Genomic DNA, 72,089 nt, shown 5'->3' on the forward strand with positions numbered 1-72,089 from the left:
CTCATGAAAACGTCGAACTGCTGAGATCAGCGAAATCTGTAAGTTTTTGCGGCCAGGGGACCCGTGCCCCTCCCTGCCAGTCTCAGTCCCGTGGGAGGAAGGGCTGTCAGCTCCGGGAAGGAGAAGGGAGAACTGCAGTGGCAGCCCTTATCGGAAACTCATTCTACTGATCCAAACTCCAACCATAGATAGACTGAGACCAGACACCAGAGAATCTGAGAGCAGCCAGCCCAGCAGAGAGGAGACAGGCATAGAAAAAAAACAACACAAAAAACTCCAAAATAAAAGCGGAGGATTTTTGGCGTTCTGGTGAACATAGAAAGGGGAAGGGCAGAGCTAAGGCCCCGAGGTGCATATGCAAATCCCAAAGAAAAGCTGATCTCTCTGCCCTGTGGACCTTTCCTTAATGGCCCTGGTTGCTTTGTCTCTTAGCATTTCAATAACCCATTAGATCTCTGAGGAAGGCCCTTTTTTTTTTTTTAATCCTTTTTTCTTTTTCTAAAACAATTACTCTAAGAAGCCCAATAAAGAAAGATTCAAAGACTTGTAATTTGGGCAGGTCAACTCAAGTGCAGAACTAAGAGAGATCTGAGACAAAAGGCAATAATCCAGTGGCTGAGAAAATTCACTAAACACCACAACTTCCCAAGAAAAGGGGGGTGTCCGCTCACAGCCATCATCCTGGTGGACAGGAAACACTCCTGCCCATCGCCAGCCCCATAGCCCAGAGCTGCCCCAGACAACCCTGTGTGACGGAAGTGTTTCAAATAACAGGCACATACCACAAAACTGGGTGTGGACATTAGCCTTCCCTGCAACCTCAGCTGATTGTCCCAGAGTTGGGAAGGTGGAGCAGTGTGAATTAACAAAGCCCCATTCAGCCATCATTTCAGCAGACTGGGAGCCACCCTACACAGACCAGCAGCCCAGAACTGCCCTGGGGGGACGGCACTCACCTGTGACATAGCACAGTCATCCCTCAACAGAGGACCCGGGGTGCACAGCCTGGAAGAGGGGCCCACTTGTAAGTCTCAGGAGTCATACGCCAATACCAAGGACTTGTGGGTCAGTGGCAGAGACAAACTGTGGCAGGACTGAACTGAAGGATTAGACTATTGCAGCAGCTTTAAAACTCTAGGATCACCAGGGAGATTTGATTGTTGGGGCCACCCCCCTCCCTGACTGCCCAGAAACATGCCCCATATACAGGGCAGGCAACACCAACTACACACGCAAGCTTGGTACACCAATTGGACCCCACAAGACTCACTCCCCCACTCACCAAAAAGGCTAAGCAGGGGAGAACTGGCTGTGGAGAACAGGTGGCTCGTGGACGCCACCTGCTGGTTAGTTAGAGAAAGTGTACTCCACGAAGCTGTAGATCTGATAAATTAGAGATAAGGACTTCAATTGGTCTACAAATCCTAAAAGAACCCTATCAAGTTCAGCAAATGCCACGAGGCCAAAAACAACAGAAAATTATAAAGCATATGAAAAAACCAGACGATATGGATAACCCAAGCCCAAGCACCCAAATCAAAAGATCTGAAGAGACACAGCACCTAGAGCAGCTACTCAAAGAACTAAAGATGAACAATGAGACCATAGTACAGGAGACAGAGGAAATCAAGAAGACCCTAGAAGAGCATAAAGAAGACATTGCAAGACTAAATAAAAAAATGGATGATCTTATGGAAATTAAAGAAACTGTTGACCAAATTAAAAAGATTCTGGACACTCATAGTACAAGACTAGAGGAAGTTGAACAATGAATCAGTGACCTGGAAGATGACAGAATGGAAAATGAAAGCATAAAAGAAAGAATGGGGAAAAAAATTGAAAAAATCGAAATGGACCTCAGGGATATGATAGATAATATGAAACATCTGAATATAAGACTCATTGGAGTCCCAGAAGGGGAAGAAAGGGGTAAAGGTCTAGGAAGAGTATTCAAAGAAATTGTTGGGGAAAACTTCCCAAATCTTCTAAACAACATAAATACACAAATCATAAATGCTCAGCGAACTCCAAATAGAATAAATCCAAATAAACCCACTCCGAGACATATACTGATCACACTGTCAAACACAGAAGAGAAGGAGCAAGTTCTGAAAGCAGCAAGAGAAAAGCAATTCACCACATACAAAGGAAACAGCATAAGACTAAGTAGTGACTACTCAGCAGCCACCATGGAGGCGAGAAGGCAGTGGCATGATATATTTAAAATTCTCAGTGAGAAAAATTTCCAGCCAAGAATACTTTATCCAGCAAAGCTCTCCTTCAAATTTGAGGGAGAGCTTAAATTTTTCACAGACAAACAAATGCTAAGAGAATTTGCTAACAAGAGACCTGCCCTACTGTTGATACTAAAGGGAGCCCTACAGACAGAGAAACAAAGAAACGACAGAGAGACTTGGAGAAAGGTTCAGTACTAAAGAGATTCGGTATCGGTACAATAAAGGATATTAATAGAGAGAGGGAAAAATATGACAAACATAAACCAAAGGATAAGATGCCTGATTCACGAAATGCCTTCACGGTTATAACGTTGAATGTAAATGGATTAAACTCCCCAATTAAAACATATAGATTCGCAGAATGGACCAAAAAAAATGAACCATCAATATGTTGCATACAAGAGACTCATCTTAGACACAGGGACACAAAGAAACTGAAAGTGAAAGGATGGAAAAAAATATTTCATGCAAGCTACAGCCAAAAGAAAGCAGGTGTAGCAATATTAATCTCAGATAAAATAGACTTCAAATGCAGGGATGTTTTGAGAGACAAAGAAGGCCACTACATACTAATAAAAGGGGCAATTCAGCAAGAAGAAATAACAATCGTAAATGTCTATGCACCCAATCAAGGTGCCACAAAATACATGACAGAAACACTGGCAAAACTAAAGGAAGCAATTGATGTTTCCACAATAATTGTGGGAGACTTCAACACATCACTCTCTCCTATAGATAGATCAACCAGACAGAAGACCAATAAGGAAATTGAAAACCTAAACAATCTGATAAATGAATTAGATTTAACAGACATATACAGGACATTACATCCCAAATCACCAGGATACACATACTTTTCTAGTGCTCACGGAACTTTCTCTAGAATAGATCATATGCTGGGACATAAAACAAGCCTCAATAAATTTAACAAGATTGACATTATTCAAAGCACAATCTCTGACCACAATGGAATACAATTAGAAGTCAATAACCATCAGAGACTTACAAAATTCACAAACACCTGGAGGTTAAACAACACACTCCTAAACAATCAGTGGGTTAAAGAAGAAATAGCAAGAGAAATTGCTAAATATATAGAGACGAATGAAAATGAGAACACAACATACCAAAACCTATGGGATGCAGCAAAAGCAGTGCTAAGGGGGAAATTTATAGCACTAAACGCATATATTAAAAAGGAAGAAAGAGCCAAAATCAAAGAACTAATGGATCAACTGAAGAAGCTAGAAAATGAACAGCCAACCAATCCTAAACCAAGTAGAAGAAAAGAAATAACAAGGATTAAAGCAGAAATAAATGACATAGAGAACAAAAAAACAATAGAGAGGATAAATATCACCAAAAGTTGGTTCTTTGAGAAGATCAACAAGATTGACAAGCCCCTAGCTAGACTGACAAAATCAAAAAGAGAGAAGACCCATATAAACAAAATAATGAATGAAAAAGGTGACATAACTGCAGATCCTGAAGAAATTAAAAAAATTATAAGAGGATATTATGAACAACTGTATGGCAACAAACTGGATAATGTACAAGAAATGGACAATTTCCTGGAAACATATGAACAACCTAGACTGACCAGAGAAGAAATAGAAGACCTCAACCAACCCATCACAAGCAAAGAGATCCAATCAGTCATCAAAAATCTTCCCACAAATAAATGCCCAGGGCCAGATGGCTTCACAGGGGAATTCTACCAAACTTTCCAGAAAGAACTGACACCAATCTTACTCATACTTTTTCAAAACATTGAAGAAAATGGAACAGCTACCTAACTCATTTTATGAAGCTAACATCAATCTAATATCAAAACCAGGCAAAGATGCTACAATAAAGGAAAACTACCGGCCAATCTCCCTAATGAATATAGATGCAAAAATCCTCAACAAAATACTTGCAAATCGAATCCAAAGACACATTAAAAAAATCATGCACCATGACCAAGTGGGGTTCATTCCAGGCATGCAAGGATGGTACAAGATAAGAAAATCAATCAATGTATTACAACACATTAACAAGTCAAAAGGGAAAAATCAATTGATCATCTCAATAGATGCTGAAAAAGCATTTGACAAAATCCAACATCCCTTTTTGATAAAAACACTTCAAAAGGTAGGAATTGAAGGAAACTTCCTCAACATGATAAAGAGCATATATGAAAAACCCACAGCCAGCATAGTACTCGATGGTGAGAGACTGAAAGCCTACCCTCTAAGATCAGGAACAAGACAAGGATGCCCGCTGTCACCACTATTATTCAACATTGTGCTGGAAGTGCTAGCCAGGGCAATCTGGCAAGACAAAGAAATAAAAGGCATCCAAATTGGAAAAGAAGAAGTAAAACTGTCATTGTTTGCAGATGATATGATCTTATATCTAGAAAACCCTGAGAAATTGACGATACAGCTACTAGAGCTAATAAACAAATTTAGCAAAGTAGCGGGATACAAGATTAATGCACATAACTCAGTAATGTTTCTATATGCTAGAAATGAACAAACTGAAGAGACACTCAAGAAAAAGATACCATTTTCAATAGCAACTAAAAAAATCAAGTTCCTAGGAATAAACTTAACCAAAGATGTAAAAGACCTATACAAAGAAAACTATATAATTCTACTAAAAGAAGTAGAAGGGGACCTTAAAAATGGAAAAATATTCCATGTTCATGGATAGGAAGGCTAAATGTCATTAAGATGTCAATTCTACCCAAACTCATCTACAGATTCAATGCAATCCCAATCAAAATTCCAACAACCTACTTTGCAGACTTGGAAAAGCTAGTTATCAAATTTATTTGGAAAGGGAAGATGCCTCGAATTGCTAAAGACACTCTAAAAAAGAAAAATGAAGTGGGAGGACTTACACTCCCTGACTTTGAAGCTTATTATAAAGCCACAGTTGCCAAAACAGCATGGTACTGGCACAAAGATAGACATATAGATCAATGGAATCAAATTCAGAATTCAGAGATAGACCCTCAGATCTATGGCCGACTCATCTTCGATAAGGCCCCCAAAGTCATTGAACTGAGTCATAATGGTCTTTTCAACAACTGGGGCTGGGAGAGTTGGATATCCATATCCAAAAGAATGAAAGAGGACCCCTACTTCACCCCCTACACAAAAATTAACTCAAAATGGACCAAAGATCTCAATATAAAAGAAAGTACCATAAAACTCCTAGACGATAATGTAGGAAAACATCTTCAAGACCTTGTATTAGGCGGCCACTTCCTAGACTTTACACCCAAAGCACAAGCAATGAAAGAGAAAATAGATAAATGGGAACTCCTCAATCTTAGAAGTTTCTGCACCTCAAAGGAATTTCTCAAAAAGGTAAAGAGGCAGCCAACTCAATGGGAAAGAATTTTTGGAAACCATGTATCTGACAAAAGACTGATATCTTGCATATATAAAGAAATCCTACAACTCAATGACAATAGTACAGATGGCCCAATTATAAAATGGGCAAAAGATATGAAAAGACAGTTCTCTGAAGAGGAAACACAAATGGCCAAGAAACACATGAAAAAATGTTCAGCTTCACTAGCTATTAGAGAGATGCAAATTAAGACCACAATGAGATACCATCTAACACCGGTTAGAATGGCTGCCATTAAAGAGACAGGAAACTACAAATGCTGGAGGGGATGTGGAGAATTTGGAACTCTTATTCATTGTTGGTGGGACTGTATAATGGTTCAGCCACTCTGGAAGCCAGTCTGGCAGTTCCTTAGAAAACTAGATATAGAGTTACCATTCGATCCAGCGATTGCACTTCTCGATATATACCCGGAAGATCGGAAAGCAGTGACACGAACAGATATCTGCACGCCAATGTTCATAGCAGCATTATTCACAATTGCCAAGAGATGGAAACAACCCAAATGTCCTTCAACAGATGAGTGGATAAATAAAATGTGGTATATACACACGATGGAATACTACGCGGCAGTAAGAAGGAACGATCTCGTGAAACATATGACAACATGGATGAACCTTGAAGACATAATGCTGAGCGAAATAATCCAGGCACGAAAAGAGAAATATTATATGCTACCACTAATGTGAACTTTGAAAAATGTAAAACAAATGGTTTATAATGTAGAATGTAGGGGAACTAGCAGTAGAGAGCAATTAAGGAAGGGGGAACAATAATCCAAGAAGAACAGATAAACTATTTAACGTTCTGGGGATGCCCAGAAATGACTATGGTCTGTTAATTTCTGATGGAAATAGTAGGAACAAGTTCACAGAAATGTTGCTGTATTATGTAACTTTCTTGGGGTAAAGTAGGAACATGCTGGAAGTAAAGCAGTTATCTTAGGTTAGTTGTCTTTTTCTTACTCCCTTGTTATGGTCTCTTTGAAATGTTCTTTTATTGTATGTTTGTTTTCTTTTTAACTTTTTTTTCATACAGTTGATTTAAAAAAGAAGGGAAAGTTAAAAAAAAAAAAAAAGGAAAACAAGGAAAAAAAAAGATGTAGTGCCCCCTTGAGGAGCCTGTGGAGAATGCAAGGGTATTCGCCTACCCCACCTCCATGGTTGCTAACATGACCAGAGACATAGGGGACTGGTGGTTTGATGGGTTGAGCCCTCTACCATAAGTTTTACCCTTGGGAAGACGGTTGCTGCAAAGGAGAGGCTAGGCCTCCCTATGGTTGTGCCTAAGAGCCTCCTCCCAAATGCCTCTTTGTTGCTCAGATGTGGCCCTCTCTCTCTGACTAAGCCAACTTGAAAGGTGAAATCACTGCCCTCCCCCCTACGTGGGATCAGACACCCAGGGGAGTGAATCTCCATGGCAACGGGGAATATGTGTCCCGGGCAGGAATGTGGACCCGGCATCGTGGGATGGAGAACATCTTCTTGACCAAAAGGGGGATGTGAAAGGAAATGAAATAAGCTTCAGTGGCAGAGAGATTCCAAAAGGAGCCGAGAGGTCACTCTGGTGGGCACTCTTATGCACACTTTAGACAACCCTTTTCAGTTTCTAAAGAATTTGGGTAGCTGGTGGTGGATACCTGAAACTATCAAACTACAACCCAGAACCCATGAATCTCGAAGACAGTTGTATAAAAATGTGGCTTATTAAGGGTGACAATGGGATTGGGAAAGCCATAAGGACCACACTCCACTTTGTTTAGTTTATGGATAGATGAGTAGAAAAACAGGGGAAAGAAACAAGCAGACAAAGGTACCCAGTGTTCTTTTTACTTCAATTGCTCTTTTTCACTCTAATTATTATTCTTGTTATTTTTGTGTGTGTGCTAATGAAGGTGTCAGGGATTGATTTAGGTGATGAATGTACAGCTATGTAATGGTACTGTAAACAATCAAAAGTACAATTTGTTTTGTATGACTGCATGGTATGTGAATATATCTCAATAAAATGAAGATAAAAAAAAAAGGCATCCAAATTGGAATGAAAGAAGTAAAACTGTCATTATTTGCAGAAGATATGATCTTATATCTGGAGAACCCTGAGAAATCAATGAAACAACTACTAGAGCTGATAAACAAATTTAACAAAATAGCAGGATACAATATTAATGTGCATAAACCAGTAATGTTTCTATACACTAGAATTGAATGAAGTGAAGGGACACTCAAGAAAAAGAATTTTCAATAGCAACTAAAAAAATTAAGTGTCTAGGAATAAACTTAATCAAAGATGTAAAAGACCTATACAAAGAAAACTATATAACTCTAATAAAAGGAATAGAAAGGGACCTTAATCGATGGAAATGTATTCCATGTTCATGGATAGGAAGGTTAAATGTCATTAAGATGTCAATTCTTCCCAAACTGAACTACAGATTCAATGCAATCTTAATCAAAATTACAACAACCTACTTTGCAGACTTTGAAAAGCTGGTTATCAAATTTATTTGGAAATAGAAGATGCTTTGAATTGCTAAAAACACTCTAAAAAAGAAAAATGAAGTGGGAATACTTACACTCCCTTACTTTGAAGCTTAATATAAAGCCAAAGTAGTCAAAACAGCATGCTACTGGCATAAAGATAGACATATTGATCAATGGAATTGAATTGAGTATTCAGAGATAGATCCCCAGATTGACAGCTGACTGATTTTTGATAAGGACCTCAAAGCCAATGAACTGGGACATAACAGTCTTTTCAACAAATGGGGCTTGGAGAGTTGGAGATCCCTATCCAAAGGAATGAAAGAGGACCCCTACCTCAAACTCTGCACAAGAATTAACTCAAAGTGGATCAAAGAGCTCAATATAAAAGAGTACCATAAAACTCCTAGAAGATAATATATGGAAACATCTTCAAGACCTTGTATTAGGCAGTCACTTCCTAGTCCTTACACCCAAAGCACAAGCAACAAAAGAAAAAATAGATAAATAGGAACTCCTCAAGCTTAGAAGTTTCTGTACATCAAAGGAATTTGTCAAAAAGGTGAAGAGGAAGCCAATTCAATGGGAAAATTTTTTGCAAACCATATATCTGATAAAAGAGTACACACACCCCAATTATAAAATGGGCAAAAGATATGAAAAGACAGTTCATTGAAGATGAAATAAAAATGACCAAAAAACACATGAAAAAATGTTCAGTTTCACTATTAGAGAGATGCCAGTTAAGACCACAGCAAGATGCCATCTCACACCAATTGGAATAGCTGCCTTTAAACAAACAGGAAATTACAAATGCTGGAAAGGATATGGAGAATTTGGAACTCTTATTCATTGTTGGTGGGACTGTATAATTGTTCAGCCACTCTGGAAGACAGTTTGGCAGTTCCTTAGAAAACTGGATATAGATTTACCCTTTGATCCAGCAATTGTACTTCTCAGTATATACCTGGAAGTTCTGAGAGCAATGAGATGAACAGATATCTGCATGCCAAAGCTCATAGCAGCATTATTCTCAGTTGCCAAGTGAAGGAAACAACCCAAATGTCCTTCAAAAGATAAGTGGGTAAATAAAATGTGGCCCATACACATGATGGAATACTATGCAGCAGTAAGAATGATGATGCTGTGAAACATGTGAAAACAGGGATGAACCTTGAAGACATAATGCTGGGCAAAATAAGTCATGCACAAAAGGAAAAATATTATATTCTACCACTAATGTGAACATTGAAAAATATAAAATAAATGGCTTATAACTTAGAATACAGGGGACCTAGCAATAGAGGACAATTAGTGAAGGGGGAACAATAACTTAATAAGAACAAATAAGCTATTGTGAGTAAATTTAACATTCTGGAAATGCCAAGGAATGACTATGGTTTGTTAATTTCCAGTGGGTATGATAGGAACAAGTTCCCAGAAATGTTGCTATATATGTTGGAATTCAAGTAGTTATTTTATGTTAGTTGTCTTTCTCTTATTCCCTTGTTTTGCTTTGCTTGAAATGTTTTTTATTGTATTTTTTTAAAAAATTATATAGTTAATAGTTAATCTAAAAAAATGAAAAAATATGTAGAGCCCCCCTGAGGAGCTGGGGGCGAATACAGAGGTGTTGGTGTTCGTCACCTCTATGGTTGCTGATGTGCTCACAGACATTGGGGACTGGTGGTATGATGGACCAAACCCTCTATCACAGGACTTGCTCTTGGGAAGACTGTTACTGCAAATGAGAGGCTAGGCTTGCTGACAATTGTGCCTAAATGTCTCCTCCTGAATGCCTCTGTTGCTCAGATGTGGCCCTCTCTCTCTAGCAAAGCCAACTTGGCAAGTGACATCACTGCCCTCCCCCCAACATGGGATCTGATACCCAGAGATGTAAATCTCCCTGATAACTTGGAATATGACTCCTGGGGAGGAGTCTAGACCCAGCATTGTGGGATGGTGAACATCTTCTTGACCAAGGGGGAATATGAAATGAAATGAAGTAAGTTTCAGTGACTTAGAAATTCAAAAAGGAGCCCAGAGGTTAGTCTGGTGGGCACCCTTATGCAAAATATAGATAACCCTTTTTAGGTTCTAATGAATTGGAATAGCTAGCAGTAAATACCTGAACTTATCAAACTACAGCCTAGAACCCTTGAATCTTGAATACAATTGTATAACAGTGTAGCTTATGAGGGGTGACAATGTGATTGGGAAAGCCATGTGGATCACACTCCCCTTTGTCCAGTGTATGAATAGAGAAAAGGGGGAAAAAACTGAAGGAAGAATGGAGGAGGGGACAATTTGTGTGTTCTATTTTTACTATCATTTTTATTTTTTCTTTCACTTTTTCTGGTATTAGGAAAATGTTAAAAAATTTGATCAGGGTGATGAATGAACAACTATATGATGGTAATGTGATCAATGGAATATATACTTTGGATGATTGTATGGTATGTAAATAAATCTTAATAAAAAATGAACAGAAAATGTTCACAAACAGGTGTTTCAAGGGGAAATTTTTTACTCATTGACGTAGGATTATAAGCATGGATAAAATGATTGTAAATTGAATAGAGTCAACACTTTCACTAAAAAAATTAAGTTTGATGGCTGAGAAATTAATGTGAAGCAACTTTTGGCATAAATTCAGCATCAAAAGCACATGAATTGTGGTGAGGAGGCATATATTGCATTGAAGAAAATAAAATGATCTACCTGAAAGATTAGTGAAAGAGTAGAAGGCTGTTCTAACCTTTGTCAATGGTATAGGTAAACATATAAGCAGAAAAATTGATAATATCACAATGTGACTTAGCTGATAAAAAAGTAACTCTTTTTTAAAAAGAAAGAAAGTTTTCCACTAGCAGGGTCAGAGATATGGCAAGTTTGTTTATCAAATTTAGTTTCAGAACAATATGAATTTAAGTCCAAATAGAAGAAAAAATAGCTTTATTTTTTCAGAAAACTTGGGGTATATAAATTGTTCTGAATATACAATTTAAACAGTGACCATATGTCTGGAACTGTGTGACTTGCTGTATTAGCTAGGGTTCTCTAGTGAAAGAGAATCAAGAGATAGATTTAAATATAAGATTTATAAAAGTGCCTCATGCAACTGTGGGTATGCAAGATTCCAGATTCTGTAGGGCAGGCAGCAAATTGGCAACTCCAATGAAGATGTTTGATGAATGCCTCAGGCAATGAACTGACAACTTTGATGAAAATGTTTAATGAACTTCTCAGGAAACAAACTGGCAATTTCAACAAACTCCTCAGGAAATGCTTCATTGGTCAGCCAAAGTATAAGTGAAGGTCCTCTATCTGTCTCACTTAAAAGTCTTCAACTGATTGGATTAAATCCAGCTGACTGCATTCTCTCATTGTGGAAGACATGTCCTTCATTGATGTCATAGTCACAGTTGCAGCCAACTGACAGATGATTTAATAAACCAGCCTTCTGGTTTATTAACCAGCCACAAACATCCTCACAGCAATGGTTAGGCCTGTGCTTGCTTGACCAGACACCTGGGTACCATCACCTGGCCAAGTTGGCACATGAACCTAACCATCACAGTCCACCCCTTGTCAACTTGGCAGTTATACACATCACCTAAAACCATAATTTATCTCTAAGTAGAGAAAAATAACTAAATATATTTCACCAAACAATACTCTGCTGTCCAGTGTACAACCAGAAATGCACTAAATCTCTCCAGAATAGGGTGCAAGCCCTTGGGTGAAATTAACTATTAAAAGTGATTTCCTTTTAGCTTAAATACCACAATATGAACAATACAGCTTATGTCATATGATAAGGGGATAAAAGAGAGAAGAAAGCAAAGATATTTGCTTTAGAGACAAATACAAACATACTCATAACAAAACAAGGAGGAAATATTCATGCCTTCATAGTCATTTCTGTACCTGGTCACATGACCATAGTTCATATTTATCACTACCTTCTTCCACTACCCATTCAAGGTTCCCTTCACCCTCAGCAGCACTTCAGCTGGCCATGGTTCTTTACTGGTGGGGTGACCCAAAACTTCATTCCTGAAATTTCTTGGCCATTGGTAGTCCTGCCTGAACTGTGTTGTTGCAGTTTTCCATTGACTTTAATCACAAGGCATGGTAGTGCTAAGAGATTCCCTAGGGGATCTCCTGTATACCAGAAAAACTCTTCTTTACTTCCATTGTAAAGAAGAGTTGCAGTGCTATTTCCTCTTGATAGGATCAATCACCCCAGCCAGTACAGTAATCATCTTCTTTGCCTGTTGATTCAGAGGCATAAGAAAACCAAACTGGCCAGGTGGCAGTCTTATCTCCCAGTTCAATGGAATTACTGTTTCCTGGTGAAAGCACAGTCCTTTTGGAAGAAAGAGCTGTAGACCATCAGAGGTTAAGCTTGCAGGAACAGGAAGCAAAAATTTACCTAGTGGATCACTAGGGGTGATAGTGAGTGGTGCCACTCCTGTTTCCACCCCTTGATTCCTGGACTCATGAATCCTGGCTATGGGAGAAATGGCACCATAGAGTGGACACTGACTCAGAGCATACACAGCCTCCAGGAGAACACTGCCCTAGTGCTGCAAGGTATTGCCACCTAGTTGGCACCATAATTGAGTCTTCAACTGTCCATTCCACCATTATCTCAACCCAGCTACTTCTGTGTGATACAGAACATGGTAAGACCAGAGAATTCCATAAGCATGTGCCCATTCCCTCATTTCATTTGCTGTGAAGTGAGTTCCTTGGTCAGAAGCAATGCTATATGGAATTCCATGATGGTGGATAACACATTCTATAAGTCCACAGATGGTAGATTTGGCAGAAGCATTTCATGCAGAGAAGGCAAACCCATATCTGGAGTATTTGTCTATTCCATTAAGAACAAATAACTGCCCCTTCCATGATGGAAGTGGTCCAATGCAATCAACCTGCTACCAGGTAAGCAGGCTGATCACCTCATGCAATGGTGCCATGTAAGGGACTGAGTGTGGGTCTCTGCTGCTGGCAGATTGGGCACTCAGAAGTGGCTGTGGCCAGGTCAGCCTTGGTGAGTAGAAGTCTATGTTGCTGAGCCCATCCATAACTTCCATCCCTACCACCATGACCACTTTGTTCATGAGCCCAATGGAAAATGACAAGAGTTGCTGGGGAAAGAGGCTGATTGGTATCCACCAAACAGGTTATTTTATCCACTTGGATATTCAAATCTGCTGCTGAAATCACTCTCTGGTGAGCATTCACATGGGACACAAACATCTTCATGTTTTTGCCCACTCAGAGAGGTCTATCCACTTACCCCTTCCCCAGACTTCTTTGACACCAATTTTCCAATCATGTTCCTTCAAATTCTCTGACCATCCAGCCAAACCATTAGCAACAGCCCATGAATCAGTATACAGATGCAACTCTGACCAGTTCTCCTTCCAAGCAAAGTGAATAACCAGATGCACTGCTTGAAGTTCTGTCCACTGGGAGGATTTCCCCTCACCACTGTCCTTCAGAACATCCCATAAAGGGGTGGCAGTGCTGCAAATGCCCACCTTTGGGTGGTGCCTGCATATCGTGCAGAACCATCTGTAAACCAGGCCCAGGTATTCTCTTCCTTAGTCAACTGATTGTAAGGAACTCCCTGAGATGCCATACCTGTGGGCTGGGAAAGAGGAGGTAATGTGGAAGGAGTGGGGGCCATGGACATTTAGGTCACTTCCTCATGTAACTTACTTTTGCCTTCAGGACCCACTCAAGCTCTCTCTTGCACATAACATTTCCATTTTATGATGGAGTGCTACTGTGCATGCCCAACTTTGTGGCTTGGTGGGTCAGTCAAAACCCAGCTCATGAGAAGTAACTCAGGTCTTATGGTAACTTCGTGGCACATGGTTAAGCCTTCTGTATCTACTAAGACCCAGTAGCAGTCCAACAGCTGTTTCTCAAATGGAGAGTACTTATGTGCAGAGGACAGTAAAGCTTTACTCCAAAATCCTATGGGACTGCATTATCATTCCCCTATAGGAGCCTGCCAAGTGCTCCAAACAGCATCTCTATTTGTCACTGACACTTTCAGCACCATTGGGTCGGCTGGATCATATGGTCCAAGCAGCAGAACAGCTTGTACAGCAGCCTGGACATGTCACAAAGCCTTGTCTTGTTCTGGTCCCCTCTCAAAACTATAAGCTTTTCTGGTCACTCAGTAAACAGACAGGAGTAGCACACTCAAATTAGGAACATGTCTCCAAAATCCAAAGAGGCCAGCTAAGCATTGTGCCTTTTTTGGTCATAGATGGGGCCAGATGCAACAGCTTATCCTTCACCTTAGAAGGGATATTTCAACATGCCCCATGCCACTGGACACCTAGAAATTTTTTTGAGGTGGAAGGTCACTGCATTTTTCTTGGATTTATTTCCCATCTTCTGCCACACAAACACCTTACCAACAATTCTAGAGTAGTTTCTACTTCTTGTTCACTAGGCCCAATCAAAATGATACCATCAATATAATCATCCAGTGTGATGTCTTGTGGGAGGGAGAAAGGATCAAGTTCCCTGCAGACAATATTTTGACATAGGGCTGGAGAGTTGATATAACCCTGAGATATCACACTGAATGTAAACTGCTGGCCTGGCCAGCTTAATGCAAACTGTTTCTGGTGGTCCTTCCTAACAGCTATTGAGACAAAAAAAAAAAAAAATTTGCCAGATCAGTAGCTGCATACCAGGTACCAGGGAATGTGTTGACTTGCTCAAGCAACAATACCATGTCTGGAACAGCAGCTGCAATTGGAGTCACTAACTGGTTAAGTTTATGATAATCCAGTCATCCTGCAAGACCCAGCTGTTTTCTGCACAGGCCATTAGGAGAGTTGAATGGGGATGTGATGGGAATCATCACCCCTGCATCCTTCAAGTCCTTCAGAGTGACATTAATCTCTGCAATCCCTTCAGGAATCTGGCATTAATTCTGATTTACTATTTTGCTAGACAGGGGCAGTTCTAGTGGCTTCCACTTGGCCTTTCCCACCATAATAGCCCTTACTCCATGAATCAGAGAACCAACGTGATGATTCTGCCAGTTGTTGAGTATGTCTATTCCAATTATGCATTCTGGTACTAGGAAAATAACCACAGAATGGGTCTGGGAACCCACTGTACCCATTATGAGATGGACCTGAGCTAAAACTCCATCAATCACTTGACATCCATAAACCCCAACTCTGACAGTTGGAACAGAGTGATGTTTTGGTGTTTAACCATTAATTAGTAGATGGACATTTGGGTTGTTTTTATGTTTTGACAATTAGAATAATGCTGCTCTGAAAATTAGTGTGAAAATGTCAGTTCATATCTCTGCTTTCGTATCTACTGGGTATATCCTAAGTAGTGGGATTGTCAGGTTGGAAGACTATTTCCTACTTATCTTTCTGAGGAATGGCCAAACCAGTAGTTATACCATTTTGCATTCCCACCAGCAGTGAATAAGTGTTGCCATTTCTCTATATCTTTTCCAAAACTTGTAATTTTCTGTTTGTTTATTAGTGGCCATTCAAGTAGGTGTTAGACTATGATATCTCCTTGTGGTTTTGATTTGTGCTTCCCTAATAGCTAGTGAAGCTGAGTATCTTTTCATATGCTTTTTAGCCATTTGTATTTCCTCTTTGGAAAAATGTCTGTTCATGTCTTTTTCCCATTTTTAAATTGTGTTGTTTGTATTTTTATTGTTGATTGTAGGATTTCTTTATATTTTCTGGACAACAAATGTTATCAGATATGTGGTTTCCAAATATTTTCTCCCACTGAGTTGATTGCCTTTTTACTTTCTTGAGAAAAACATTTGAAGCACTGAAATAATTGATTTTGAGGAGTTCCATTTATCTATTTTTTTCTTTCATTATTTGTACTTACAGTGTAATGTCTAAGAAACTACTGCCTATCAATAGACCTTGAAAATGTTTCCCTACATTTTCTTGTAGGAGTTTTATGTTACTTTTTCTTAAATTTAGGTTGTTGATACATTTTGAGTTAACTGTTGTATAGGTTGTGAAATAGGGGCCCTCTTTCATTCTTTTGGCTATGGATATCATGTTTTCTCAATACCATTTATTGAAGAGACTGTTCTGTCCCAGTTGAGTGGACTTAGGAGCTATGTCAGAAATCAATTGACCAGAGAACATCACTGTGTGATGGAGGGAAGAGCTTTAACCAAGAAGTCCAAGGATGATGGTAAACCAACACAAGAACACTAATGATCCAGGCAGGAAACAGCCTTCTAGCCTAAAAACCATTATCACTGCATCTTTCATCAGGAAGTAAGTTCTTCTGAAGCCTGGACTTTCTCCCAAAGAATTCTCAGAGTCCCAGGCACTGTGCTGTATGTCCTACATTGAGCAATCCTGGCCTGATTCACTCAGAGGTGAAGGATCATGTTATTAAAAATAAAATGTGGCTGGCTTCTGGGAAGGTGGCAGAATAGGAGAGGCAGAGCAAACTTCTCCCCATGGAAAAAACTAGGGAAAAGACATGGAATGACTGGGACAGTGGTTCCAGTGTATGAGTGGCCAGAGCAGGGCCTCTACAACATATAGTGGGGACCTTAATGAAAAAAACAGAGAAATTACAACTGAAAGGATGGGGTGAGTTTATTCAATTGCTTGATGAATCTTAGAGTGGTCAATAATGGTTATTAAATGTCAAATATAAGATTGTTTTTAAATGAGGGAGAACAAATTAATGTCAAACATTACAAGGTATTGAAAATTGGATAGCATAGGGGGAAAATCCTATCAATGTAAAGTAGAGTCTACAGTTAACCATAACATTGTAATATGCTTCCATTATTTGTAACAAAGCTAATACACCAAATTTAAATATAAATAAGGGGGGGATATAAGGGAGTGGTATGGGATTCTTGATGTTGTAGCTGTACAATCATTTCATTTTCTTGTTTTTATTTTTCTTCTATTTTTAATTTTGCATTCCTTTATTTTCCTCTTCCTCTTTCTCTGTGGAAGAAATGAAAATGTCCTCATATAGATTGTGGTGGTGAATGCATATTTATGTGATTTTTCTGGGAATCATTGATTGTTTACTTAGGATGGATTGTGTGGTGTGTGAATAAAACTGTTGAAAAATAAACAGAGGGATATAAGTTCTGGAGAAAATGTTGAGAGCAGGATATACCTATTCACTGTTGGTAGGGAAGTAGAATGGTGTAGCCCATCTGGAGGGCAGTGTAGTGGTTCCACAGGAAGGTTGGGAGAATGGGATATCCAAATCCAAAAGAATGAAAGAGGACCCCTAACCTCACACTCTATATGAAAATTAACCCAAAGTGGATTAAGGACCTAAATATAAGAGCCAATACCATAAAACTCCTAAACAATAATCTGAGGAAACATCTTCAAGATCTAGTAATTGGAGGTAGCATCTTAGACCTTACACCCAAAGCACAAGCAACAAAAGAAAAAAAATAGATAAATACTCAAAGTCAAATGCTTCTGAGCTTCAGAGAACCCTGTCAGAAAGGTGAAGAGGTAGCCAACTAAATGGAAGAAAATATTTGAAAACATATACCTGATAAGAGACTGATATCCAGCATATATAAAGAAATTCTAAAACTCAATGACAAAAGTACAAACAGCCCAATTATAAAAATGGAAAAATATTTTTCCAAAGAGGACATACCAATGGCTAAAAAGCACATGAAAAATTTTCATCTTCATTAGCTATTAGGGAAATGCAAATCAAAACCACAATGAGATATCATTTCACACATACATTTTCTAACAATGACTACCATTAAGCAAACAGGATCTACAAATGCTGGAGAGGATGTGGATAATTGGAACTTTTATCCATTGCTGGTGGGAATGTATAATGGTACAGCCACTGTGGGAAGAGAGTTTAGCAGTTCCTCAAAAAAATAAATATTGAGTTACCCTAAAACCTGGCAATTTCACTTTTTGGTATATACCCAGAAAGATCCAAAAGCAGTGACACAAACAGACATTTGCACACTGATGTTCACAACAACATTACTCACAATTAACAAAAGACAGAAACAATCCAAGTGTCCTTCAATAGCTGAATGGGTAAACAAAATGAGGTATACACATATGATGGAATACTATGCAGCAGTAAGAAGGAACAAGATCCTGAAACATATGGCAACATGGTTGGACCTCAAAGGCATAATCCTGAGTGAAATAAGCCAGACACAAAAGGAGAGATGAGCCCCCTGCTCAGTGTAAAATCGGTTTCTTAAAATGTAGAATACAGGGGCCTAGAGATAGACAGAAGCTAGAGAGGGAGAAAGATAACTTAATATGTACCGTCATGTTAATTAGGGTGAACTTAAAGGTATGTGAAAGGACATGGGTGATGATTGCTAATGTGATTATAAGTATCAGTGACACATTGAAGGTAAATGGGATTGAAAGGGGCTCTTTAAAGTCATGTAGTTCACAGATTAGCACTACAAATGCAAACAAGTTTTTGCATGATCTACTTCTAAGGTGCAACACTTGTACAAAGAGTTAACAACATAATGGTATATGGGAAAAAACTACCTATTGCACACTATGGACTACATATAATAAGAATACTTACTAGCATCACACTAATACCAGAGATAAGTAATTGGGGGGATAAGAGTTTTGGGGTGTTTGGGGTTATGATAACTGTTTAAAATTGAGAATGATGATTGCACAAATAAGAGAGGCTAATGTATGACATTGCTTATTTTAGACAGGGTATATGCAATGTGGAATTAGAGACCCCATACTTAATAAGTCAAGACCTCAATCTTGAGGCTTGCTGTTATGAAACTTACTGCTATAAATTGGAAGCCAAGCCTACCTATAATTATGTAGAGTCACTTCCAGAGAACCTCTTCTGTTACACAGATATGGATTTTCTCTCTCTAAACTCAACTCTGAAATTAAATTCACTACCTACCCTTATATGGGGCATGACTCCCAGGGGTGTGAGTCTCCTTAGTGATATGGGACATGGCTCCCAAGAATGAGCCTAGCTCTGGAATCATGGGCTTGAATATGCTTTCTTGACCAAAAAGGGGAAAAGAAATAAAATGATGTAAAGTTTCAGTGGCTAAGAGTGTTCAAATAGAGTCAAGAGGCTATCCTGGAGGTTACTCTTATACAAACTTCATCTAGATAGTCCAAATCCAAACCAACAGCATTCCCCCAAATCCTGATGAATACCCAAATCCCTATCTGAGACTCTGTAAAATTTTCACTCACTGAGTTAATTTTTCAAAAGCTTAAAACCTCTAGATTGTTCCTATGCCAGATAAGTCCCCAAACCCAGAGGCACCAGTCTCTTCAAGAACATCAACCAGCTGCATCCCTCTTCCCCATAGTGTCAACACCCTTTTTTAATATGAACAAGTTATACTGGTCATTGCCAAGATATCACTGCAGATTGAGACAGTGATAAAATCAGAGGCAGAATTAGCAACAGATAAGATAGGATTTAACAAATGATTATGATCATTGAATCATTATACAGTTTTCATAATCTCTAGTGTATTAGAACAGCTAGAAGGAAACAACTGAAATTGTGAGACTGTAACCCAGACCATACTTTGAAATTTGCTCTACAACTACTTGTTAAACAATACTTTGAAAGCTATCACTTTTCTGTATATATGCTCTATTTCACAATAAAAATGTTGAAACGATCAATTGACCATAGAACTGAAAGTCTATTTCTGAACTCTCAAATTGATTTAATTTTCTGATATGGCTATCTTTGTATCAATACCATGCTGTTTTTCACTGTAATTTTATTGAAATATATACACATACCATACAATCATCCAAAGTGTACAATTGTTCAGTTTCATCATATAGTTGTGCATTACACAGTCAATTTTTGAACATTTTCATTACTCCAAACCCCTCCTCTCCCTATTTACTTAAATATTTTTTTAAATGGAAACATATTCACTTATCATACAATCATCCAAAGTGTAAAATAATTGTTCACAGTATCATCATATAGTTGTGCATTCATCACCACAATCAATTTTTGAACATTTTCATACCTCCAAAAAAAAAGAATAAAAGTAAAAGCAAAAAGAACACCCAAAACATCTCCTTACCCCCTCCTCCATATTGTTCATTTACTTTTTGTCCCCACTTTTCTACTCATTTGTCCATACACTGGGTAAATGGATTGTGAGTCATAAGGTTTTCACAATCAGTCACACCATATAAACTATATAGTTATACAATAGCCTCCAAGAAACAAGGATACAGAATGGCAGTTCTGCAGTTTCAGATATTTCCTACTAACTGTTCTAATGCACTGAAAACTAAAAAGGGATATCTATATAACACATAAGAGTTACCTCCAGAGTGACCTCTCAAATCCATTTGAAGTCTGTCAACCACTGAAACTTTATTTTGTTTCAATTCTCTTCCCTCTTTTGTTCCAGAAGGCTTTCTTAATCACACAATGCAGGGTCTGGGCTCATCCCCAGGAGTAATCCTCCACATTGCCAGGGAGATTTATACCCATGGGAGTTGTGTCCTCCATAGGGGGAAGGGCAGTGAGATTACCTATCAACTTGGCTTAAAGAGAGAGGCCACATCTGAGCAACAAAAGAAGCCCTCTGGGGGTGACTCTTAGACAAAATTATGAAGTAGGCCTAGCCTTTTCTTTTGCAGTAACAAGTTTCACAAGGGCAAGCCCTGAGATCAAGGGCTTGGTCTACTAAACTTGTGGTCCTCAATGCTTCCAGCTGGGGAAGTTTAATATTTCCACATTTTCCACAGTCCCTTCTTGAATCTCTAATTATCTGTCTTTCAGAAGAGTTGAGAAATTTTCAATGATTATTTCTTTTATTATTCTTTCTGCCCCTTTCCCTCTCTATTCTGCCTCTGGGACACCAATAACACATATGTTTGTGTGTTTTGTGTTGTCACTCAGCTCCTTAAGACACTGCTCATATTTTTCTATTCTTTTCACCATCTGTTCTTTCATGTGTATGAATTTATGTCTGTTTTTCCAATTCACTGATCCTTTCTTCTACCTGTTCAATCTACTGTTGTATCCCTCCATTTTCTTTTTCATTTCCTCCATTATGCCCTTCATTCCCATAAATTCTGTCATTTGTTTTTTGATGCTTATGAATTCTTCCTTATGGTCATCCAGTGTCCTTTTTATATCATTCACCTCTTTTGCTATGTCTTCTCGAGTTCATTGACTTAATTTTTTAATTGATTTAGATTGTTTTGAACGTCTCCAATTAGTTCTTCCTTTGGCTCTTTGAATTGATTTAGTAATAAGTTACTTCAACTTCTGTATCTCAGTTGAACTATTAGTTTGCTCCTTGCTGGTTGATACTTTCATGTTTCCTAATATGGCTTATTATCTTAAGCTGTCTAGGCATCTGGCTTTCTTGATTAGTTTATTCTGGAGATTATTTTCTTTTACCAGAATTTTCTTGATGGTTGGCTTTGTTTTCTAACATTTGGTGTTTAGTTCAGCTTATTATAGACCTTTAACTTAGATTCTGTTTAGTTGATTGAGGTTTTCACCTCATTTTTTCTGTTTCTTGCCCTGCCTCTACATAGACATTTTGTGTGGTGATTTCCTCAGATATGGTCAGCCCTAGTCAGGTTTTCCTAGTCCAGAGAGGGCTAGGTCTCAGGAGGAGGGTATGGTGTTTCCTTGAAAATGAGATCCTACTCTGAGGCCTTTAGACTCTGTGCTTTTTCTATGCTCTCCAGCAGGATGGTGCTTGCCATCCTGCAGTGTAAGGAGGAAGAGAGTCTTTAGATCTCCAGGTGACCCTGACCCTGTTGGGCATGTGGCTGACTGAAGCTAGTTTCTGAATTCCAACCCCTGGGATCTGAGTTCCCAAAAGGGTGGGGAAGTTATGATGTTTAGCAAATTTTTCTTTGCCACTGGACTTATTGCTTTGTCTCTTAGAGCTATCTTAGCTCTGCTCTTGTATGGGCCCAAATTGTAAGTCTTTGAGACTTTCTGTAGTGGGTTTTCTTAGAATAATTGTTTTAGAAAAAAATAAAACATTTAATAAAACAACAAAGGAGGATGCAGTATGGACTATTTACAGTCCTTGCAGATCTAATAGGCTATTGAAATGCTAAAATACCAGGAGTTGACAGGGAGGAGATTAAGGAACAGGCAAAGAATCATACACGCTGGACTTTCAGACAAGGCTCTCCTTCCCTGGATTTTTATATGTGTCTGATTGTTTGATCCCTGCCATTGTCTGTATTATGTTCACCTGACTCCAAAGACTCTTTTGTATTTTGTTTCCTATTATTTTTTGCTGTTTTACTAGCCCTATCTCCTCTTCATTGCACTGACTGCTCCCAGATTATCCAGTGTCTGCTCTCAGTTTATCTATGGTTGCAGCTTTCATTGTCTCTCCTGCTTTCCAGCATTGACAGCTCCTCCTCCCATGGGACCGTGCCTAGCAGGGAAGGGCATGGGCCCCCTGACCATGAGAACTTACAGATATCACTAACCACAGCTGTTCCACCTGTTCATGAGTGTTCCATAAAATTTGTTCAACTCAAATTCCTCTGCAGTGTCTGGTCCACTCAGTTCCTGGCTGTCTATCAACTGCCCCAGAGGAGTAACTGGAACCTACACCTCACCACTCTGCCATTTTGTCCTGCGCCCTTAGAGTCTCTTTTAAATACACTAGTGTACTAATCAAGGCCCACTCTGGATGGGCAGGGGCAAACACTTCCATGGAATATAACCAAATGCAGTATGTCACCCACGTTTAGGTGAGTCACTGCTCCAATGGAAACACTTAATCACAGCATTCCAACCTAATCAAGACTAATATGTCTGCCCCCACAAGATTGCATTAAGAACATGGCTTTCACTGGGGTACATAATATATTCAAAGTGGCACAGATGTGTCCTGTTTAATCCATTCTGCCATTCTGTATTTTTTTATAGAGGTGTTTGAATCCACTAACACTTATTGTTATTAATTTATGGGCAATGCTTTCTTCTACCACTGTATCTTTTTTTATTTTACATGGCACATTATATTTTTTTCTCTCTCTCCTTTGATCCTTCCCAATAGTCTTCATTTCACATTCTTCTCCAAACCTCTGTCTCCTATTTTTTCCTATCAGCCTTTAGCATTCCCTTTATTATTTATTTTAGAGCAGTTCTCTTGTTCACAATCTCAGTGTCTGTTTGTCTGAAAATATTTTAAACTCTCCCTAAGTTTTGAAGGAAAAAAAGATGGGTAAGTGTCTTTGAGTAGGTTTTTGGATCTATTCTGTTTGGTGTACTACGTTTTACACTGATCTGTAATTTATGTCCTTCATAAGAGCTGGGGAATTTTCAGTGATTATTTCCTCAATTATTGTTTCAGCTCCACTTCCATTCCATTCTCCTTCTGGGTCACCCATATGTATATTCATGTGCTTCATGTTCCCAATCAATTCCCTGAGCCCTTGCTTATATTTATCCATTATTTTCCCTATCTGCTCTTTTGTATGTAGGATTTCAGATACCCTGACTTCTAGTTCAGGAATCCTTCCTTCTGCCTCTTCACATATGCTATTGTATGTCTCCATTATTTTTCTCATCTGTTCTCTTGTTCCTTTCATTCCCATTCGTTCTGTCATTTTTATTTGTAAACTTCCAAGTTCTTATTTATGGCCACCCTGTGGTTTCTTTACCTGATTCATCTCTTTGCCACATTTCCTTCAATTCATTGAATTGATTTAGAAGTTTTCAACTCATGTATCTCATCTGAAGTTTATTTTTTTCCTTTTACTGGGCCATATCTTCATCCTTCCTTGTATGACTTGTGATTTTCTGCTTATATCTAGGCATCTGATTTTCTTGATTAGATTATTCTAGAAGTTATTTTTTCCCTTTTCCCTAGGGTTTTCTCATTTGGCTTTGCTCTCCAACTGTTTTTTGTTTTGTTTTGTTTTGTTTTGTTTTTGATGTTCCACTCCACTTATTCTAGATTTCTAGCATATTTTCTGTTTAACAAATCAGATTTTTTCAGCTCTCATTTTTATTTTTTTTGCCTTGCCTGTATGAAAAATGTTTGAGATTGTCTTTTATGTACAGTTGTTTTACCTGCAGGAAAAGTCTTGCTATTACTCCTCAGGGAATTTTAATTGGATGTTTTTAGTTCTGTTTAGTTTATTTGAATCTATATTCTATACTACTACTTTCATTACCTCTAGCAACTTTTACCTGGATGGTCCATCTCTGTGAGGGGGGTCTCCACAGACACAGTTGCCACTAGTGAGGTTTTCCCAGGCAAAACAAGCCCAGGAATCAGAATGGTGTGTAATTGGTATCAACTTTCCCTGGGAATGAGACCCAGCATGATGCCATTCTTTCCAGTGAAGCCTCTTAATTCTGTGCTTTCTCTATCCAGTCCAGCAGATGGTGCTTGTCAGCTTGCTACTCCCAAAAGGCCTAAAGTGGTACTATGCCTTTAATTCTCAACAGAGGCTGATGTTCAAGGTGGTCTAAAAGTATTTCTGTTTTCCACCTCCTGAGGGTGTGGATTCTCCATATAACAGTCCCTATCTGTTCTGGGACTTGCCCCACTTCTTTTCTGTGAGGGGTGGTGCTGAATAATAATGGTGACTGTGGGCAATGTTGTCTTATTTGCGATCTTAGAGGGAAAGCTTTCAGTCTTTCCCCATTGAGTATGGTTAGCTTTGGTTTTTCATGTATTGTCTTTTTTGTATTGAGAATGGCCCCTTCTATTTCTATCACTTTGTGTGTTTTCATCAAGAAACGATGTTGAATTTTGTCAAATGCCTTTTCTGGTTCAATCAAGATGATCATGTGGTTTTTCTGCTTTGATTCATTAATGTGGTGTACTACTTTAATTGATTTTCTTGTGTTGAATCAGCCTTACATACCTGGAATAAATTCCACTTGATCATGATATATATATATTTTTAAAGTGCTGCTTGATTCAGTTTATGAGTGTTTTGTTAAGGACTTTTGCATCTAAAAAATTAGAAAACCATCTATAATTGGGTTTTCATGTAGTACCTTTGACTTTGGTATTATGGTGATGTTGGCTTCAGAGGATGAGTTAGGTAGCTGTCCTTCCTCTCCAAATTTTGAAGAGTTTGAGCATGATTGCTACTAATTTTTTCTTGAGAGCTTGGTAGAATTCATATGTGAAGCCAACTGGTCCTGAAATTTTCTTCTTTGGGGAGATTTCTAATGACTGATTCAATGTCTTTACTTTTGATTGGTTTGTTCAGGTTGTATATTTCTTCTCTGGTCAACATTGGTTACACATGCATTTCTAGGAAGTTGTCCATTTTGTCTAAATTGTCCAGTTTGTTAGCATATAGTAGCTCATTGTATGCTCTCATTATCTCCTATATTTCTGCAGGGTGAGTGGTTATGTCCCCTTTCTGATTTCTGAGTCTTTTTATTTGCATCTTCTCTCCTTTTATTTTTTTGGTTGGCATAGCTAAGAGTCTGTTGCTTTTATTGATTTTTCTCAAAGAACTAGCTTCTGGTTTTGTTGATTCTCTCTATTCTTTTCATGTTCTCAACTTATTTCTGCTCCAATTTTTGTTACTTCTTTCCTTCTCTTGCTCTAGATTTAGTTTGCTGTTGGTTCCCTAGTTGCTCCAGGTAAGCAATTAATTCCTTGATTTTGGCTCTTTCTTCTTTTTTAATATAGGCATTTAAAGCAATACATTTGCCTCTCCAGCACCACCCTTTGTGGTATCCCATGTGGTTTTTATATATTATGTGTTCATTGCCATTTAATTTGAAATATTTCCTTATTTATCTTGAAATGTCTTCCTTGACCCACTGGTTAAGTGCATGTTGCTCAGCCTCCATAAATTTGTGAATTTTCCATCATTCTGCCTATTTATTTTGAAATTCATTCCATTATGATCTGAGAAAGTATGTTGTAAAATATCAATATTTCTAAATATATTGAGACTCCTTTCTGACCCAAAATATGGTCTATCCTGGAGAAAGTTCCATGTGCACTTGAGAAAAAATGCTTCCTAGTGTTGTGGGTTGTAGTGTTCTATAAATATCTGTTATGTTTAGTTCATTTATCATAGTATTCCACATCTTTATTTCCTTATTTTCCCTCTGACTAGATGCTCTACCCCTTGATGCAAGTGGTGCACTAAAGTCTACAAATGTTATGGCAGAGGAGTCTACTTCTCCCTTCAGTGTTGTCAGTGTGTGCCTCATATAATTTTGGGTGCTCTGAATCAGTGCATATTTGATCATTATGTCTTCCTGATGAATTGTCCCTTTTATTAATTTACAGTGCACTTCCTTGTCTCTTTTAATTTCTTTCCATTTGAATTCTATTTTTTCTGATATTAGTATAGCTATCGTTGCTCTTTTCTGGTGATTGTATGCATGAAATATCTTTTAGCAATCTTTCACTTTCAACCTAGTTTTTTTTTCCTTGTGTCTAAGGTGAGTGTCTTGTAGACAGCATATAGTTGGGCCCTGCTTTTTAATCCATTCTGCAAATCTATGTCTTATTATTGAGGATATTAATGCATTATATTTAATTTTGTTTACTATAAATGCCCGTGCTTTCTTCTAACCATTTTGTCTTTAAGATTTTATATGTTACATCCTACTATTTTCCTTTCATTCCTTTACCCTTATTGATTGCTAATTTCTACACATTCCTCAAAAACTCAGTCTCTTGTCTTTCTTATCAACCTCTAGTGCTCCCTATATTATTTCTTTTAAATGATGTATCATGTTCACAAACTCTCTCAGTACCTGTTTGTGTGAACATATTTTATATTCTCCCTCATTTTTTATGGACAGTTTTACCAGATATAGAATTCTTCATTGGCAGTTTTTTTCTTTCAGTATCTTAAATATATCATACCATTGCCTTCTCACCTCCATGTTTTCTGCTGAGAAATTCACACACGGACTTATCAAGCTTTCCTATTATGAGAAGGATCACTGTTCTCTTGTTGCTTTCTGAATTCATTCTTTATCTTTGTCATTTGACAATCTGACTGTGTCTTGGAGTAAGTCTATTTAGGTCTATTCTGTTGGGGGTACACTGTGATTTTTGGATCTGTAAATTTATGTCTTTCATTACAATTTGGAATCTTTCAGTGACTATTCCTTCTATTTTTCGTTCTCCCCCTTTTCCCCTCTCTTCTCCTTCTGGACACCTGTGACATGAATATTTCTGTGAATCATGCTGTCATTCAATTCCTGAGACCTTGATTATATTTTTCTATTCTTTTCCCTATCTGTACTTTGTGTGCAGGATTTTGGATGCCCTCTCCTCTAGTTCAGTAGTCCTTTCTTGTGCTTCATCAAATCTTGTGTTGTAAGTCTCCATTGTGTTTTTCATCTCTTCTATTTTGCCTTTGATTCCCATAAGTTCTGCCATTTGCTTTTACAAACTTTTGAATTCTTCCTTATATTCACCCAATGTCTTCTTTATACCCTTCATTTCTTTTGCCACATCTTCCCTCAACTTGTAGATTTGCTTTTTGAGTTGGTTTAGCCTGTTTAAGCATTTTTAATTAATTGTTTCAATTCTTGAAGTGTTAGTTTGTTCCTTTGACTGGTCCATATCTTCATTTTTCCTAGGGCAACTCATAATTGTTGTTGGTGTATTGGCATTGGTTCCTTGATTAGCTTATTTCACTTTGACTTTCTGTCTTCTTGTTGATTGTCTTCATTCTATATTGGTTTTTGGTATTCAATTCATCTTATTCTAGACCTCTAACATAGTTTCTGTTTAACTGATCAGAATTTTTTAACCTGGTTCTTGTTATCCTGATTCTTGCCCTGCCTATAAATCTCTCTCACCCACTGGTTGTCAGATTAGCACAGCCCCCCAGTATCTCCCTACATCTGGGTTCCCACAGCAGCCTGCTTCTGGTGGTAGGCACTGGGCACCACAGCAATTTCCCTGTTTGTGGGTAAAACCAGTCTGCTGGATCTCAGCATTTTTCTATATTCTTCCAGCTAGGAAGCCCTGGGTTTGCTTTAGGGCACTGTTTTAACTGTTGGGTCATCTGTATTTCTCAACTTAAACAGGGCCAGTTTCCTGGGCAAGGGATGTAGGCCAGTTCCACTGGGTCCAGAATAAGGTCTAGAGAGGTTTCTGATAGATCCCAAAATTCTCTTGTGCTTTCTGGACTTCCTAGCAGATGGCATTGTTTGGTGACTTAATTGTCCTCAGAAGGTCTTTACCTTCTGGATTCCAGGCAGTTTCTAACCAGGTGAAGCTGAACTAACTCTTGGAACTCAGCTGCATCTGGCAGGCTGGCATTGAATCACCTGTTGTAGCCTGGATGAATCAAGGTTGTTAGGGCTAATTTACCTTTTATAGCCCAGCCAAGTCTGGCTTGTTGGAGCTCAATTAACTCTTGGAGCCCAGCTAAGACTGGTTGTGTGGTGATGAATTGTCTTCTGCCTCCCCTGTCTTACTGGGCATGGCTGAAGCTGCAAGTTTCCTGCACACTCATTGCTGGGTAAAGTCTGATTCAATGTTGATTTGTTTTCCCCACTCATTCTGTAGCTGAAGACTCTCCAAGCTTCCACAGTTTCATCCATTCCAAAGGGAAGTTTTGGGCCACTGATTACTATGTTCCTCAAGGGTGGTGGGGAGGGCTTTGAGACTTAGGGCTATAAGTGGTCTCTGTCCACTTTTTCTCAGAATCTTCATCCCTCACTATCTGGGCCTTGAAATGTTCTCCCCTGCCCCCCTTATCTACAAACAATGGGGCATGTCTCACTGCTGTGGGCAATTTTTAATCTGTGTCACTGGTGGGAGTTGAGAGGAATCCCAACTGCTGGTTCTATGTTCCTTCTATGCTGTGTGAGACCAAGACAGGGGGAGGGGAGAGTTTCTGCTGATCTAGAACAGAGTTCTCCTACTTGATGTCTCTCTTCTCCATGTCAACATCAGTATGGTGCTCCTCCCATTCCTACCCTCCTCTAGGGTTCCAAAGGTGTCGTGGTTGTTTTCTTTTTTATGCTGAAAATCTGAGTTTTCAGTAGCTGTTTACATCACCATGTTAGATACATCCAAAATAATGTATTTTCACATGTACAAATTAACAAAGTATCACATAAAATATATAAAAAATTGTATAATGAATCATTAATGAAGCCAAAAAATCACTTATAAATCTGAGGAAATGCCTTGAAATTGATGGATATGAAAGTATACAAATATATTACATTATGTTCTGAGCTCTAATAGATACAGAGGAATGACTGTCACTATATTCCTCCAAAAAGGCAAACATGATCCAAACTCAAAATAAGCAGGACAGGCATGGATACTTTTGTTAATAGATGATATTGTTATGTCAGCCCGAGAATTTCCAAATTAAGAAATTTCTTCCATGTATTAAACTGGAACTTTAAATGCTTTTACTTTAATTTATAGCTTCAGTAAAACTCTATCATTGATTTTAGTGAAAATTGGCAAGCATTAATTAGAGATGTAAGCAAATAAGAAAAAATGACAAAATATAGATATACCTTAATTAGTCCAATGAGCAGACTGGTTCCTTTCTAATAATTTAGATGAATTTGCATGTAAAACTTATGGGAACGGTCATATATGGACATAATAGATGGCCCAGAAAGAGAGTCATAAATTAGTGCCTATTTGTATGACAATAAGGCATCATACACAATTGGAGATGGCCTATTTTTCCAAGGAAGTATGGAGTCAATTGAATATCCATGAAAAAATGATTGCCTTGATATAAAACACCACAATATAGAAAAATGAAGTTCATGTTTGTTTTATAAGAAACATTTGAAAGGTAAAATTTCATAGAGTACATAAAGGCATATCTTCTTTACTGCATAAGATTTTAAAAGCTATAGTAAACAAATATAAAAATAAGGACTGATAAATATGATTACACTAATGCTAATGATAAGTGTTCATAAATGTCAGTTTCAGTGAATTGTTTCAAAGAATTACTTTTTTGATTTGTTAATTCTCTCATTTGTTTTTCTATTGTCTGTTTTATTATTCTCCACAGTAATCTGTTTCCTTCCTTTTGCCACATTTGGATTTACTTTGCTCTTCATTTTCTACTTTGAAAAGATGTGAATTTTGTAATCTAATTTGACTGTTTTTGTTCTTTTTAAATGTAAACAGTCATAGTCATACATTTTCTTCTGGCTCTGCCTTTGATACATCTCTTGAGTTTTGGTACATGTGTATTCATTTTCATTTGCCCATATGTATTTTCTAATTTCCCTTGTAATTTTTCTATAACCCATTGCTAATTTGAGATATGCTGCTTGATTTCCAAATATGTGTAAATATCCAGTTTCCTTGCTGTTTGATTATGACTTCACTCCAATGTAGTTGAAAAAGTTACTTTGTAACATTTCAATATTTTTAAATGTATTTAAACATCTCATACCATAACAAAAGATTTATGCTGTAAAATAATCCATGTGCACTAGAAACTAAAGATAATTTTCTCAATATGATGAGGACTATTTATGAAAAACCCATGGGTAACATTACACTTAATTTGAAAGATACAAAGTTTTCCTCTTATGATTAAGAACAACACAAGGATGTCCAGAGTCACTATTGCTATCGAATATTGTACACAAATTTCTTGCCAGTTAAATTAGGAAAGAATAGAAGTAAAATTGTACAAATTGTAAAGCAATAATTAAAGCTATCTTTATTCACAAACATGTGTTGTATATAGAAAAAACAAAGAAATGAACAAGAAAATCACTAGAGCTAATAAACTATTTCAGCAGTGGTGCAGAGTACAAATAAGCATGCAAAAATCAAGTGCATATCTCTATAACAGTAATGAGCAATCTAAATGGGATGTTACAAAATCAATTTTATTTACAATAGCATAAACTACAGTAATCCAAACATTTTGTTACTGCACATAGAATGACATGTGTCAGTGGATAAGTGTAAATCTTCATTACCTGAAATATATAAATGGATTAGACATAACACTAAAATCCCAAGCTACAAAAGAAAAAATAGATAAATTCAACTTCATCAAAAATAAAAGTTTTGTTACATCAAGAAACTTTATCAAGAAAGTAAAACTCAACCCATAGAATCATAGAAAAGTATTGCAAATCATATTGCAGATAGGGTTTAAATTCCAGAGTGTATGAAACTGTTTACAATGTGAAAACAAAAAGACAAACAGTACAAATGCAAAGTGGGCAAAACCAAGAGGTAACAATTAGGCCAATACAGGACAGAAGTTGGAAATAACCCATGTCCATTAACAATTAAACAAAATATATTCATACTTGCAATGGAATGTTATTCACTCATCAAGTATGGTTCACTGAGATATGCCTACAATTTGGAGAAACTTGAAAACATTATGTTCAGTGAAATAAACAAGACATGTAAGGGTAGATATTGTATGGTGTCAATTACATTAAGAGATGTCTAGAAATGGGAAATCCTCAGGTACATGGTACAGTTAAAAGTTACCATTGTTTGAGGCTAAGGAGAAGAGAGAGTGTACCTTTTCTGGATATGGAGAGTATGTGAATAAATTAATAAAAGAAAAACAGCACCCTCCCAAGAAAAGTGAATAAACATTACATAAATCAGATGACCATAAACAACAGGGAGAAAGCATGGTTTTTCAAAAAGAATAAATATACAAAAATATTTGTCAATGCTAATCCACTTTTTATGTTGGTAGATGGTCCTTGGTGTGTACTATTTTAACCTACTTCAAAAATCACATATATATACCAATTATATATATATATGTATAATTTTTCTAAAAGGTAAATCATGAAATACGCTAAACACTGAAACTAAAAACAGATTTTTATGGCTGGGCACTTTGGATTACCCCAAATTTATTTAGCATGGAAATGAAGGAAAACTAGAAATGTAATACATAGTTTAAGTTATCTAATTAATGAATCCAATTTAGTGATACACAAAATAAATTAGAAAACATAGTGAAAAATATTAAGGAGGGTATGTTTAGAGTATCAATGTCTCCATTTACAATACCCATCTGTTCATGTGTATTGTACACTTTTTCGTTAGAAACATAAGCATATTAATCATAGCATATATATACAATAGTGATAACTTTCAATGTATGACTTCACAAGTAGGGAGCAAATCTCTATGAATGTCATGGGTCACAGTTCCACAACTTCAGCCATTTCCATTATTGTAAATATACAGAAAGACATCATCTCTTAATCTGAAATTGTGGAACTGTAACTCATAGCTATTTTTAATTCCTGATCTGATAAATCTAACATATCTGCAGTATTGTGTCTTATACCACTTCTAACTGTCTCTTACATTTTTAATGCCTTTTAATTTTTTAAAATGAAAGCTAGAAATGATGTACAACTAAAAGGCACTTGGGTAAATGAGCTTATAATGTTGTCTCAGTTTCCCAGATGCTATGACAAATAGAAAGTGAGTTAACTTAACAACAGGAGTTTATTGGCTCATGGTTTCAGAAGCTAGAAGGCTTGCATACTATCAAGACCAGTAACATTTTGGCTGACCATCAATCCCTGGGTGCCTTGGCTGCCCAATTACTTGGAAATGTCCTCTCTCTTCTCTACTGGCTCCTGTTCACTTCTAGTATCTCTCCACCAAGTGCTTTTCCCTTCATGAAGCCTCAGTCTGTTGGGCTATAACTTAACTAAAAATAACATCTTCCAAAGGTAATATTTAAACACCCAGAAAAATGGATATAGATTAATAAGATGTGGTGTTATGTTTTTGTGTTTCTTTGTCTCACTATTGGGGTACATAATTCACCATACCACAACCCACCCTCTGGACCCCCAAAACACATGATTTTCCCATATGCAAATCACATTCATTCCATTACATCTCAAAACTCTTAAATCATTTAACTAACAATGCTGAGTACATTTCATCAAATTCAGTGTTTTTTGTGATGGGCCAAAATTTCACTGTCTGGTGGACCATTGAAACGTAGAAAATAATTTGTTTCCAACATACAGAGGAGGTGCAAGTGTAAGAAAAATGTTGCTATTTCATAAGGGCAAAACTGGATGTAAACCAGGGGTCTTCCTGAATGCAGGAGTATAGGCCTCATCATATTGGAGAATTGTCATGGTGACATTCTCCCTGAATATTGGGGTTCAAAGCCCACCCCCTCCAAGAACCAGGGAAAATGTTCTGTTCCTTTCAAGCACAGGACTATACCTGCCCTTTCTACATATGTAGATGGATAAGATCTCTTCATCCAAGGAGTTCTTTTCGGTCCAGTCTTTAGTTTCTGTGTTTCTGTCCTTGAAATCCTCCTGCCTTCAGTTTGTTCCTTCCTGTTCCTTTCACTCCTTTAAGGATGGTTGTTCTTTTTTTCATCCCAGTTTTTCAAAATCTTCAGTATTGTATGAAGTTCAAGGTTGTTCAAAACATCAGATACAAGGAGTTACCAAAGCTCCTGCTTTCACTGAAATGCTTGGCTGGATCCATGTTAAGCCACACTCTCTTTCAAATAGGGTTGTTCAGTCAAGCCCTAATATAGTACCCATTTCTCTGGGGTGTCACTTCCTGAAATCTCAGGAATATCCATGATAGAGCCCCTTCTGACCTTAATCTCAGAGCACATGTTCTAGATAGCCTGAGTATTTTCAAAATCAACAATTTCTGCTTTTTTCTTTCTTAATACTTTGTCAGCTTATCCATTTCCTCTAACATTTTGCTATTAGTTGCAAGGGCAAACAAGCTACCCCTTCCATAAATTGACTGGAAATCTCCAGCTAAATATCCAAGTCAATTGTTTACAAATTGCACTTGCCATCCTATGTTAGGGAATAATTCCACCAAGTTGTCATCAAATTTTAACAAGGATCACCTTCTCTCCAGTTTCCAATAACACACTTATCATTTCCTTCTAAGTTCTCAGAGAAGGTAACAATATCTATCTACATTTCTACTGTTAGTTTCTGCAAAGCAAGCTAAGTTTTTTTTTTCAAATGCCTCATAAGTCTTCCAGTATTTTCCCATTCCCCAATCCCAAAGTCATTTCTATATTTTTCAGTGTTTGTAAAAGCAGCACCCTGATTTCCATACTGAAAAATGTCTTAGATTCTTTTCTGGAATGACAAATACCACATAATGCATTGGCTTAACACAGGAAGTTATTGGCTCATGGATTCACAGGCTATAAGATGCCCTTCCTTTTGGGACCATAAGCATTCTATTTGGCTGACATTCCCATGTTCATTGGCAATCCTGTCCTATGGTAGTTTCTGCTCCTTTCCCTTCCAAATTCTGTTGACTTCCAGCCTCTGTCTCTACCACTTGTCTCTCTCTTTATAAAGCCCTCATTAATATTATTAACTATCAACCATATTCAATTGGGTCACAGCTTAACTAAAATTCAAATCTTTCAAATCTTCACACCCACAGGAATGGATTAAAATTAACAACAGACATCCCTCCCACCATGGTACATAATGCAACCTACTGCAATTGTGAAATTTCACATCTCTCTAGCTAGGAAATTGGATCTGTTTTCTGTTTGCTATAGCTGTAAGTCACTAGAGGATAGCATTTCCTGTGATTTCCTTGGTCTGAGCTCCCCTTTTCTTTTACATTTTCCTACATACTTCTTAAATAAGGTTGTATCCTTACAATTTTTAAATGTTGTAATCAACTGTGATTACAGTAGCTTTATTGATATCCTTGTAAGTTGGTGGGGAGCATTCTATACTCCTATGGTTGGGTAACTTTTAATAAACCTGTGTCATTGTGCTGTGATATTCACTGATGGTTCTCAGTTTTATCAGCCCAACCCCCAAGGTGAAATTTTTTGGTGGCTTCCTACATAGTTCTGAACACTGGAAACTATATCAACATGTTAGCAGGGCTATGCAGGTCTGGAGTATTCTGGCAGTGGCAATTCTTGACATGACTCAATCCCTGTCTCTGGTATTTGGGTTCATCTCTATATCTGGCTCTGCCTGTGACCAAGTTTACTATCTTTTTAAAGATGACAACTTAAAAAGTTGTATTTCCTTCCATTTACATATTGGTGTCATCATTATTGATGATATCTTCAAAGTTCCTAGTTTTAAATTGGATTCCACTCATGAGACTGGGGGTTAGTATTGGAACCTATCTAAATCAGGGACAAAATTCAACCAATAACGGATATCAAACTTAGAATTATGGATGTTAGCACTCAGCAGTTAAAATTGATGAATATTTTCTCAAGAAATAGTTAAATTATTACTATATTAAATAGTGAAACCAGTAAAACTGTGTCCATAGATTCCTGGCTAAAAGTAGACTAGGGGCAATTGAGGAAGGTGTTAAAAGCTTGGAAGTCTCTACAGTAAGGAACAGAAGTCTTCTCATCTCCATCCATTAGTTTCATAGATAGATATAGGCTCCTTTTTGCAAGATCTAGGAATTTTTCTATTAGAAATTTTTATTTGTATGTGTCAACTGCCAATTTTAAATATTGTTCAAAGGGTTTGGAAACAATTTGAGAGCTTATAAAACTCATTTACAAGTTGAATACTTCCTTTGGAATAGATATGTGGTAGTCCCTGACTTGCTAAATCATTTATAATAAAAATCTCATGGAAGAGAAGACATCATCCTGACATATAAAAGTCTATTCCTGCATCAATAATTGTGACTAGGCTGAAGTAATAAACCATCAGCTTGTCCTGGATAATATGTTTATGCATTTCACTATAGGTTAGAATTCTGTTACTGGTGGGTTTGCCAAAACTGCCATAGTGGAAATGGAGGACAAGGATTTTCTGAATAAATTGAGGCATAGTTAGGAGAGACATAGCAGCAAGGTGTCCTATGTTCAAATGTACCAATTAATCCCTTTCATTGCACTTAAATAGAGGACCCAGATATCCTGTCAGGAGAGTTAAAAATTTATCTATTGGGTGAAACAAAGAAGAATTGTGGTTATTTATTCCACATCCATTTATGTAATTTGGGTCTATTTTTACTCGAATTCTATTACAGCTTTAAAATTGTCACTATCTGGTGAATGTGAAGATAGTGAAATAATGAAATAAGTTAAAGTGCTGGTGTTGTGAGGAAAATAATTATTTGCTGTAGGCAGATGTTTTTACACATATTTCAATTTACTTTAAGTCATATTTATTTAAAATATCTTCTCCTATTACAGCTATGCATTGAAGGATTATTGCTCCAGAAAATTCCCAGAGGGCCAATTATCACACAATTAATAAGTCATGGGATGTGTTTATTAAATAATAGAAGCAGAAATAAAGCTGTACTAAATGTTACAAAAATAGTATAAAACTTGCAAATTAGAAACATTTGTTATTGCTAAACTGCATTTTTATAACTGTTTTTCTTTTAATTCTCTTGTAGGTCAGGCTAATCCAACCAATTTATCTTTTATAAATTAGAGTCAATTCATTGATTATTAAACACAAGCAAAACCAAATAGATGGATTTTAGAAATAGAAATTGCTTACTGTATAACAAGCTGAGCATATAATTTTAATTTAAATTTGAGGAAAAGATCAAGCACTGAATAGAAAAAAATATATTTATAAATCAATGTGCAGTGATGAGACATGCATATGAGCAAAATAAAAAATGAAAGTTGCATACATTCAGAAATTTAACAGATGATAACATTAAGTTATAATATAATGCATTGGTGATATTTTATAGACAATGCATGAAAATAAATTTGTCAAATATATGTGACAACCACAACTAATTCTGAGATAAAAGTTTCTATCTTCCTTAAGTTTGATCTTAGTCTCAGAACAGTAGAGAGTATCTGTTCATTTGAGGCCATATTTGCAGACATTTGAATGAAGAACACAGCACCACTCATAGGAAGCCTGGTTTTATAAAGACATATATCAGTACAAACAAGTTCCAGGAAAGTGGGGATCTCACAAAAGAAATATTGTATCTCCCAGGAGGCACAGTAAGGGAGATTCAGAGTATATATGATATGGACCAAGGTATTGAGCAGAGCACCCAGCCAGATGCCAGTCACCATGAAGGAACAGACTCTAAGTTGCATGAGAACAGAGTAACATAGAAGGTGGCATATAGCCACATAGTGGTCATAAGCCATGACTGCCAGGAGAAGGCACTCTGCTCTACAGAGTGACATGTAGAAGATGAGCCAAATTCCACAATTAATAAAGGAAATGGTGTTCTTCCCAGACAGTATATCAGTGGCTATCTTGGGAAAAATTGTGGAGCTTTACAAGACATCCATGACAGAAAGTTGGCTGATAAGGAAGTACATAGATATATGTTGTTGAATGTCCAAACAAACAAGAATCATCATCATTATATTGCCAAAAAGCATCACAAGAAACACCAAGAAGATGAGAGAGAAGAGGAACTTGGGGCTTGTTTGTGGTAAAATAGCCCTAAGAGAAGAAAGTCAGGTCCAATGGTCTGATTGGCCCATCTCACCATTCTGTTTCCTAATTCCCAACATAATTTGAAGGGGATAAATGGAAAGAAACTTGATTGATTGACTCATATGATATTTTGTGGACATAACAGTGAAGTAAATAGATTAATTTTGCTAATGTACAGGTATTATATTGTTCAAGATGTTCCTCAAAAATCTGTTCATGTAAAACACTACATCTATGACAATGGCAAAAATAAAATTTCACTCAATACTGAAGAAGACTAGCTTCTTTTCTGTAAAAGTATAGTCAGGTGAGTCACTGGCTGCTGCAGTTTACAGTGACTTGCCTCCTATGATTGGAAGAATGTCTGTGATGATCCTCTATCTGGAGAATTCAATATAATTCCATGTAAGTTGACATTGCCCCGTAACACATAAGATATTTGGGTTATAAGAATTCTGCATTACATTAATTATGTTTACCTCAAAGGGGTATGCCTGTATATCAGATAATAGTTCTCAGATAGGGAGAGGAATACAAAAATAACTGATCTGCTTTTCATTGCAAAAAACATATTAGTTCCTGATTGTATTTCAGTAATGTAATTTATACTTTAAAATTGAGTTTTATCAATTCATATAAAAGGACTGTAAAATAAACACAATATAATGTAAAATATATAGTATTTTTCAAATAACAATATGCATAATCTTTCTTTTAAAGCTATATTTTTCAGTTGTGTCTTCAAAATTGACTAACTTTTTAATCTATTGACACATTTCCTTCAAACACGTCCAGTCAATTAAGGAAAAACACATCCATGACTCAGGATTTAGTTGGAATTTGTTTTATGCTCTGTCTTAACCACTGGTGTTTGGAAAACTGCATGACTTTGGTCTCAAGCAAAGGACAGAGAGAATAAAAATGGCTGAATGAGAAAATTAGAAAAACAGACACAAAAAGTAGTTGTATTCTTGAGAGTAAATTAATTTTGCTGTTTGTAAATATAGCTGATTGTGTATAAATATATATATATTTACTAGTATCAGTCACTGCAAATCAGTGTCACATGTGTCAACTGGAAAAATGCAGATGTAATCTAGGTAACACATAAGGAATGTAAAATAATTAATTATCATGAGGCTTTCTTACTATATCTTTCATTTAATAATTTTTAATCATCTTTTAGATTGATGTTCTCCCTTCTGTAAAAAGGGTTTACAGAACCATTGAGTCAATAAGAACTTTGGAGTTTGAATTACCTCTGATTTCCTATCCTTCCTCTTTTACCAGAAAACAACTTGTATGATTTAACATTTTCTTATCAATGCAAGCCAAATTGCAAATCCATATGTAAGGAGGTTGACATAATCACCAGCTCTGGTTTTCATATTAACATAAAATATTTCCTTATTATGATCAAGAGATATTCACACATGTTTTATATACTGTTCCATAATTTGGAGGAAAGATAATTTTTATCATCTGTATTTTGACATGTAAGTAATAATTAGAATACACAAAGGTTAATTATATATTTAATAATAAATCTCTACAACTTCCCACTTTAAAAGGTAACAAATGACTAAGAAATAACAATATATTTGTTTTAATTGAAATATTGTTTGAGATAATGTTTCTTCTCTTGTTATGGAAGAATTTCTGAAGGATGTATGGGATCAGAGATATGTAGTAAATTTAAAAAACCTGGTATTTAAGAGCTGATCAATTTCACTTACATTTACACTGACTCAGAGATTAGAAGTCATCATTACATAATATTATGTTTTGCTGTGCTACAAAAGCAAGGCTGGCAACAGAATGAATTGACTACTCACATAATGATAACATTACCTTCATGGCTATAATGAAATTTTTTGGCTTAAATGTAAATCCAATTTTTTTCAGATATACTAGATTTAGACAAACTTACTATTTATATTTTTCTTAAAGTATTACAAGAGATCTATCTATGTAAAAGGAAGTGTATAGAAAAATATCCAGAGAGATTCATTTTCCTTTGATGTCAGAACTGTACATTACCAATGAACTAAGGAGGTTAAATATAACATTAAGTTCTCTACCATTGCTTACTTTCACCCAGAGATCAATTTTACCAGTACTGTCCTCAGAGAAAATGTCCTTTGTCTGCCCCCACTGTTCACTTAGGTAGGCCAAGCAGAATTATTCCATTGCCCTTTGAATGCTTAATACAAGTCTCTTATTTTGGAAACAAGCAAAGAAAATATCAATCATCAGTCACATAATGATTCATTTACCAGTGCTAGCAATCTCCATCTAAAAACTGGAAGAACCGCATTGGTGAAATCCCAGTGCAGAATTGAAGAGCTGCTGCCTTGGATTCAGAGTGTGGGTTTCTTCTTGGCTTCATCTCCTATAAGTAACTTCAGTTTATGTTAACTTTTCCTTCCTCTGATTCTGCATCTACAAATTGGGGATGATAAGAGCATGCATGCTATAAGGTTTTGTGGATACAAGGGAATTGAATAATGCAAATTTTATGGAAAAGTGACAGTGCATGGGAGAAAATACATATTTAACAAAATGAGGGTTTTTTTAAAAATTTTCTTGATTAGTATAATAAGGAATATGAATTGATCAATAAAGGAATAGTTTTGTTTTCCTGCTGGTATCATCACATACACAAACAAAAACACGAATAAGGAGAAACATTTTATTTAATGATCTTCATGTGTGACTCCATCAATTTATGGACTATCAGGCCTCTTCTTTAAAAAATAAGCAAACAATATACTGGTGCACATTATGTCTGTGCATTCTTCAAAGTGTCCCACTTGGCTGTAGCAAACTCACACCTTGCTACTATATAAACTGTATGAATTTATATAGTGCTCCAGTAAATTAATCAAAGTCCATGCTGAATGGGCGGGGCCCCAGCTCATTGAAATATCCATGAAAGTTCTCACCAACAGTTGAGTGATCACATCTCCACAGAAACATCCAATCAAAAGTCTCCAACCCAATCAACATCACGCAAGACTTTATCAAACATAATGGCATTTTGTGGGTCACAATGTATCCAAACCAGCATAGTTACCAAAACAAAGACAGAATTTGCAAACAATTTTTGAATAAATTTTTCCCTTTGTTTCAGTTAAATCTGGCAGTTCAGTTAGCAATGGGCACCATTAGGTTTTTTTAAATTTATTCTAAAGGCAGTTGTTTGATAGAGAATTACATCATTTCTCTGTACAACAAAATCAAAATAATCTGTATAAACTATTATTGCCATAAGCTGTATAATTGGATTTGCAGTGTCTTTATAAAACTTATTGTATTTTTACAGAAAAAATTTGAGAGCATTTAGTATGAAAACTTACTCTTTACAATAGTACAAAATACATAACAATTTACATACCAGCTTTTATGAAAAGATTTAAATAAATGGACAGATAATGACTGTCCTAAACATGAAGACTCAATTGAAGTGTATGGGTGCAAATAAATCCAAGTAAACCTCTGCAGGTTTCTTTTTTTCTAATGTTTTGACAGTTCAAGGTACAAGAATAGATTTGCTGTTGTATATTCTTTTACAAAAACATTTATTTTATTAACATATATAGAACTAAAATTTCCCTTTCAGCCACATTCACATATGTAATTCAGTGCTGAAAATTACAGTCACATTTTGCTACTATCACCACTATCAATTACCAAAACTTTACAATCAACCCCAGAAGAAATTCCATGCAACATAAGAATAACTTAACATTCTCTTCCCCCAAACTAGTCCCTGGTAACATACATTCTAGATTCTTTCTCTGTGACAAAGAATTATAGAGTGCTTTGACTATTGTAAATATTTAACATATGTGAGATCATTCAATATTTGTACTTTTGCATATGGCTTATTTCCCTTAGCATAATGTCCACAAAGTTCATAATGCTGTTGTATGCATCAGAATGGGTCATTCTTTTTAATGCTGAATAATATTCCATTATATGTAGATACCACATTTTGTTTATCCATTCATCATTTGGTGGATACTTGGGTTGCTGTCATCTTTTAGCAATTGTGAATAATGTCATTATGAACCTCTCTGTGCAAATAACTGTTTGAGAACTTGCTTTCAATTCATTTGATATATACTTAGCAGTGCAATTGCTGTCATATGGTAATTCTATATTTAGATTTCTGAGGAACTGGCACACTGTCCTCCAAAGTAGCTGCACCATTTTAAATTACCAACAATTAATGAGTGTTCCTATTTCTTCTATCCAATACAACACCTGAATTCTGTTTGCTTTTTAATAGTAGGCATTCTGGTTGCTGTGAATGGTATTTCATTCTGGTTTTAAGATACATTTCCCTAATAGTCAATGATGCTGAGCATCTTTTCATGTGTTTCTTAGCCATTTGTATATCTTCTTTGGAGAAATGTATTTTCAAGTCTTTTACCCATTTTAAAATTGTGTTTTCTTTTTATTGTTGAGTTGTAGGTTTCTTTATATGTTCTGGATTAAATCCTTATCATATATGTTGGTTCCAAATATTTTTTCCTATCATAAATGTTATTTATTCACTTTCATAACAAAGCCCTTGAGTACCTGAATGTTAATTTGATGAGGCCCCATTTATCTATTTCTTTCTTCCATTGTTTTTGCTTTCGGTCTAAAGTCTTAGAAACCATTGCCTAACACAATATCTTGAAGACACTTTCCTAAATTTTATTTTAGGTGTTTTATAATCCTGGTCTTACATTTAGATCTCTCATCCATTTTGACTTCATTTTTGTATGTGGTGTGAGAAACAGGTCCTCCTTCAATCTTTTGCTGTGCATATGCACTTCTCCCAGCACCATTTATTGAAGAGAAAAATCTTTCACAATTGAATGGACTTGAGATCATTTTCAAAAATCAGTTGTTCTTAGATGTGAGGATCTTTTTCTGAACTCTCAATTCTATTACATCAGTCTATATATCTATCCCTGTGCCAGTACCATCCTGCTTTGACCACTGTAGCCTTGTAATAAGTTTTAAAGTCAGTAAGTGTGAGTCCTCCATCTTCATACTTCTTTTCCAAGATGGTTTTGGCTATTCAGGTCATTTATACTTACAAATCAATTTGATGATGGGCCTTACCATTTTTGAAAGGAGACTGCTAGAAATTTATTGTGATTGTGTTGAATCTGTAAATTATTTATGTAGAATTGAAATCTTATTAATTCATAGTCTACCAATCTGTAAGCATGGAATGTTTTTGTTTATTTTGTCATTTGATTTCTCTTAGCACAGTTTTCTTGTTTTCCATGTATAATTCCTTTACAGCTTCAGTTTAATTTAATTAATCCTAGACATTTTATTTTTAAGTTGTGTTCAATTCTTTCAGAGGCAATTTTCATTCTAACTATATGGTCAAAAATATTGTATGTTTTAATGACAAATGTTCTTACCTAAGCTGCTCACATTACCTTTTTGTATCTACTGACAGCAGTGATCAACATAGCACATTCCCACAGATGACAGAATGGGATTTTAGGAGTTATTCTGATTAAATATTTTTCATTATCTCTTGAACAAGCAAAAATCTTGACCTAAGTCATCTATATTTTGGAAAAACTGAAGTACAATTATTTCAATATGTTTAGAACTGGATAATTCTAGTTTATATTAGTTGCAAGTTATAGCTTTATATAAATATTCAGGAAAACTGACTGGGTTATCTGGTAACTACTGGAATTCCATAATCTTTTCTACTTCTATGAGGATTCACAGCAGTTCCTTCCACTGATGTACCCCATGACACACTTCTCCCATCCTGCTCTGGTTTCATGCATGAGATGCAGCACCAAACTGAGATTCCAGATACCTGTCTTCTATTATCAACAGCACATAACATACAGATTCTGAAAATTACTGGAATTCCTGTGATCAGGCTTACTTTTATTGGAAATCATAGAGTGATCTTGCTCAAGTAGTTCACCAATCTACTTAAGTAACAGTTTTCTTAAAATCAATTTGTCAAAATGTATTTGACAATTAACAATATGTCATTTCATTAACAAGCAATTGATATCAGTCATAATAAATAAAAGATAGGACAATGAACCATTCCTCAATTATTCAGTATTATTTAGTTACAGTTAACTGCTAAACTATTGGTGCCTGATACTAATTATCTCAGTAGCTTTACCACATTAAACTTTACCAATGCAAACTGGGTGCTTTAAATATTTGTATTTTCCATTTCATTTTCAAAGAAGGAAAATTAACTCTTTGGTTAAGCCAACATATTTAAAATATGCAGAACAGTTTTATTCTTGAAGATCAAACTAACACAAACTTTAACCTCTACTGGTAAAATTGTAGGAAATACATAATTATTCCTGTTATACAATTATTCCAGAATAGTTTTATAAAATGAGACATGATAAAAAAGAAAAAGCAGCATAATTATATAAGTAAAGAATACTTAATAGTCTACATGAGCCTACACATTAGGGTGGTAAATTTTATATTACTGTGTTTCTACCATAAATTTTTTATCCCAATTTTTTTTATTTTCATATATTCAAGTCATTTGTGCACCATACATACTGAAATGAAATATATAGAAAGCCACAGTAACATCTCAGAATTCATTCTTTTGGGACTTATGACCAGAACATAGAGATATTTTGCTATGTGCTCTTTCTACTCTGTATTTTTCCCTCTTGGTAGTAAACTTCCTGATCCTTTAATCCATTCAATGCAGCTGCCTTTTTCATCAACTCATGCACTATTTCCTCAGCCATTTATCCTCAATGGATATATACTATACCTCTATTTTTACACTCAAATTGATTGGTGACTTGTTAGTGGGGAAAAAAACCATCTCCTACAGTAATTGCATGTCACAAATTTTTACCATGCACTTCTTTAGAAGTATTGAGATTTTAATTTTTATGGTCATGGCCTTTGATCACTACATTGCCATCTGCAAACCTCTGCAACATGTGCTTATCATGAACAGAAGATGCCATCTTCTAGTTCTTGCTGCTTGGGCTGGAGGGGCTGTCCATTCCTTTCTTCAACCATCTATGAGAATCCAGTTGCCTTTGGTGGCCCAAATTTAATTGATCACTATTTCTGTGATATCTTTCCCCTGCTAAAAGTTGCCTGTACTGATACCTACACCACAGGTGTCCTTGTAGTTGTCAATTCAGGTATGGTCACTTTAGTAACCTTTGTTGTCTCATTTCTTTCTTATGCCTTTATATTATTCACTTTAAAAAGTCATTCAACTCAGGAGAGGTGGGGCAAGATGGCAGACTGGTGAGCTGTATGTTTTAGTTACTCCTCCAGGAAAGTAGGTAGAAAGCCAGGAACTGCGTGGACTGGACACCACAGAGCAATCTGACTTTAGGCATACTTCATACAACACTCATGAAAATGTGGAACTGCTGAGATCAGTGAAATCTGTAAGTTTTTGTGGCCAGGGGACCCGTGCCCCTCCCTGCCAGGCTCAGTCCCATGGGAGGAGGGGCTGTCAGCTCCGGGAAAGAGAAGGGAGAACTGCAGTGGCAGCCCTTATCAGAAACTCATTCTACTGATCCAAACTCCAACCATAGATAGACTGAGACCAGACACCAGAGAATCTGAGAGCAGCCAGCCCAGCAGAGAGGAGACAGGCATAGAGAAAAAAAACAACATGAAAAACTCCAAAATAAAAGCGGAGGATTTTTGGAGTTCTGGTGAACATAGAAAGGGGAAGGGCAGAGCTCAGGCCTGAGCTCAGGCCCTGAGGCGCATATGCAAATCCTGAAGAAAAGCTGATCTCTCTGCCCTGTGGACCTTTCCTTAATGGCCCTGGTTGCTTTGTCTCTTAGCATATCAATAACCCATTAGATCTGTGAGGAGGGCCGCTTTTATTTATTTTTTTTAATCCTTTTTTCTTTTTCTAAAACAATTACTCTAAGAAGCCCAATACAGAAAGCTTCAAAGACTTGCAATTTGGGCAGGTCAAGACAAGAGCAGAACTAAGAGAGCTCTGAGACAAAAGGCAATAATCCAGTGGCTGAGAAAATTCACTAAACACCACAACTTCCCAAGAAAAGGGGGGTGTCCCCTCACAGCCATCATCCTGGTGGACAGGAAACACTCCTGCCCATCGCCAGCCCCATAACCCAGAGCTGCCCCCGACAACCCAGTGTGACAGAAGTGCTTCAAATAACAGGCACACACCACAAAACTGGGCGTGGATATTAGCATTCCCTGCAACCTCAGCTGATTGTCCCAGAGTTGGGAAGGTAGAGCAGTGTGAATTAACAAAGCCCCATTCAGCCATCATTTCAGCAGACTGGGAGCCTCCCTACACAGCCCAGGAGCCCAGAACTTCCCTGGGGGGACGGCACTCACCTATGACATAGCACAGTCATCCCTCAACAGAGGACCCGGGGTGCACGGCCTGGAAGAGGAGCCCACTTGCAAGTATCAGGAGCCATACGCCAATACCAAGGACTTGTGGGTCAGTGGCAGAGACAAACTGTGGCAGGATGGAACTGAAAGATTAGACTATTGCAGCAACTTTAAAACTCTAGGATCACCAGGGAGATTTGATTGTTAGAGCCACACCCCATCCCTGAATGCCCAGAAACATGCCCCATATACAGGGCAGGCAACACCAACTACACACACAAGCTTGGTACACCAATTGGACCCCACAAGACTCACTCCCCCACTCACCAAAAAGGCTAAACAGGGGAGAACTGGCTTGTGGAGAACAGGTGGCTCATGGACGCCACCTGCTGGTTAGTTAGAGAAAGTGTACTCCACGAAGCTGTAGATCTGATAATTCAGAGATAAGGACTTCAATAGGTCTACACATCCTAAAAGAACGCTATAAAGTTCAGCAAATGCCACGAGGCCAAAAACAACAGAAAATTATAAAGCATATGAAAAAATCAGACGATATGGATAACCCAAGCCCAAGCACCCAAATCAAAAGATCAGAAGAGACACAGCACCTAGAGCAGCTACTCAAAGAACTAAAGATGAACAATGAGACCCTAGTATGGGATACAAAGGAAATCAAGAAGACCCTAGAAGAGCATAAAGAAGACATTGCAAGACTAAATAAAAAAATGGATGATTTTATGGAAATTAAAGAAACTGTTGACCAAATTAAAAAGATTCTGGACACTCATAGTACAAGACTAGAGGAAGTTGAACAACGAATCAGTGACCTGGAAGATGACACAATGGAAAATGAAAGCATAAAAGAAAGAATGGGGGAAAAAATTGAAAAAATTGAAATGGACTTCAGGGATATGACAGATAATATGAAATGTCCAAATATAAGACTCATTGGTGTCCCAGAAGGGGAAGAAAAGGGTAAAGGTCTAGGAAGAGTATTCAAAGAAATTGTTGGGGAAAACTTCCCAAATCTTCTAAACAAAATAAATACACAAATCATAAATGCTCAGCGAACTCCAAATAGAATAAATCCAAATAAACCCAGTCCGAGACATATACTGATCACACTGTCAAACACAGAAGAGAATGAGCAAGTTCTCAAAGCAGCAAGAGAAAAGCAATTCACCACATACAAAGGAAACAGCATAAGACTAAGTAGTGACTACTCAGCAGCCACCATGGAGGCGAGAAGGCAGTGGCATGATATATTTAAAATTCTGAGTGAGAAAAATTTCCAGCCAAGAATACATTATCCAGCAAAGCACTCCTTCAAATTTGAGGGAGAGCTTAAATTTTTCACAGACAAACAAATGCTGAGAGAATTTGCTAACAAGAGACCTGCCCTACTGGAGATACTAAAGGGAGCCCTACAGACAGAGGAAAAAGAAACGACAGAGAGACTTGGAGAAAGGTTCAGTACTAAAGAGATTCGGTATGGGTACAATAAAGGATATTAATAGACAGAGGGGAAAAATATGACAAACATAAACCAAAGGATAAGATGGCTGATTCAAGAAATGCCTTCACGGTTATAACGTTGAATGTAAATGGATTAAACTCCCCAATTAAAAGATATAGATTCGCAGAATGGATCAAAAAAAATGAACCATCAATATGTTGCATACAAGAGACTCATTGTAGACACAGGGACACAAAGAAACTGAAAGTGAAAGGATGGAAAAAAATATTTCATGCAAGCTACGGCCAAAAGAAAGCAGGTGTAGGAATATTAATCTCAGATAAAATAGACTTCAAATGCAGGGATATTTTGAGAGACAAAGAAGGCCACTACATACTAATAAAAGGGGCAATTCAGCAAGAAGAAATAACAATCGTATATGTCTATGGACCCAATCAAGGTGCCACAAAATACATGAGAGAAACACTGGCAAAACTAAAGGAAGCAATTGATGTTTCCACAATAATTGTGGGAGACTTCAACACATCACTCTCTCCTATAGATAGATCAACCAGACAGAAGACCAATAAGGAAATTGAAAACCTAAAAAATCTGATAAATGAATTAGATTTAACAGACATATACAAGACATTACATCCCAAATCACCAGGATACACATACTTTTCTAGTGCTCACGGAACTTTCTCCAGAATAGATCATATGCTGGGACATAAAACAAGCCTCAATAAATTTAACAAGATTGACATTATTCAAAGCACAATCTCTGACCACAATGGAATACAATTAGAAGTCAATAACCATCAGAGACTTAGAAAATTCACAAATACCTGGAGGTTAAACAACACACTCCTAAACAATCAGTGGGTTAAAGAAGAAATAGCAAGAGAAATTGCTAAATATATAGAGACGAATGAAAATGAGAACACAACATACCAAAACCTATGGGATGCAGCAAAAGCAGTGCTAAGGGGGAAATTTATAGCACTAAACACATATATTAAAAAGGAAGAAAGAGCCAAAATCAAAGAACTAATGGATTCAACTGAAGAAGCTAGAAAATGAACAACAAACCAATCCTAAACCAAGTAGAAGAAAAGAAATAACAAGGATTAAAGCAGAAATAAATGACATAGAGAACAAAAAAACAATAGAGAGGATAAATATCAGCAAATGTTGGCTCTTTGAGAAGATCAACAAGATTGACAAGCCCCTAGCTAGACTGACAAAATCAAAAAGAGAGAAGACCCATATAAACAAAGTAATGAATGAAAAAGATGACATATCTGCAGATCCTGAAGAAATTAAAAAAATTATAAGAGGATACTATGAGCAACTCTATGGCAACAAACTGGACAATGTAGAGGAAATGGACAATTTCCTGGAAACATATGAACAACCTAGACTGACCAGAGAAGAAATAGAAGACCTCAACCAACCCATCACAAGCAAAGAGATCCAATCAGTCATCAAAAATCTTCCCACAAATAAATGCCCAGGGCCAGGTGGCTTCACAGGGGAATTCTACCAAACTTTCCAGAAAGAACTGACACCAAACTTACTCAAACTCTTTCAAAACATTGAAGAAAACGGAACACTACCTAACTCATTTTATAAAGCTAACATCAATCTAATACCAAAACCAGGCAAAGATGCTACAAAAAAGGAAAACTACCAGCCAATCTCCCTAATGAATATAGATGCACATATCCTCAACAAAATACTTGCAAATCGAATCCAAAGACACATTAAAAAAATCATACACCATGACCAAGTGGGGTTTATTCCAGGTATGCAAGGATGGTTCAACATAAGAAAATCAATCAATGTATTACAACACATTAACAAGTCAAAAGGGAAAAATCAATTGATCATCTCAATAGATGCTGAAAAAGCATTTGACAAAATCCAACATCCCTTTTTGATAAAAACACTTCAAAAGGTAGGAATTGAAGGAAACTTCCTCAACATGATAAAGAGCATATATGAAAAACCCACAGCCAGCATAGTACTCAATGGTGAGAGACTGAAAGCCTTCCCTCTAAGGTCAGGAACAAGACAAGGATGCCCGCTGTCACCACTGTTATTCAACATTGTGCTGGAAGTGCTAGCCAGGGCAATCCAGCAAGACAAAGAAATAAAAGGCATCCAAATTGGAAAAGAAGAAGTAAAACTGTCATTGTTTGCAGATGATATGATCTTATATCTAGAAAACCCTGAGAAATCAACGATACAGCTACTAGAGCTAATAAACAAATTTAGCAAAGTAGCGGGATACAAGATTAATGCACATAAGTCAGTAATGTTTCTATATGCTAGAAATGAACAAACTGAAGAGACACTCAAGAAAAAGATACCATTTTCAATAGCAACTAAAAAAATCAAGTACCTAGGAATAAACTTAACCAAAGATGTAAAAGACCTATACAAAGAAAACTACATAACTCTACTAAAAGAAATAGAAGAGGACCTTAAAAGATGGAAAAATATTCCATGTTCAGGTCTAGGAAGGCTAAATGTCATTAAGATGTCAATTCTACCCAAACTCATCTACAGATTCAATGCAATCCCAATCAAAATTCCAACAACCTACTTTGCAGACTTGGAAAAGCTAGTTATCAAATTTATTTGGAAAGGGAAGATGCCTCGAATTGCTAAAGACACTCTAAAAAAGAAAAACGAAGTGGGAGGACTTACACTCCCTGACTTTGAAGCTTATTATAAAGCCACAGTTGCCAAAACAGCATGGTACTGGCACAAAGGTAGACATATAGATCAATGGAATCGAATTGAGAATTCAGAGATAGACCCTCAGATCTATAGCCGACTGATCTTTGATAAGGCGCCCAAAGTCACTGAACTGAGTCATAATGGTCTTTTCAACAAATGGGGCTGGGAGAGTTGGATATCCATATCCAAAAGAATGAAAGAGGACCCCTACCTCACCCCCTACACAAAAATTAACTCAAAATCGACCAAAGATCTCAATACAAAAGAAAGTACCATAAAACTCCTAGAAGATAATGTAGGAAAACATCTTCAAGACCTTGTATTAGGTGGCCACTTCCTAGACTTTACACCCAAAGCACAAGCAACAAAAGAGAAAATAGATAAATGGGAACTCCTCAAGCTTAGAAGTTTCTGCACCTCAAAGGAATTTCTCAAAAAGGTAAAGAGGCAGCCAACTCAATGGGAAAAAATTTTTGGAAACCATGTATCTGAGAAAAGACTGATATCTTGCATATATAAAGAAATCCTACAACTCAATGACAATAGTACAGACGGCCCAATTATAAAATGGGCAAAAGAAATGAAAAGACAGTTCTCTGAAGAGGAAATACAAATGGCCAAGAAACACATGAAAAAATGTTCAGCTTCACTAGCTATTAGAGAGATGCAAATTAAGGCCACAATGAGATACCATCTAACACCGGTTAGAATGGCTGCCATTAAAGAAACAGGAAACTACAAATGCTGGAGGGGATGTGGAGAAATTGGAACTCTTATTCATTGTTGGTGGGACTGTATAATGGTTCAGCCACTCTGGAAGTCAGTCTGGCAGTTCCTTAGAAAACTAGATATAGAGTTACCATTCGATCCAGCAACTGCACTTCTCGGTATATACCCGGAAGATCGGAAAGCAGTGACACGAACAGATATCTGCACGCCAATGTTCATAGCAGCATTATTCACAATTGCCAAGAGATGGAAGCAACCCAAATGTCCTTCAACAGATGAGTGCATAAATAAAATGTGGTATATACACACAATGGAATACTATGCGGCAGTAAGAAGGAACGATCTCGTGAAACATGACAACATGGATGAACCTTGAAGACATAATGCTGAGCGAAATAAGCCAGGCACAAAAAGAGAAATATTATATGCTACCACTAATGTGAACTTTGAAAAATGTAAAACAAATGGTTTATAATGTAGAATGTAGGGGAATTAGCAATAGAGAGCAATTAAGGAAGGGGGAACAATAATCCAAGAAGAACAGATAAGTTATTTAACATTCTGGGGATGCCCAGGAATGACTATAGTCTGTTAATTTCTGATGGATATAGTAGGAGCAAGTTCACAGAAATGTTGCTATATTAGGTAACTTTTTGGGGTAAAGTAGGAACATGTTGGAACTTAAGCATTTATCTTAGGTTAGTTGTCTTTTTCTTACTCCCTTGTTATGGTCTCTTTGAAGTGTTCTTTTATTGTATGTTTGTTTTCTTTTTAACTTTTTTTTCATACAGTTGATTTAAAAAAGAAGGGAAAGTTTAAAAAAAAAAAAAAAGAAAAAGAAAACCAAGGAAAAAAAAAAGATGTAGTGCCCCCTTGAGAAGCCTGTGGAGAATGCAGGGGTATTCGCCTACCCCACCTCCATGGCTGCTAACATGACCACAGACATAGGGGACTGGTGGTTTGATGGGTGGAGCCCTCTACCACATGTTTTACTCTTGGGAAGATGGTTGCTGCAAAGGAGAGGCTAGGCCTCCCTATGGTTGTGCCTAAGAGCCTCCTCCTGAATGCCTCTTTGTTGCTCAGATGTGGCCCTCTCTCTCTGGCTAAGCCGACTTGAAAGGTGAAATCACTGCTCTCCCCCCTACGTGGGATCAGACACCCAGGGGAGTGAATCTCCATGGCAACGTGGAATATGACTCCCGGGGAGGAATTTAGACCCGGCATCGTGGGACGGAAAACATCTTCTTGACCAAAAGGGGGATGTGAAAGGAAATGAAATAAGCTTCAGTGGCAGAGAGATTCCAAAAGGAGCCGAGAGGTCACTCTGGTGGGCACTCTTATGCACACTTTAGACAACCCTTTTCAGGTTCTAAAGAATTGGGGTAGCTGGTGGTGGATACCTGAAACTATCAAACTACAACCCAGAACCCATGAATCTCAAAGACAGTTGTATAAAAATGTAGCTTATGAGGGGTGACAATGGGATTGGGAAAGCCATAAGGACCACACTCCACTTTGTCTAGTTTATGGATGGATGAGTAGAAAAACAGGGGAAGGAAACAAACAGACAAAGGTACCCAGTGTTCTTTTTTACTTCAATTGCTCTTTTTCACTCTAATTATTATTCTTGTTATTTTTGTGTGTGTGCTAATGAAGGTGTCAGGGATTGATTTGGGTGATGAATGTACCACTATGTAATGGTACTGTAAACAATCGAAAGTACGATTTGTTTTGTATGACTGCATGGTATGTGAATATATCTCAATAAAATGAAGATTAAAAAAAAAAAGTCATTCAACTGGGGGAATTCACTACACTTTCTCTAGATGTGGGTCTTATTTCACAGGGGTTGTCTTATTCCTGGGCCTTCAGTCTTTGTTTACCTGAGACCACCAAACACTTACCCTGAGGATAAAATATTTGCACTATTTTACACTATCATTGCTTGTGGGTAATTGATTGATCAGAGAACATTAACATGATTTTTTTATATTTGAACTTCTACATCAAACATAAATTGAAAAATCAGGCAAATATAAGGATACTTTTTTCACTTACTATCAAAAATCTGAATATTATACATTTTTAGATAATTTGTTTTCTTTTTTATATTCAGGTGGTGATTGCTATAGAAATGCAATTGGAAACAAAATGCTTACCATTCAGTTTATTTTTCACTCCACATTTTTACTTCTGTTCTTGTTGCCTCTGTTCCAGCCACTTGCTATGTACGTGCCTATTATATCTTCCTTTCATCATTTATGACATCAATTATTTGACAAATTGAGAAAATGAGGCCTTGGAAATGTTTGTTTTAATGATACTCTTCTCACCTGAATATATAATTCTTCTCAAATTTCTGTTTTTTTTTCTGCTAAAAGCAGTGATAAAAATAGCATGTTCCTTTGGAATGCATGACGGGATTTTAAGAGCTATTGTGGATTCGATACCCATAGTGAACTAAAGAACAAGCAAGAAGCTTGAATTAAGGAATGCACATTTGGAAAAAAAGTGAAGGCAATTATTTCAAAATGATTTGAATTTGAGAATGCTGGACCACATATTTATAGTATTAGCAAGATAGAGGTAATTATTCAGAAAGGCACCCTACCCAACAGTTCTGCTCTTATGCTTCAGATGGAGCACCAAACAGTGAGAATCAGGACTTCTGACTTCTAATAGCAACAACATTATTTAGTAATTCTGACCAATTACTGAGATTCTCTTGATATGAGTCTCTTTATTTTAAAATCATGTGTTTGAATTAACCAAGTGATATCAAGTTTTAGTTCTTCATCAGCCTACTTTTTACAAAAATAATCTTTAAATCAGTTTGTTTTATGTAAATAAATATTTTTGTAAAATATGTAAAACAAAGAGTATACCATCTCCTAAGCAAGAAATCATTATGAGTTGTAATGAGAAAATTAGCCAATGAGCAAAAAAGAAATTATTAAATTCTATTGCGTTACTGTTAATTACTGAGCACTCTAACCTTGGTCAATATTTTTGCTTTATTTAACAATGGAAATTAGAGAAATTTAGTGAGCTGTTTTCCTTTTGACCCATGTGTGCTACAAATGTGATACCATTTCCCTTTCATTTAATGAAAACCTTGCTCTATGTGTAATAATGGAGAAAAATTGTGGAAGAAGCAGGAACAGTGAATCAACAGACACTTCATCAAATCCAGATCTTGATGCTGGTATGGGTGAATATACTGGTGATGGTTGGATCAGGATTCAGATTCAGATCAATTCAGAATGGAATTTAAAGTAATCACTGGATGCGGGTTATAGCCTTAGTGAAGAAAGACAAGAACTATCAGAGGAAGATGTTGAGGTATATTGAGATATGGTATATCAAGAGAGTGATGCAGATTCATTTGAAGATGATCCTAATATTTATTTAGATGACTACTGAAAGTGTACTTTAGGCAATTAAATGTATCCTCCCCTTCTACCACATTTCAATAGATGGTAGGCTCTTCATGAGAATTAGCTTTCTAAAGATAAGAGGAAAGATAAAGAGAAAATTCCTGAGAAAACCAAACTAGAAAACCCAACATAAGAAGAGGACTCTGATGTTCCTGACTGGAAAAAAAAAGTGAATGCCTACAAAGAGTCATGCATTGATGAAAATGATGATAAAATAACACAATCTTGGCAATCTCAAGAAAGTGAGGACTATTCTCAGTCATCAATTTCTAGAAGCATCATCTATAGCAGTCAGGATGTCAGAGAGTTTGAGAGTAAAGAAACAGAGACAAAGAAGAATGTGTGGAATATAGTTTTTCCCTTAATGCTATTGAGCCTTGTGTGATTTGCATAAGTCAACCTAAAACTGGTGGCATCTTCCATAGTGAGGGCATCCTTTGGCATGTTTTATATGTACAAAGAAGCTAAAATAATATTAATAGTAATAAATCAGCCCTGTCCAGTATGTAGGCAACCGATTCAATTGAGTGTGCTAACTTATTTCTTCTATTTGACTTCACTATAAAAGTAGAATTATATATTTCTAATTATATAACCCTAAAATTTGGACAGTTATTTTGGCAGCATGAAATTTATTTTTTTTACATATATCAAAGTGCAAAAGTATCTTTTTCCATGCAGATTTCTTCTCTTTAGTGTATAATTTACCTATTTGGGGAGTGAGGTGTTAGTTCATACTCACTTCCTTTCAGGAAAATTTCATTTCAGTTTATATTTTATACTTGGCTATTAATGCAATTTGAATTGGATATATGGAATATACTTTATTCCTCCCCCTCATATTTTAAATCAGTTCCATTTTCTCTTAAATGAGACACAAATTTTTTTAATATAAGTAGGACATACAAATGTAACTTATGTAGTATCTTCCATGTAAGGAAATAAATTTTGCATGAAATATTTATATTCAAATTTTAGATACTCTTAAGTCTATGATTCTTAGTATTTCTTCTGTATTAGAACCTCTAAAAATAGATAAAAAAATTGGTAGTTATATTTGGTGCTATATAAGTAAAAATATACATGTTTTTCTCCAGCATTTTTGGTAAAGTAAGGGATAGTTGGTAATGATGTGTCAATTGAGAAGCCTTTGAAAACAGCCATCATTTACCCATAAGACAACTTTGTTAAAACTCCATAGTAGAATGTGGAGTTGTCCTGGGGATTCCCACCTGACAGAATTGTAAGAGTAAGTGGAAATTGTTTCTCTTAAGTGGAAAGCAATTTAAGACACTATGAAGTACCTTCTTGGGCTGGGTTACACTGTCCCTTTTAGTTGTCTAGGTTTCAGAACTTTGCTTAAAGCCAGTGTTAGGAACCAGTGAATTCTGAAAGATATATTCAGGCATTAGGTAAAAAGATTTGTTCATTTTAAAAATACCTGGACAGGTCAACATCTCTCTAAATTTCCCAGAAATCATGCATCACGTTCCTTCAAGAATGACAGGGTTATAGGATGCTAAAGTAACTATTAAACTGAGTAAATTAACTTCTTTATTTATATTTATATAGTCTTCAGCAAAATAACAAAACCTCAAACCTTTAGACAAATGAAATTTAGTTTTGATTTAAGGTTCCATGTTTTTCTTTCACAGTAAGGGCAATAAAATCAACTGAACTATGATTTTAGACAATAAAATCAACTCAACTATGAGTTTACAATAGATCAAAGGGATAATTTTACATGGCAACTTTGTGTTCCCATTATTGTCAGTAGATTTTTATAGGTAGATTGCAAAGAAATAAATAAAAAACACATGTGCACATGACTTATCAATGTATACATATGTCAGAAAATAATGACTAAAGAAAGCAATAGTTGAGCCAGAGCTGTTCTTAAATATAATAAAGCTTTACTAATTTGAGATTTATGATACTTCAACTAGAACAAACCAGAATGCATCCTTTCTAAGGAGAGTTGGTACTATAAATGAAATAATAAACAGTGTACATTCAGAGTATTTGTATGCAGTGATTTTGCTGTTTACAAAACAAGGAAACTTATGTGCAGTGAAATCTCATTCTAAAGGTCCATGAATTACTAATGTAGTCTTGATTGTCTAAATTTTAGGCTTAGTATAAATATATTATTTATTGATTTACAAATAAGTAAACACTTTACTAAATGATTTAAAAATAGAAGTTAGGAAGGCTTATAACTGTACTAAAGTCATAGTAGGAACAAACAAATTTTCTCCTTGGTGAAAATAATTAGTTAAAATAGATTGGTTCCTCACAGTATGGATGGTTTTTCAAATGCCATACCTGTTACCTATTTGAAATCTAAAATCATCTTACAGACAAAAACGCTGAATTTGTATATCATTGGAGTTGGTTTCTAAATAACCTCCCTAAATAACTAAAAAAGCATTCCATGATTTTAAATAGATATTCAGTGGTTCCAAACATGGCTGCCAAATTAGATCCAGTATAGGGTAGATGTGTTTTTGCAACCCAATGGGTGCCTAATAATTCCTTAGACATGAATAAAATATTTTCTGGAAGTGATTTTCCCTCTTCTGCATTATCTTTTCTTCTGTGTAAATAATGATTCAAGATTGTACAAAATATGAAACAGAGACAAACTTGCAAATACTTCATCAATTTATTAATTCAGCAAAACTGGCATCAAAGTTTGTCTTAGAGCTACATTCTGTGTCATCTCCTTTTATTGTCTTTTTTGCCTAGATTGCATTAAAAACACATGGAATCTCAAGCAAAAGCCAATAAAATATAGACAATGTAAACATGATGTGCCAGTTTGAATCTGTTATTTAACCCATAAAAGACTATCTTCTTTTAATCCATTCATGTGGGAGCAGACCTATAGTGGGTGGAACCTTTTGATTAGGTTGTTTCCATGGAGATGTAAACCCACCCTTTCAAGATGTGTCTTAATTAGTTTACTGGAGTCCTTAAGGGAGCTCAGGGAGATAGAGAAATCAGAGCCAGTACAGACCCAGAGGCTTGGGGATGCAGAAAGAGAAGCTTGGACAGAAATTCCCAAGAGAAACAAGTAGAGAAGCTAAGAGAGAAGCTAAGAGAGACATTTTCCAGAGAGGCTAAGACAAATGAAATTCAGAACTTGCCCCCAGGAGAAGCAAGCAAGCACCCATAGGAGCCAGGACAGAAGCCCAGAGACATTTTGGAGAAAGTCACTGAAACCAGAAACTAAGCCTGGAAAAGAAGGTTCAGCAGAGCCAGCCATGTGCCTTCCTATGTGATAGAGGAAGAGATACAATCAGCCTTTCCTCATAGAAGGCATGTACATTTTCATGGCCTTAGAACTGTAAATTTGTGAACAAATAAACCTCCATTGCTAAAGCCAATCCATTTCTGGTATATTGCATTTTGGCAGCTTTAGTAAACAAAAATATTTGGCAATTCAACAGATCTACCTCTCCTCTACTGATTGCCATCACCAACTTGAATTCACTTTAAATTAAAATTTTACAAATTATTTTTAACACATGAAATGTAAATAAGAGAAATGAATGAATTTGCTGATCATTTTTCACTTCAGTCATTGATTGACATTCTGTCTTTTGCTGTGTAGTTTTAAATCAATCTTTGCTTTTTAATATAATTGTATCTGTATTGGTTCAGCATGATCAATTGGTAATGTTTGCTCTGCACAGCACATAAGAGGACCCACTTCATGGGTTAAACTGTTTCAATTGGGAGTTTTTAGACACATTTGCATTTCCTAAGGATACACTTCTAGATATTTAGGAAGGTTGCCCAGATCATGTTGGAAAAGAATGTTGACCCTCTGGATAAGCCACACTCATTTAAACATGCAAGAAATGTTTTGTTCTATTTTGTATTAGGTAAATTAAACATTTGTTTTTATATTGATACTGTAGTTACCAGTAACATAACAATGTTTTTATGATCAAACTAACATTTAAAATATTTTTAATCATTGCTGGTAAAATTGAATAAAATAAATCATTGTTCCCATTAAAAAGTTGTTTTTAAATAGATGTATAAAATAAAGGATGCAATAAAGCAACTTAACTACATGATATCAAAAATGATTAATATTCATATTCTATACCTATCAATAAATTGTGGCTATCAAATTGCTAATATTTATGGAAATTCATGTTTTCTTTATTTTCATTCAATTCCTTTGTTTACCACATACCCCCAAAAACACACTCTTTCTCTTTCTTTATATAGATATATAGAGAGATAGATATACATATATATATATACATATATATGTATATATATATATATATATATAACCAGAGAAACAATTTTTAAAGTTAATTCTTTTGGAACATTCTTATAACCAGAACATACGGATATTTTCTTTTGTGTTCTTCTTATTCAATCTCATTTCTCTCTTGATGGGATACCTCCTGATTTTGGTCTCCATTAAATGCAACCCACTTTTTCAGCAACTATTTCCTCAGTCACTTATTCTCTGTGGTCAACTGCTATACCTATTGTGTGACACACAAACTGATCTGTGACTTCTGGTGGAAAGAAAAATCACCTTCTGTGGTAATTGCATGTTACAAGTCTTTGCCACACACAACTTTGGAGGTACTGACATTTTTAATCTTACTGCCATGGCTTTTGATCCCTCTGTTATCAATTGCAAACCTCCCCACTACATGATTATCATGAACAGCACAGGATATATTCTCCTAGTCTTCACTACTTGGGCTGCTGAGGTTGTTCCTTCCATTCCTCAGCTTTCTCTAGCAATCCACTTGCCATTTTTTGTCCTGACAAAATCGATCAATATTTTTGTGATATCTTCCCATTGCTAAAACTTCCCTGTACTGTATACATAGCACTGGTATCCTTGTAATTGCCAATTCAAGAATAGTCATCTTAGTGACATTTGTTGTTTTATTTCTCTCTTGTGTCATTATATTACTCACTTTAAGTAATCATTCAGCTGAGGGAAGATGCAAAGCCCTGTTTATGTATGGGTCTCATACCACTGAGTTTTCAGGCCTTCAATCTTTGCCTACATTGGACCATCAGTACTTCCATGGGGATAAAATATTTTCACTGTTTTACACCATCACTGTTCCCAAAGGGAAAAAAACAATCCCTAAGGGGCAAGAGATGAGTCAAACTAAAATCAAGATGGAATCCATTAAAGTTAACAGGAGTTGATGCTCATGTCCTCATCATCAAAGGACACAGAATAACACTGGATGAAAAAGAATGATGTGTTTTCAAGTATACAAAACTACAAATCCCAGCTACACCTCTCATTTTCTGGTTTTGATTTGACCAGATTAAACTTTGTGAATTTTAGAATTTTCATATATTACTAAAAGTTTTAATATAATAATGAGAATTTCACATGGAATTGAAAGCATAAAATAAGAAAGCATAAAATAAGAAAGCATAAAATAATACTAAAGACAATTGTACAGTAGTTAAGATGTGAAATGTTTTCTCATATGATAAGCTTTACAGCAAAACACCTGAAATGTTTGTAGGGTAATTGATGGGTGTGGCACTTTACTCATGGTGCATTGGCCTCCTCTATTTTCTTGAACAAGGGATTCAATATTGAATTCATCTGTTTTACCTCCAAAACTACTCATTTTTTATTGAAATACAAAACACAAGCATCCCAACTATTAAGCCAAAAGTTTTATTTAAGATTTAAGCTGTTTCTGGTCCTTGACCAACCCTGCTATCCACAAATTATTCACAAATGAACTGGCCAGTTCAGTCTGTATTGAAAGCTCACAATATCATTCACAGAAATCATGCTCACCTTGCTTTGGGATCTTTGATCTTGCTGTATTCCTTTTCTAAATTATCTAATCCTTTCCTTTTTTCTTATACCCTAACTTACAATGGGCCACTCAAATTTTTCCACAGTTATGAAACCTTTCCTTATGAAACAAAACTGTTTCTGGTTATTCTCTAACTCTCTTTTAATTGTTTTTGAATTTAATAGCATGGCATTATTTATTATACAATCATATTTCTGACTGATTCTATTGTATTATTTGGATGAGCATATTTTGTTGTGTTTCTTTTAAATCTCCCAATAAAATGAAATTTCCTTGGGCAAAATTATACCTATCAAGAGTTTTCATGACTTAGGAAAATGTTTATATCAATATTAAATTAGAAATGCAAGATAGAAATTTACAAACTATCATGATCTCATGGATGGAAAAATATGAAATATGAGGAGAAAAATACTTGAAAATATTGACTTTATCTCTCTGGTTATGGTGTTATAGTGATTCTTGCTTGCTACTTTATTTTGATACATTTAAAAATAGTGGTAATTGAAAAACAATTTTGAAACATGTATATTCAATGTGCCTTATTTATATGCAGTTATATGCAGATGTAAGATATATTACACATTAAAATTGAATTGGTTAGTTATCTTCAGCTGGAGAAATTGTTAGCATTTTTAATGAAATTTATGTTTTTGAATAATTTTAGATGTAGGGAGGAGTTTCAAATGTAGAAGAGACAGTTTTAGTTTACCTCTTACCCAGTTTTCCAACATGGTATGTTTGTCAATACTTGTAAACCAATATTAGTACATTACTATTAACAAAACCTCAGATTTTATTTGGGACTCACTAGATTTTTCATTAGTGTCCTCTTTCTGCTACACCATTCAATCCAGGATACCATATTGCACTTATTTATCCTGTCCCTTACTAATATCTTCTGGTCTGTGACAATGTTGCAACCTTTCCTTGTTTGTAATGACATTAATCGTTTTGAGGAATACTGCTCAGATATCCTGCTGAATATCCCCTAAACTAAGTTTTGGTTTTTAGGAGATAATACCACAGAAATGAAGAACACTTCTTGTCATATGAAATCCAGCAGTAAAAGATGTCCACTGGACATCAATTATGATATAAGCCATTATCACTTCACTAATTGATGCCATGTTTCTCCTCTGCACATTTGTCTTTTCCAAATATTTTGTTTGGAAGTGGGTCACCAAATCTAGCTCACCCTCAAGATTCAGGGGATGTTATTTATGCCTCTTATGGGTGGAATATATGCAGGATTTTCAATTTTTCTCTACAAATTGTCTTTACCCTTCCATTTATTCACTTATTTACTTATTCACTTATTCAAACAGCTATTCACATCAATACAGACACATGTATATTTATTTTATACTTTAGCTTTTAATCTAATGTATTTTCTCATTCAAATTATTTCATCTTTGACCATTGGAATCATTTTCAGGTTGCATCCTCTGCCTCTTGACCTTTCTCCATTCTTTTGTTTTTTGAGCATTTATGTATTTTATAATATTACAATATTCTCAAGGCTCATCTTTATTTTCCCTTTACCAATCCTAGAATCAGCCATCTCTTCACAGAGACCTGTTTCCCTTTTATGAGAGTATGGTATTTAGAAACTGAAATCTGTGCACTTGGTGTGTTTGTTATTACTGGGGTGTCATTTCTAGGCCTCTCAGTGGGTTAACAATAGTTTATACTAAAATCTCTATGTCTCATCTGGTAGCTCAGATTTCATTTTAGTCTTCCTTTTTGTTTATTTATAACTTCCTCCCCTACAGTGAGAAATATGCCTCCCAGTATCTACCACACATCTTTTTTCTTATCTTCACTTGATGAAAGTGACTGATGATGAGGCACACTGTTGCAGCTTTGGGAATGAGGTCATCTATTAATATTGAAGAACTGGATGAATTATATCAAAAAGTAATGCACTCTTCTCTGCACAAATGAAGATACTAAAGATGTTTTCTGCTGCACACGTTGTTGAAGCCCTGGAAATGGATGTACATGATCACCTTATATTCATTACAACTCAGAATTAAGTACGTATATAACTGCTCTGTTTTCTGTAATATATTTATGCTGTAATACATTTATATAGTAACAAGGATTATTTGTAATTAGACAAATTGGAAGCAGCCCAGTTTAAAACAATAGGATATTATTACTATTTGAATAACTAAGCCTAATAATAGGGTATTTCTTGTATTCTTATGGTGATATGCATTTGGGATTGTAAGAGGTTCTCTGCAACATTTAAGAAACTTGCTACACAAGTACTTGAGATTGTGCATCCAGACTTAAAACACTACCAATGAAACAATAAAATTCTTAAACACTCAGTCTGAGTGACTATTACTTTTATTAATGATCTTTCATAAATAGTCTCTTGGTTGATGGGTTATTGAATTGAGAATACTGTAAAGTACAGAAGAAGTCTATATTTGTATTTTAAAACATTAAATCTTTTACTAGCATTTCTTGGTGGGGTGTTTATTAAATATGGTCACTGGAATCTGAGACAATATGATTAAAAAGATTATCTCCCTGGTTATTTCATGAAACTATGTTTTTTGTTTTTTTTTTTTTTTTGAGTAAGAAGTGTTACACCTTGCTTTGTTTTTCTGGATCTCCCTGGATCTTTGGTTTTTATTTTAGTTAATTAAATATGTTTTCTGACTGAAATTCCTGTTTTATTTCTTATTTACTAATTTGTGTCCTAAGCATTTCATAGTTCTGGTGTAAAAATAATAAAACTCTAATTGAATGATATTACAGAATAAAGGAAACATTAGGCATCAAGAAAACAATAAAAGTAATAATACATCAGAGCTCTATATCATAGGGAAAAGTGAAATATATGACAACAACAGCACAAGCAAGGGAAGGGAGGAACTGAGAGTATTCTCTTATAAGGTCTGTTTACTCCATGAACAATATAATAACATCATTGGAAGATGGGATCATATAATTTATGTGTATAATGTGATACTTAGGATAACCACTAGAAATGTTTTGAAAAGAGGTATAAATAATAATCCAAGGTTAAATTCAGGATCTGACAAAATGGGTGGGCTGCCCCACAGTATTATCAAAAAAAAACAAAACAGTATTTGCTGGAAAAACCAGTTCTTGGTATTAAATCAGATCCAGATAAGAGCAACACCCATTATTTTCATTTGACCATTGCTGTCCCCAAGAGTCCCCCTTTCAGAGAGGGACCTTTAAACTTGAACTATTCCTTCCAGATGAATACCCAATGGAAGCCTCTAAAGTACATTTAGTGACCAAAATTTATCACCCCAATCTAGACAATTTGGGAAGCATATGTTTAGATATTTTGAAAGATAAGGGGTCCCCTGCACTGCAGATCTGCACAGTTCTGCCACTGATTCAGGCTTTTGTTAAGTGGTCCCAATCCATATGATCCATTATTAAATGATGCATTGGAGCAGTGGAAGACCAACAAAGCCCAAGCCACAGAAGGAGATAGATCATGGACTAGGCTATATGCCATGAATAATATTAAATTGATCTGATCATCAAGTGTGCATCACTTCTGTTCTGTCAAGACTTCTTCCCTTTTTGTTTGCATTTAATGGACACAGTCTTAGAAATATTACAAAATAAAACTCTAGATGTCTTCAGTCCTTTGGTGATTAAATGCACATTAGCAAACCTATGTCTTTTCATGATTCACTATTTTAAGCATCAGCAGAGGCTAGAATTATTATCTGGATTTTTGTGAAATGTTTAATAGCAGTGGCCACTCTCCTGAATTTATTCATTTTCCTCATCATGGTTAAAGTATAACACACTCTGAATGAGGGTAGTCAGGATTAGGCTAGGAGTGTGGGTGTTTTTCTTTATTTTATTTTTGAGGAGGGTGGTAGTTTTATTTTAATTTTATGAGATTATCCTCCCCCCACTCACCTTTTTGTAGTGATCTAATTAAATGCATTGCTTAAAAACACCTAACCAGTTGTTCTTTAGAATATACCCTCTAGCTAAGTCTAACTTTATTTAGACTCACAGATGGACAAGCTTGATTGTTTGAACCAAAATGGGAACATTAAACTAACCTCTCAGCCCTCACTAATAACATCATGACTTTGCTGACAAGTGTAGAATCCTCCCTTCAAAAAATAAGTTTGTGACATTTTATATGGCTTTTCTGGAAACTTCTGTAAATCTTATGTTTCAATAAGATATTTTTTGTTATTCTAAAGAGTAATAACCCAACAGAGTAAATTAGAATTATAAAAGAATTCTCAATTAAAACCAGAGAAAGAATAAGATAAGTAGCATAGAATAAATACAATGAATAGAAAACAGTTAATAAGATGCTAGATTGTAACTGAAATATATCAATAATAATTTTAAATGTGAGTTATCCAAACACACTGGCTAAAAAGTAGAGATCAACAAATAAGAATTATGGTTAAAAGTAGAGGAATGAAAAAGGATATGCTATGCAAACACTAACCAAAAGAAAGCTGGAGTAACTATATTTTGCTTTTCTGACAAAATAGACTTCAGTAAAGGAGATTTTCAGAGGCAAAGAGGAATATTACATAATGATAAGGGGATAAATTCTCTGAGAAGACCTCATAATCTCAATGAACATGCTTCTAAAAGCAGTTTCAAATCACATGAGCCAAAAAGTTGATAGATCTGATAAATGGAAAAATCCATAAATATAATTGCAGATTTCAATACCTCACTGTCAGTAATTGATAGAAAAAATAACAAAAAATCAGTGATGCTGAAGATGGCTTGAACAGCAAAAATAACTAGCACAACATAATTGAAATCCATAAAAATATTTCGTCAAACAAATATATTATTCTTAAGTGTGCATGGAAATTTCTCCAAGTTAGACCACATTCTTGAACTTAAAACAAATATTATCACATTTGAAATACTAGAAATCAAACAAGGCACATTCTTAGATAACAATAGAATAAACTAAAAATTAATAACAGAAAGATATCTAGAAAAAAACCATATTTAGAAATTAAGCAAACCTCTCCTAAATAACCTATATGCCAAAGAGAAAGTTTCTAGGTAACTGTTTTTTACGTTAGAGGTAAATGAAAACATATGATAAATATTAGTGAGATGCAGTCAAAGCAGTGCTTAAGATAAAATTTATAATACTGACTGCATATATTAGAAAAAAATAAAGATATAAAATTAATAACCTATATTTCAACTTAGAAAAGTAAAGTTAAAGGAACATAGCAAAGCTAAGACAATCAGAAGAACAGTAGAGAAAAATCAACTATGCCAAAAGCTTGTTCTTTGTAAAAATCAATAAAATTGACAAATCTCTGGCCAACTAAATAAAGGAAAGACAGACAGAGACAGTATACAAATTCTCAGCATAGGGAATGAAATAGGAGCTATCACTCCTGATCATGCAGATATTAAAAGGATACTAAAGGAATATTATGAACAATTCTATGCCATAAATTTGACAACCTAATTGAAATGGACAAATTCCTTGAATACACATAAAACCAAAACTTAATAAAGCATAAATAATTAAACTGAAAATTATCTGTATCTATTAAAGAAATTCAATTTAAGAAAAAAATCCAGAAAAGAAAACTCCAGGCCCAGATGACTTTGCCATTGAATTCTACCAAACACTTAAGAAAACAGTAACAACAATCCTATAAATTTTATTTAAGAAAAGAGAAAAAGGAACATTACACAACTTATTTTTTTGAGGTCAGCATTACCTCAGATGTACATATTACAAGAAAACTACAGAGCAATATCTCTAGTGAATATAGACATAAGATTCCTTAACAAAATGCAAACAAATTGAATCCAGCATTATATAAAAATTATAATGCATCACAATGAAATGGGATGAAACCCCATAATGTAAGCTGGTTTGATATTTGAAAAACAATCCTTTTAATTCACCACATTAATAAACTGAAAAAGGAAAACTATATAATCCTATCAACACATGCAGAGAATGCTTTCAACCAAATTCAAAAATGATTTTTGTTAAAAGCTCTCAGCAAACTAGGGACAAAAGTGAACATCCTTGACCCAATAAAAAGTGCCTATGAAAAATAAATAGTTGACATAATACAAATGGTGAGGCACTCATTTTTCTCTGAGACCTATAATGAGGCAAGGATATAATTTTCTACCCTTCACTATTCAAAACTGTACTTGAAGCCTTAGATAGTGCAATAAGCAAGAAAACAACAACAAAAGTATAAAACCTGGAAAGGAAGAGACAAAACTCTCCTTATTTTTAAAAACATGATTTTCTAAGTTGAAATTCCTTAGAATCTACAAAGAAACTCTTGTAACTCATAAATGAGTTGAGTAAGTTTACAGGATATATGATCCACATACAAAATCAATTGCCTTCTTCTATACAAGCAAAGAAAAATTGGAATCTAAAATAAAACAAAACAAAACAAAATACAATACAATATCACTTTCAAAAGCAATGATTTAGGTATAAATCTTCAAAATATGTGGAAGATATTTATGTAGAAAACTACAAAGCAATGATAAAATAACTCAAAGAGAATCTAAGTAAGTGAAGAGATACTGTTGTAGAGAAGTCAGAGATACACAGTGTGTGCCTTCCTCCCAGCTATCTGCCCAACACCACCCTGTGCATTTCTATTGTGTGAGGATGTTTCAATCTATTTCCATTCCACAACCTGGGAAAGTGGTTAGGTCTAATGAAGAGGCTGAATAGATCTTAAACCAGGAAACAAGTAACACGGTACCCCAGATTCTTATCAGGGCAGGAAACTTAGAGGCAGGGACTCTACTCTTAGGATGGATAAATACCCACCCCAGAACAACACAAACTTGTCTCTCTTCTTCAATGGGAAGTGAGGCATATGGAGCTGCCATCTACTGACCCTGATCTGAGCAGCTTGGCCTCCCCAAGAGACCAGTCATGGTGGGATCTCTTCCACTGCTCTTGTGGACCCTTTAAGCTGTGAAGAAATAAAGCAGTCATTTGCTGAAAGTTTCTATTTTGCCCTGAACTTATGTTCCCAGAATGTACCATGTAACAACTCACTCCACATACTGTCTTCATTAGTTGGATGACTCTGTTAAGGTGTAATTTCTACCCATTTTATTTACATTTCAAAGCAATACAATCAAAATCTCAGCAAATGTTTTGTTGATATCAATAAGCTGATTCTGAAATTCATATGAAAAGGCAAAGGAACTGTAATAATGACTGCAGCTGAGAAAGACATTTTGGAAATGGCCATTTTGGAGATGCCCATTGAAAGTAGACTTTTGCTAGCCATGTGAAGCTAGGAAGGCGTTGGCACATGCCTGGCATATGCTCCAGTGTTCTGGTTTCAAAATGGCTTTCTCTCAAAACATTTTTGTCTAGACATCTGGGGGTGTTCTCTTAATTTCTCCCAGGCAAACTCTTGGCTAGCAAAAGTCTACTTTCAATGGTCATCTCCAAAACGGCCATCTCCAAAATGACAGATGAAATGAAACATCAGCTGTAGACTTCTATACTCCAAAACTAGAGAGTCCAGTAATATTTTACCATGCTTGTATAGCTTCAAAAGCCCAATATATTCAAATATTGGGAATTAATATTTGCATCAATAAATGCAGACAGATTTATTACCTGACTTTCCCTGAGAACATCCCCAGCTTTACTTTCCTTGGAGGATTAATTTAAGAGCCTTCCTATGATTGAGGGGAGATAATGGGCTAATTTTTCAGGTGGATTTTTAATCTCACTATATGATTAGTTTATGCACAGAAACTATTTTTAGAAGAATTCAAACCTGTAGTATATTTAATATTGCTATTTTATTCAAATAAAATAAATAGCCATTCTTATTTACAGGCAAAATATCTCTGTATTCTGATCAGTAATGGGGAGAGTTTAGGAGGAAATTTAAGTAGGGTTTCAAAGAAAGAGCAGGTATGAAATCACGGTGGAAACTGTACAGTATAAATGTGCTTTTTTAGAAGAGCTGATAAGGATTAATTATGAAAGTTTTGATTTAAAATTATGAGAATTTGATGGAAAACATTAATAATTTCATGTCATCTTTTCATCAATATCCAAGACTCTATAATTGCAATAGTTCAAGTTTATATAGTCAACTCCAATTGTTTTTTTTTATCTTCATTTTATTGAGATATATTCACATACCACGCAGTCATACAAAACAAATCGTACTTTCGATTGTTTACAGTACCATTACATAGTGGTACATTCATCACCCAAATCAATCCCTGACACCTTCATTAGCACACACACAAAAATAACAAGAATAATAATTAGAGTGAAAAAGAGCAATTGAAGTAAAAAAGAACACTGGGTACCTTTGTCTGTTTGTTTCCTTCCCCTATTTTTCTACTCATCCATCCATATACTAGACAAAGTGGAGTGTGGTCCTTATGGCTTTCCCAATCCCATTGTCACCCCTCATAAGCTACATTTTTATATAACTGTCTTCGAGATTCATGGGTTCTGGGTTGTAGTTTGATAGTTTCAGGTATCCACCACCAGCTACCCCAATTCTTTAGAACCTAAAAAGGGTTGTCTAAAATGTGCATAAGAGTGCCCACCAGAGTGACCTCTCGGCTCCTTTTGGAATCTCTCTGCCACTGAAGCTTATTTCATTTCCTTTCACATCCCCCTTTTGGTCAAGAAGATGTTCTCCGTCCCACGATGCCGGGTCTACATTCCTCCCTGGGAGTCATATTCCACGTTGCCAGGGAGATTCACTTCCCTGGGTGTCTGATCCCACGTAGGGGGGAGGGCAGTGATTTCACCTTTCAAGTTGGCTTAGCCAGAGAGAGAGGGCCACATCTGAGCAACAAAGAGGCATTCGGGAGGAGGCTCTTAGGCACAACCATAGGGAGGCCTAGCCTCTCCTTTGCAGCAACCGTCTTCCCAAGGGTAAAACTTATCGTAGAGGGCTCAACCCATCAAACCACCAGTCCCCCATGTCTGTGGTCATGTTAGCAACCATGGAGGTGGGGTAGGCGAACACCCTTGCATTCTCCACAGGCTCCTCAAGGGGGCACTACATCTTTTTTTCCCTTGTTTTTCTCTTTTTTTTTTTTTTAAACTTTCCCTTCTTTTTTAAATCAACTGTATGAAAAAAAAAGTTAAAAAGAAAACAAACATACAATAAAAGAACGTTACAAAGAGACCATAACAAGGGAGTAAGAAAAAGACAGCTAACCTAAGATAACTGCTTAACTTCCAACATGTTCCTACTTTACCCCAAGAAAGTTACCTAATATAGCAACATTTCTGTGAACTTGTTCCTACTACATCCATCAGAAATTAACAGACCATAGTCATTGCTGGGCATCCCCAGAACGTTAAATAGCTTATCTGTTCTTCTTGGATTATTATTCCCCCTTCCTTAATTGCTCTCTACTGCTAGTTGCCTACATTCTACATTATAAATCATTTGTTTTACATTTTTCAAAGTTCACATTAGTGGTAGCATATAATATTTCTCTTTTTGTGCCTGGCTTATTTCACTCAGCATTATGTCTTCAAGGTTCATCCATGTTGTCATATGTTTCACGAGATCGTTCCTTCTTACTGCCGCGTAGTATTCCATTGTGTGTATATACCACATTTTATTTATCCACTCATCTGTTGAAGGACATTTGGGTTGTTTCCATCTCTTGGCAATTGTGAATAATGCTGCTATGAACATTGGCGTGCAAATATCTGTTCGTGTCACTGCTTTCCGATCTTCCGAGTATATACCGAGAAGTGCAATCGCTGGATCGAATGGTAACTCTATATCTACTTTTCTAAGGAACTGCCAGACTGACTTCCAGAGTGGCTGAACCATTATACAGTCCCACCAACAATGAATAAGAGTTCCAATTTCTCCACATCCCCTCCAGCATTTGTAGTTTCCTGTTTCTTTAATGGCAGCCATTCTAACCAGTGTTAGATGGTATCTCATTGTGGTCTTAATTTGCATCTCTCTACTAGCTAGTGAAGCTGAACATTTTTTCATGTGTTTCTTGGCCATTTGTATTTCCTCTTCAGAGAACTGTCTTTTCATATCTTTTGCCCATTTTATAATTGGGCTGTCTGTACTATTGTCATTGACTTGCAGGATTTCCTTGTATATGCAAGATATCAGTCTTTTGTCAGATACATGGTTTCCAAAAATTTTTTCCCATTGAGTTGGCTGCCTCTTTACCTTTTTGAGAAATTCCTTTGAGGTGCAGAAACTTCTAAGCTTGAGGAGTTCCCATTTATGTATTTTCTCTTCTGTTGCTTGTGCTTTGGGTGTAAAGTCTGGGAAGTGGCTGCCTAATACAAGGTCTTGAAGATGTTTTCCTACATTATCTTCTAGGAGTTTTATGGTACTTTCTTTTATATTGAGATCTTTGGTCCATTTTGAGTTAATTTTTGTGTAGGGGGTGAGGTAGGGGTCCTCTTTCATTCTTTTGGATATGGATATCCAACTCTCCCAGCCCCATTCGTTGAAAAGACCATTATGACTCAGTTCAGTAACTTTGGGGGCCTTATCAAAGATGAGTCGGCCATAGATCTGAGGGTCTATCTCTGAATTCTCAATTCGATTCCATTGATCTATATGTCTATATTTGTGCCAGTACCATGCTGTTTTGGCAACTGTGGCTTTATAATAAGCTTCAAAGTCAGGGAGTGTAAGTCCTCCCACTTCGTTTTTCTTTTTTAGAGTGTCTTTAGCAATTCGAGGCATCTTCCCTTTCCAAATAAATTTGATAACTAGCTTTTCCAAGTCTGCAAAGTAGGTTGTTGGAATTTTGATTGGGATTGCATTGAATCTGTAGATGAGTTTGGGTAGAATTGACATCTTAATGACATTTAGCCTTCCTATCCATGAACATGGAATATTTTTCCATCTTTTAAGGTCCCCTTCTATTTCTTTTAGTAGAGTTATGTAGTTTTCTTTGTATAGGTCTTTTACATCTTTGGTTAAGTTTATTCCTAGGTACTTGATTTTTTTAGTTGTTATTGAAAATGGTAACTTTTTATTGAGTGTCTCTTCAGTCTGTTCATTTCTAGCATATAGAAACACTACTGACTTATGTGCATTAATCTTGTATCCCGCTACTTTGCTAAATTTGTTTATTAGCTCTAGTAGCTGTATCGTCGATTTCTCAGGGTTTTCTAGATATAAGATCATATCATCTGCAAACAATGACAGTTTTACTTCTTCTTTTCCAATTTGGATGCCTTTTATTTCTTTGTCTTGCTGGATTGCCCTGGCTAGCACTTCCAGCACAATGTTGAATAACAGTGGTGACAGCGGGCATCCTTGTGTTGTTCCTGATCTTAGAGGGAAGGCTTTCAGTCTCTCACCATTGAGTACTATGCTGGCTGTGGGTTTTTCATATATGCTCTTTATCATGTTGAGGAAGTTTCCTTCAATTCCTACCTTTTGAAGTGTTTTTATCAAAAAGGGATGTTGGATTTTGTCAAATGCTTTTTCAGCATCTATTGAGATGATCAATTGATTTTTCCCTTTGACTTGTTAATGTGTTGTAATACATTGATTGATTTTCTTATGTTGAACCATCCTTGCATGCCTGGAATGAACCCCACTTGGTCATGGTGTATGATTTTTTTAATGTGTCTTTGGATTCGATTTGCAAGTATTTTGTTGAGGATTTTTGCATCTATATTCATTAGGGAGATTGGCCGGTAGTTTTCCTTTTTTGTAGCATCTTTGCCTGGTTTTGGTATTAGATTGATGTTAGCTTCATAAAATGAGTTAGGTAGTGTTCCATTTTCTTCAATGTTTTGAAAGAGTTTGAGTAAGATTGGTGTCAGTTCTTTCTGGAAAGTTTGGTAGAATTCCCCTGTGAAGCCATCTGGCCCTGGGCATTTATTTGTGGGAAGATTTTTGATGACTGATTGGATCTCTTTGCTTGTG

The 72,089-nt window shown here is 36.1% G+C and overlaps 2 pseudogenes; both read left to right on the forward strand.

Moving 5' to 3' along the window:
• Nucleotides 1-44,144: 44,144 nt before the first annotated feature.
• LOC119525778 lies at nucleotides 44,145-52,828 on the forward strand (annotated as a pseudogene).
• Nucleotides 52,829-53,164: 336 nt separating this feature from the next.
• Nucleotides 53,165-54,875, forward strand: LOC119525779 (annotated as a pseudogene).
• Nucleotides 54,876-72,089: the final 17,214 nt, after the last annotated feature.

The sequence above is a fragment of the Choloepus didactylus genome (assembly GCF_015220235.1).
Source record: "Choloepus didactylus isolate mChoDid1 chromosome 26 unlocalized genomic scaffold, mChoDid1.pri SUPER_26_unloc2, whole genome shotgun sequence".
Classification (NCBI taxonomy): domain Eukaryota; kingdom Metazoa; phylum Chordata; class Mammalia; order Pilosa; family Megalonychidae; genus Choloepus; species Choloepus didactylus.